Raw genomic sequence first — 71,731 nt, 5'->3', positions numbered from 1 at the left:
GGAGAGAGCTTTGAGCAAGTGTGTGTTGAGTCAGCAATTCTGGTATGCTCCCTTCTGCAGTCCTATGATTTCGGCTTCCTGGAATGCTTCTCCTTGGGGCGGTTGACCAGCTTCCTAGAACTGTTCTGCTTTGGGGGCGACAGTCCAGTGAGGGTGGAGTCAGATAGACAACTGGAACAGCAAAAGGGTAGTTGGAAGTTCTGGTGAATTTATGTATCTATCATTTCTCAACTCTGTGGTATGATAAAAGAAAAAAAGAGGTGAGGGGAAGAAACAAAAAGGGTATGAGGTTCAGGAAGGAGATTTGTCTCAGACTGGCCATCTTCTGGAGCTACTCCCTGCTACTATCCCTATTGGGGGCCTCCTTCGTGAACCTCTCCCTGGAGCAGTTGGACTAGGGATGTTTTATAGGGTTTCATATTTTTCGTTTTGCGAGGGCAGGTTTTAGGGTTGGTATGTAGGGTTAGGTAGATTTTTTCAATTTTCTGATTGGTGAAGGTCTGCATGCAGTTTTGTAAGAAACTAGTGAGCAAATGTAAGAGGCAGAGTTCAAAAGTTAGAAAAATGAATAGGAGAGTGAGTGGACTAATGAAAGGCAACAGTCAAGACACCCTGTTTATGTGAAACCACTGATTCCATGTTTACAAATTTGCTGAGCTAGAGAGAGAGAGAGACAGAGAGAGAGAGAGAGAGAGAGAGAGAGAGAATAAGACAGGGCAGTGGCCAGTCCCCCTTCTCCTAGACCCACTTTTGTAGAGATTTTTAAAGCAACAAGAAGAGGGATTACTTGTACAGCTCGTTTGGTCCTTACATTTACGGGTAGTGTACTAGGAACTGAAAGAGGCTTATGGGGTGGGATTAGGTTGATATTTGGGGTGAGATAGACTAGAGTACAGGTTTCTGTCTAATTAGTAGGGAGATACATATAGGTGTTGGTCCCACACAAGTAGAAAGCCCCTGATTGGGTGAGGCAGGTTGAGAGGTGAATGGAGAATAGAAGGACAAGGGGTTGGTTTCGTTTCTCTGTTTCTGAGCTACAGATGGTCAGGGTGGAGGAAAGAGACGCCCTTAACAGCAGTGGGAGTTGTCAAGATCATGGTGGATGGACCTGTGCACGTGAAAGTCAGTCCTTGGATGATGTACTGCTGGAAGCACCTCTTGGACAGTCTTTGAACAGTTTGCTGAGTAATCTGTAAATCCTGCAAGTACTTAGGGAAAGGATGGTAACATTTCTATACTTTGTAGTTAAAGTTTAAGTCCTAGTGATCACTGCGTCTAGCTTGAATTAGCAGCAGGCCCCAGCCTACAATAGGTATGGGGCATTGAGACAAGAAGAATAAAGGAGAAAGTAACAAAATCAGACTGTCAATACCCACAGTAGAGATCTGCGAGGGATAAATAAAACTCAAATATTCAGGCAGGGCATAATAGATGGCCCTTGTGTTTACAAGAAATGAGATCAGATTATCTGCTACTTGAAAGAAATACCTTAGGCTTGTGAATGATGTCCTTGGGCCTTCACTGGCAATTCCTAGCATGCTGGGCATGCTCAGGTCACAGATAGCTGGAGTAGGGCTGGAAGAGACTGAACCCTCCCTCCATGGAGCAAGGGGTAGCTTACTTTCTTGTGTCCCTTTTTTCACAGCAATGATGTGTTCCTTGATGGGGCCAGGAAGCCTGGCAGGCTTCAGTTCAATGATTTTTCTTTTACTCTGGAGTAGGGCCCTGATGGAATTCTATGAAGTCCTTTAGGGTGCTGGAGCCTTTAAGAGCGTATGCCAAAAGCTGGTATTTTCTGACCTCTTTTGGGCCTTATTTGCCCTTTTTGTTACTTTCTTGGTCATTATAGACCTTAAAAGCCATGTTCAGAAGATCTCACTGAGGGGCTTGACTAAGAGAGCAAAATTGGGAATCCAGTGTTTAAAGAGGCCTATTAGACCAAGGAAAGAAAATATTTGATATGCTGTGATAGGTGGTTGGAGACTGCGGAGGGTCTGAATTTGATCTAGGGTGAGATCTCAGGTGGTGGGGCTTAAGGTGATGTTTAGATAGACTACAGACTGAGAGTGAAGTTGAGCCTTAGTAGAGAAGACGTGATATCCCTTCATGGTGAGGAAGTTAAGAAGGGAGGTGGTGTGTCTCCTTGAGGCAGGCAGGGAGGGGCTGCAGAGGAGTATGTCATCTACATATTGTAAGAAAGTACTAGTTTTTAGATGCTGCTATATCCTAAGCTAGTGCCTGCCCAAACCGGTGTGAATTGTTTTTGATCCCCTGGGGTAAGTCAGTCCACATAAGTTGCTGGGCTGCATTAGTGTCCGGATCAGTCCAGGTGAATGCAAACAGAAAGTAAGAATCATGGTGTAGAGGAATGGTAAAGAACACATTTTTGAGGTTTAGGATTGTGAAGTGAGTGATGTTTGAGGGAATGTGTGACAGTAACCTATAAAGATTAGGGACTACTGGATGGAGGGGAACTACCGCCTCATTGATTAGGTGTAAGTCTTGTACAAGGTGATAAGCCCCTGAAGGTTTTTGAACAGGAAGGATGGGAGTATTGCAGGGAGATTCGGTGGGGATGAGTAAGCCTTGATTTAAGAGTGGGTCATTATTGGTTTAAGGCCTTAGAAACAGATGCAGTTAAGGAAAAGAGGAAGCAGAAGGACGGACAGTGTGAACAGCTTAGATGGAAAGAAGGAAGGTCAGAATCTGCAGGAGGAGGAGGAGGATTCGTGGTGGCACCAAGTGGTCAGAGGAGTTAAAAAGATTTAGAGATCTGAGGAGAGTGGAGGGGGCAAGGGGTAATGGAAGTCCGACGGGGTGGGGGGATGGGTCAAAGAAGAAAAGGAGACAGAGCCGTTTGTCTGTAATTAGTGAAGAGATGAGAGGGGGCTTTCTGGAGGGAAGAGAGATTTGCAGAGGGACCAGAGAGGGGTCCCGAGAGAGGGGTGCCCCTGGGGGTCAGGTAAGAGGGAGAGAGAGTTGGGAGTCCCTGGAGAAGAAAAGATTAGGAGCGGAGGTTTTAGGTGAGGTTTCTTTGGCCAAAAATGGCCTGCGTGTAGAAAAAGCGGCACAGAAATTAGGGACAGGAGCGAAGGGAGAAGAAAACCTGCACGTAAGGAATCTCTGATGCCCTCCCCGTCTGGTGGCAGAAATTGTCAAGATCTCTTAGAATATTGTAATGGAAGTAGAAAGCAACCTGGCTAGGTGCCTAGACTTTCGAGGAAGTCCGTAGAAGCAGGCCACCTAGAGTAGAGACCTCCCAAACTGTGAACCCCAGAGAGTAGAGTGAGTCCCGAAGGAGTAGAGTCCTGAAGGAGTAGAGGAGTCCCGAAGGAGTAGAGGAGTAGTCTCTGAGGCCTGAGATTGGGAGGAGCCCGTGTTCTGAGGGGAGTTTGGCTGGCTGGATGGTTTGGATTGAAAGGAGCCCACAGTAGAGGAGACTGGTGAGAGAAGGGGGCGTCCTTGCCTTCAGTCACAGTTCCAAGAGGAGAAAATCTCCATAGAAAGAGAGTCTCAGACAGGGGGTTGTCACCCCAAGGCAGAGATACCGGGCGTAGGAGAGGGGCCAGGCTAGGTACGCCTAGACTTTCGTAGAAGTCCATAAAGGAGTAGAGGCAGACCACTCATAGATATGGGGTCTGAAGTCAAAACCGTCCAACCAAGAAGGGATGTTTTTAGAGAGAAATTTGGAGGCCAACTGGGGAAGGGGAGAGAGAAATTCCTTACCTTTCTGATCTGGCAGGGGTTCGGGACAGGGTCAAACTGCCAGCCAGTCAACCTACAATTACACATCCAAACAGAATCAGGGAGTAAGCCTGGGACGAGATGCCACTGCCCATTGCTTCCCTGGTTGTAAGTTTGGATGGCAAAGAGGGATTAGTACCCTGTCCCGGGTTTTGGCACCAGATGTTGGAATCCATGGGAGTCCAAAAGACCAGAGTAACAGGCTTTATTGAAAGGAAGAAAGGAACCCTGCCGGGCACTTCTCCAGGGGGAAGGGCACCGAAACAGACTCTGAGGCAAACATTTATTAAGGTGGGAGAGAGCTTTGAGCAAGTGTGTGTTGAGTCAGCAATTCTGGTATGCTCCCTTCTGCAGTCCTACTATTTCAGCTTCCTGGAATGCTTCTCCTTGGGGTGGTTGACCAGCTTCCTAGAACTATTCTGCTTTAGGGGGCGATAGTCTAGTGAGGGTGGGGTCAGATAGACAAGTGGAACATCAAAAAGGCAGTTGGGAAAAAAAAAGGCAGTTGGAAGTTCTGGTGAATTCATGTACCTATCACCTTATTTGTATATTGGATTAAAGGTTTTGATTTCTACACTATAAAATGGGAACAGACCGGGAGCTTGCTCTCTCTTGGTTCCTGATATTAGCATTAGAGGAGAGCGGAGAAAGGAGAGCAGAGAAAGGCCACGTGGAGGGGAGGAGAAGCAGCTAAGATAGCAGAATGCTAAAGGATAAGCCAGTTTGTTCAGAGTTTGTGCAGAGAGAAGATGTGGAACAGAGGTGAATAAGGCTAGTGAGCTAGAAACCTTTGATTCTAGGAAACTTGGATAAGTCAGTAGCTTTGTGAGCACTAAATGAGTGGGTTTTGGAGCCCAGTGTGTATTTTTACTTGCCCGCCGGGTGCAAGCTAGGATTAAAGCTAATGCCCCACCAGTTCTTGGCTCCATTGTTTCATTACCAACTGTCCGAATCTAATGCGAACCTGCATAGGCCAGGCAGCTGTGATGGTGGCCGTGGCTATTGGCTTTACATCTATGATTCCACGCTCAATCTTGATGACCCCATACTCAAGCCAACGACCTCAGAGTTTGGAACCTGGGTCCTCAGCGCCCCAGGTCAACACTCTATCCATTGTGCCACCACCTGATCAGGCAGAGGTATATGTCATACATTTAATACCACATAGAGAATCAGAAACTGTGGGAATGGGGCCCAGAAATCCGTGTTTTACAAACCATTCTGATGCTTCTTATAGGGCATTCTTTTGTATATTATGCTTTTTGTCACCCTTTGAAGCTTCCTGTATATTACAGGCCTCTATTTAGAATAAGAAGGCACAGTCCATATGTGCTCTACTTTGTCTGAAGTAAAGAGGAAAAAAATGAGGACATTTTTTTGCCTTTTAATAATTTTAAGTCGGAACCTTTTCAATGTACTGGTAGCCATTCAAAATATTTTCATTTCTTCTTTCTTCGGTAATTTGGGAGCTTTTGTTACTCTCTTTTATTCATTCTATAAATATTAATTGCAGAATAAATAGTGCAATAGCCATGGCATGTTTTCATTTACACATGCATTAGAAGGCAGTTTGGAGTACTCAGCACTTACTGACTCTGCTGAGCTTTTCCAGAAGGAAGGCTGAGTAAGAGAAGTCACATTCATCTCATTGCAAGATTTATTAAACACCCATTTCAATGGTTTCTTACTGAATAGTTTGAGTTAATTCTATTGAAGGCTTAAGTGAAAGCTATCCTGATCCTTGGATTAAGAGATGTAGTTGTGGGAAGATCTTACCAATTATAAAAAATACACCTTTGAAAAGGCTCAGTAGTCTAAGTGTGGAGACTGGATCAATTAAGAAGAAAAATAAATGAGTTAGAAACTAAGAGTGGACTAGGACTCAGCACCTGGTAAATCCAGGGACTCAGTAGGAGGACAACTACATGTGAATGGGCTTGAATCCTGGGGCAGTTTAGTTTATCTCCCTGTGACTGTTTCCACATATTTAAAATGAGATGATAACAGATGCTCCCTTATAAAGTTGTGGTAAGGATTATGTGAAATAATTCATGTAAAAACCTTGCCTGACCTGTGGTGGCACAGTGAATAAAGTGTTGACCTGGAATGCTGGGGTTGCGGGTTCAAATTTCTGGGCTTGCCTGGTCAAGGCACATACAGGAAGCAAGTACTATGAGTACATACTTCCAGCTTCTCTTCCCTCTTTCTCACTCACTCTCTCCTCTCTTTCCAAAAATCAATAAATAAATTTGAAAAGAAATCTTTAGCACTGTGCCTGCCATCAAGTAGGCACTGGACAAATGTCAGCTCTTACTATCTAAGAGTCACTCACTGCTCCAAGCAGATCACCAGGGCTGCCATCACACCCTTCTCTGACATTTATCTGAATTTACAATTTGGAGAGAAATACTGTTCTAACTGGTGGTAATGGCTTCTTCTTTCACTCCTCAGAAGCTCATTGCCCCCACCCTGATGAGCCCAGGCCATGAGAATCATCCCCTCACCCCACCCCAAGAAAGACCAAGGGCTCCTTAGGTGCAGAAAGCAAGGACGCCCGGGGCCTCCATGCAAAGGAAAGGGGGAAGCAGGGAGGGGGAGAGGAGAGAGAGATGGTGAGGGATGGAGGGTGCGGCAGGGTGGGGTGAGGTGGAGCTCATGTTGCAGTGGGAATTTCTGAGCTAGGAAGTGTGTTGCCATAAAGCAAGAAAGAAATGAGCAGAGCCTGACGTTAGTCTGTAACTTAGAAGAGAGCAAACTGCAGATTTTGGAGAAGACAAGAGAATATGAGTAGATTTGGTAAAAGATGAGTCCAGACCCCCGACATCACAGTCAAGCTGCAAGAGATGTGAGGCAAAAGTCAGAAATGAAAGAATGACACACTAGAGAGCTCTGTCTCCACTGTGTGTTTGAAGGATGAATCTGCCAGATAGTTCAGGATAGAGAGGGGGAGTCAGCTCATGGCTGCAACGCTGTGGTGGTGGCAGCAGTTTAAATGCAAATTTGTTAGACTTGGTTAAGTCCAGTGTTTATTACATGTGAATTTAATTTTCAAAAACTTGTAATAGGAAAAAAAAAAAAACCCTGAACGTTCCTAGAGCTACTATGACTGTGGTTTCTGAATACTTTTTTCCTGCTGGTGTCAAGTTTAAGGGGGGAAAACCAAGCAGAGGAAAAAAAGTGAAGATTCCAATTCTTTTTTGCTCACTAAGGAACATGTACTTTCCAAATAAGGGAGGAGAGGGGAGGAGCCACCTGGGCTCTTCCCCAGCTCTGAGTGTCAGTTGGCTCCAGTATATAGACTCACTCTCCCCAAGCTGACATCCGTCAGTTCCAACGTTTTTCTGAGAAATGTACAGTCTCATGGTGGCTCCTTAGAGAGCTTCTCTAGGTCCAAGGAAACATCTTTCTAAGGGGGCTCTGATGTTTAATCATTAACTTAGAATCAATGGAGGGCAGTGCTTCTCCCCTGTCTCTTTCTCCTCAACATGCCAGGCACAGAGTGGGTGATCAGTAAAAGTTTCATTGAGCCTGACCAGACAGTGGCACAGTGGATAGAGTGTCGTCCTGGGACACTGATGACCCAGGTTCGAAATCCCGAGGTTGCTGGCTTGAGCAAGGGGTCATTGGCTCGACTGGGTCTTGACCGGAGTGAAGTGTAGGAGAAAGCAATCAATGAACAACTAAGGTACCACAACTATGAGTTGATGCTTCTCATCTCTCTCTCTTCTTGTCTCTCTCTCTCTCTCTCTCAAAAACGAAATTATTGAATGACTTACCTACTGAATGAATGAAGGAATGCTAAACTTCACAGTGATCTGTCAGGCATGTTAGAGAGAAAGCAAGGTTTGTCTATAGGTTAAAAGACACTTAAACAGCATATCAATGCCTGTGGAGACCTTGTTTGTATTTTTATTCAAACACACAAAAAATAAAACAATTGGGAAAGTTGAACACTGAATAAGATATATTTTTTAATAATTTTATTTTTTTAATGGGGTGACATCAATAAATCAGGATACATATATTCAAAGATAACAACTCCAGGTTATCTTGTCGTTCACTTATGTTGCATACCCATCACCCAAAGTCAGATTGTCCTCTGTCATGTCTATCTAGTTTTCTTTGTGCCCCTCCCCCTCCCCCTTTTCCTCTCCCTTTCCCCCCTCCCCCCCGTAACCACCACACTCTTATCAATGTCTCTTAGTTTCACTTTTATGTCCCACCTACTTATGGAATAATGCAGTTCCTGTTTTTTTCTGATTTACTTATTTCACTTCGTATAATGTTATCAAGATCCCACCATGTTGTTGTAAATGATCCGATGTCATCATTTCTTATGGCTGAGTAGTATTCCATAGTGTATATGTGCCACATCTTCTTTATCCAGTCATCTATTGACGGGCATTTTGGTTGTTTCCATGTCCTGGTCACTGTGAACAATGCTGCAATGAACATGGGGCTGCATGTGTCTTTACGTATCAATGTTTCTGAGTTTTGGGGGTATATACCCAGTAGAGGGATTGCTGGGTCATAAGGTAGTTCTATTTTCAGTTTTTTGAGGAACCACCATACTTTCTTCCATAATGGTTGTACTACTTTACATTCCCACCAACAATGTATGAGGGTTCCTTTTTCTCCACAGCCTCTCCAACATTTGCTATTACCTGTCTTGTTAATAATAGCCAATCTAACAGGTGTGAGGTGGTATCTCATTGCAGTTTTGATTTGCATTTCTCTAATAACTAAAGAAGATGAGCATCTTTTCATATATCTGTTGGCCATTTGTACTTCTTCCTGGGAGAAGTGTCTGTTCATGTCCTCTTCCAATTTTTTTATTGGATTGTTTGTTTGTTTGTTGTTGAGTTTTATGAGTTCTTTGTATATTTTGGATATTAGGCCCTTATCTGAGCTGCTGTTTGAAAATATCATTTCCCATTTAGTTGGCTTTCTGTTTATTTTGTTATCAGTTTCTCTTGCTGAGCAAAAACTTCTTAGTCTGATGTAGTCCCATTCATTAATTTTTGCCTTCACTTCTCTTGCCTGTGGAGTCAAATTCATAAAATGCTCTTTAAAACCCAGGTCCATGAGTTGAGTACCTATGTCTTCTTCTATGTACTTTATTGTTTCAGGTCTTATGTTTAGATCTTTGATCCATTTTGAGTTAATTTTAGTACAGGGGGACAAACTGTAGTCCAATTTCATTCTTTTGCATGTGGCTTTCCAGTTTTCCCAGCACCATTTATTGAAGAGGCTTTCTTTTCTCCATTGTGTGTTCTTGGCCCCTTTATCAAAAATTATTTGACTATATATATGTGGTTTTATTTCTGGACTTTCTATTCTGTTCCATTGGTCTGAGTGTCTACTTTTCTGCCAATACCATGCTGTTTTGATTGTCGTGGCCCTATAATATAGTTTGAAGTCAGGTATTGCAATGTCCCCAGCTTCATTCTTTTTCTTTAGGATTGCTTTGGCTATTCGGGGTTTTTTATACTTCCATATAAATCTGTTGATTTTTTGCTCTATTTCTTTAAAAAATGTCATTGGAATTTTGATGGGAATTGCATTAAATTTGTATATTGCTTTGGGTAATATGGCCATCTTGATTATATTTATTCTTCCTAACCAAGAACAAGGAATATTCTTCCATCTCATTATATCTTTTTCGATTTCTCTTAACAATGGTTTATAGTTTTCATTATATAAGTCCTTTACATTCTTTGTTATGATCATTCCTAAGTATTTTATTTTTTTTGTTGCAATTGTGAAGGGGATTATTCTTTTGAGTTCATTCTCAGTTGTTTCATTGTTGACATATAGAAAGGCTATTGACTTCTGTATGTTAATTTTGTATCCTGCGACCTTACTGTATTGACTTATTGTTTCTAGTAGTCTTTTTGTGGATTCTTTGGGGTTTTCGATGTATAGGATCATATCATCTGCAAAAAGTGATACCTTTACTTCTTCTTTTCCGATATGGATGCCTTTTATTTCTTTGTCTTGTCTGATTGCTCTGGCTAGAACCTCTAGTACCACATTAAATAAGAGTGGAGAGAGTGGACAACCCTGTCTTGTTCCTGATTTAAGGGGGAAAGCCTTCAGTTTAGTGCCATTTAATATGATGTTAGCTGATGGTTTATCATATATGGCCTTTATCATGTTGAGATATTTTCCTTCTATACCCATTTTGTTGAGAGTCTTAAACATAAAATTGTGTTGTATTTTATCGAAAGCCTTTTCTAAGATCATGTGGTTTTTGTTCTTTGTTTTGTTGATATGGTGTATTACATTACGCGTTTTACGTATGTTGAATCATCCTTGAGATTCTGGGATGAATCCCACTTGATCATGATGTATTATTTTTTTAATATGTTGTTGTATTTGATTTGCCAGTATTTTGTTTAGTATTTTAGCATCTGTATTCATTAGAGATATTGGTCTGTAGTTTTCTTTTTTTGTGCTGTCCTTGCCCGGTTTCGGTATGAGGGTTATGTTGGCCTCATAAAATGTGTTTTGGAAGTATTGCTTCTTCTTCAATTTTTTGGAAGACTTTGAGTAGAATAGGAACCAAGTCTTCTTTGAATGTTTGATAGAATTCGCTAGTATAACCTTCTGGGCCTGGACTTTTATTTTTGGGGAGGTTTTTAATGGTTTTTTCTATTTCTTCTCTACTAATAGGTCTGTTTAGGCTTTCTGTTTCTTCTTGACTCAGTCTATGAAGGTTGTATTGTTCTAGGAATTTATCCATTTCTTCTAGGTTGTTGAATTTAGTGGCATAAAGTTTTTCATAGTATTCTACAATAATTCTTTGTATATCTACAGTGTCTGTGGTGATTTCTCCTCCATTTTGGATTTTGTTTATATGAGTTATTTCTCTTTTTTCCTTGGTAAGTCTTGCCAAGGGTTTGTCAATTTTGTTGATCTTTTCAAAGAACCAGCTCTTTGTTCTATTAATTTTTCTATAGTTTTACTGTTATCTATTTCATTTATTTCTGCTCTGATTTTTATTATCTCCTTTCTTCGGCTGGTTTTGGGTTGTCTTTGTTCTTCTTTTTCTAAGAATAAGATATTTGATCCTTTTTATTTGCCGTGTCTCATGTTTTTACAAAACCTTTAATGTCATCATTTTGAAAATAAGATAATTTACATTAAAATCCAGATTTTCAGTTTATTTTGAGAAACTGGAAATATCTGTGCACAGATGAGCCCATCTCTTCACTCAGCTACCATGGGCCAGAATTAAGAGAGATTGCTTTCTTTTGGCCCTCAGATCCAGAGTAAGTGCCAATTCTTCCAGGAAGATCACCCTACCCAAGAGCAATTTTTCATCCTGCTGAGCTCTTACAACACATTTGAATTCCTCACTCAGCTCCCAGCACATCCTGAAACTGTATTTCTTTTTTGGTAGACCTCTTATCATCCCTGCTTCCCCACACCTGGTCAGGATAAAGGCTTTTAGAGACATTAAATACGGAAAAGAATTCCACTCTGTATGGAATTCCAAGTCAAATTTCATTTTTCAAAGTGACGATATATATGAGTAAGCTAAAGACAATATTTCTAGATTTAAAAAGATTCTCCAACTTTTTATTTTGAAAAATTTTAATCACACAGAAAAATTGAAAGAATAGTAAAATCAACTTTTCTGTAACCATCTAGATTTTTAACATTTTATAATATTTGCTCTGTTTTTATTTTCTCTCTAAACTACTTGACAGTGTTTCAGACATTATGATGCTTTACCCCTAAATTCTTCAGCATGTTTTCTTAAGAAAGAACACATTTTCCTAGATGACCACAATATAACTTTCACACCCAAGAAATTTGACCTTGATATAATAAGATCATGTAATATAAAGTGTATATTCAAAATTTTCCAATTGTCCCAATAATAAGTGCTCCTGATTTTGGTTTAATCTAGGTTCCAATCAAAGATCGTGTATTATACTCTCCCTGTGATCTGAACCACTTCCCTGATGCCTGTTTTTAATCTTTCATGACATTAACAATTTGAAGGTCCAGGCCAAGTGTTTTTTTTAACAATTTTTTTTTTTTTTACAGGGACAGAGAGTCAGAGAAAGGGATAGATAGGGAAAGACAGAGAGGAATGGAGAGAGATGAGAAGCATCAATCATCAGTTTTTCGTTGCGGCAGCTTAGTTGTTCATTGATTGCTTTCTCATATGTGCCTTGATCACGGGCCTTCAGCAGACCGAGTAACCCCTTGCTCGAGCCAGCGACCTTGGGCTCAAGCTGGTGAGCCTTGCTCAAACCAGATGAGCCCACACTCAAGCTGGCGACCTCGGGGTCTTGAACCTGGGTCCTCTACATCCCAGTCCAACGCTCTATCCACTGCACCACCGCCTGGTCAGGCAGGCCAAGTGTTTTGTAGAAAGTGCTACAGTCTGCAGTTGTCTGAATGTGACTCCATTAATAGGTAAGTTCAACATCTAACAGTGGGTTCAACATTTTCAACATTTTTGCAAGAAAACTCCAAAGGCGATGTTGCATTTTTCTAGATTTTGTTTGTGAAGTTCCAGATAAATTCATCAAAGCTGAATCTGTGTGTGTGTGTGTGTGTGTGTGTGTGTGTGTGTGTGTGTGTGTGTAATACACATGCTTTGCTGGCACCTTAATCACATGTGTGCCATATTAATAAACATGGTTACCATAATGTAGATCAGTCAAAGCACTGGTACATACATAGGAGCAGGGCTTTTGGTGCTACAATGCCAACCCTTTCCCCCATTAATATTAATCTACAGCCTCACCACACTTATTTATTGTCTGTTCTTTAATTGTTGCCAAATCTGTAGGGTTTTTTTTTTGTTTTTTTTTTAAACTTTTAAAGACTTTATTTATTCATTTTAGAAAGGGGAGAGAGAGAGAGAGAGAGAAGGGGGAGGAGCAGGAAGCATCAACTCCCATATGTGCCTTGACCAGGCAAGCCCAGGGTTTTGAACCGGCAACCTCAGCATTCCAGGTTGATACTTTATCCACTGCGCCACTAGAGGTCAGGCCAAAGCTGTAGTTTTAACAAGATATCTTGTCGTTTTTGTTGGTATTCTCTTGACTGCTAAAGAGTTTGAACATCGTTTCTTAAATCAGTGGCCATTTTGTATTTTATCTCATGTAAAAGGCCTGTGTATGTCTTTTGCTCATTTTTTGAAGGTTGTCTTTTTCCTATGTGTTTTTTAGATCTTTATGCATTGTGCATACTAATCATTTATTAATTATATACTATTATATCTGAAATCTCATGAAACAATGAGGCATAAGGCTAAGTGTATGGATACTGTGGTCAGATGTTTTGAATTATAATTCCAGTTTGTTCCTTGTAATTGTGGGTCTCTGCATAAGTTACTTAACCTCTCTCTTCTTTAGTATTCTTATCCATAAAATGGGGGAGATAATGATACCTACGCAACAAGGTATTAGGGAGATTAAATAAGAAATGTAATGCAGTTAGAACAGTACCTGGCACATAGTATTTACTGTTATCAAGTTGTACCATTTATTTTTAGATTTTATTCGTTTATTTTTTAGATGAGAGGAGACAGGGGGAGAGAAAGAGAGAGAGAGAGAGAGAGAGAGAGAGAAGGGGAGAGGAGCAGGAAGCATCAACTCCCATATGTGCCTTGACCAAGTGAGCCCGGGGTTTCGAACCAGCGACGTCAGCATTCCAGGCCGTCGCTTTTACCCACTGCACCAGCACAGGTCAGGCTCAAGTGATGAAAAGAGAAAAGGAAGTTGTCTCATTTTACAACTCCCACTTAATTTTGAGCTATGGGGAGCTCATCAACTTGTTCATCTCACAAGTGGTCTCCTGCCTCATTTGGGGGTCCCCTGCTCCATACCTATGCCACATTGATAAACTGCTCCCACAACCATGTGTCCCACTACACTAATAAAGGGGTGATTCCACTTTGCACAGGCAAGCACCCGTGAAAGTGATGTTTTCCCCTCAAAGGCGCATTCAGCCAGTGAAGTTTTTCATTGTGAGTGGAAAAAAACGTTCTGCAAACTCCAAGGGTCTCCTCCAATGTCTGGAGCGGTTAATGCAAATAAGTCGTCTACTTCATTTTGAAGACCCCCAAAGCACCCTAAAGATAATCCCCTCTAGTTTGAGACCTAACAGTACCATGGTTTGTTCTATAGCGATTTAAAAAAAAATCTCTGCTCATGATCGAGCTCCTAGCATCCCAGAACCTCTCTCTCTCTCCCAACCTCTCCCTGAGCCTCTTCCCCCAACTTGGGTGTCTCTTTGTGTTGTGTTTCAAAGACTACTAAACTCATGACTCAAGCGCTCCCAGGAATTACTCAGTACAAACTCCCTAGAAATGAATGAAAGAAGGAAGGAGGAAGGAAGGAAGGAAAGTTAGTTACTGCGTTGCTAGGCAGAAGTGATGAAAGGAGAAAAGGAACGTTGGATGGCCAAGCCGCGTGACGACTGGCTGGCCCCCACAATGGGAGTTCCGGGAGAGCAGAGAACGTAGGGGGCGATTTCTTTAGGAGAGGTGATCGCAGTTCAGCAGGTCACGACGTGGTGGGCGGAGAGCAGCGCTGCCCACTTTTCGGGTCCCAGGCGGGCGGGGCGGGGTCGGGCTTGAGCCGCGGCCGCACGGGAGCCTGTGCACTGTGACCTCAGCGCCTGGAGGGGCGCCTGGAAGGGCTGAGGTCTTCACAGTTGAGAAGATGGCGGAGCGCGCCGCCAAGGGCGGCCGGACCCGCCTGAGGGGGATGCGGAAACACAGGGGTGAGTGAGCGGCGGCTTCTCCTGGGGAGGAGGGTGCGGGGCCGGGCTGCGCCGGACGCGGCTGCGGAGACCGTAGAGACCGTGCGGTGGATACCAGAAAACTTTCCTCCGGAGTTGCCCCTCCACCCCCGCTGGAGCCCCTAGGGCGGGACGGGAGGCCAGCGCCGCCAATGGCCGGACCGCTCGAGCGCGGCGCGACGGGACCAACGGGACCAACGGGCGTTCGAGGGCGGAAGGCGGGGGGCGGCCTGGAACCCTGGACCTGCCTGCTGTCGGGGGGCTGCCGGCGCTGGAATGCGGGCGTCAGGCGGGACCCGGTGCGCTAGGACCGCCTCCGCGGCGGCCCGTCCAGGCACCAGCGCTGGGACTTTTCCTTCTGTCCAGTGCGCTCGCGCTCGGCTTTTTTCCCCAAGCTCGCTTCCCTTGCCACGCTCCAAAAGCTTACCTTTGCCATCCTCCTGGTCAGAGTCGGGTGAAGAGAGCCAGAGCTGGAAGGAAACTGGGCTCTCTTTTCTTGATTCACAGGACTTCGCCAAGAGGTCACCTGCCGTGGGACATCTTGCTGAATTGAATCAGAGCGCTTTTCCCTAACTATCCCATCACCAAAACGTTTTCCCTCCAAATGGTTAATTTTGTAAAATGTGGCAGCGCTTTGCTTAGCCCAGGAGATTGTTCCACTACCTGAGCAGGATAGTATTTCTTGCTTGTGGGATGTTGCTTTCCGCCAATTCTCAATAAAACTATCTCATTGATTTTTATTGAAATCTTTAGGGTTTTTTTTCCATTTGCAGTGGAAAAGTTCATTTAGATTGGCTGCGATTGGGAGGCATTATGTTATTTCAGAACCCTTTGAACTAACTCGCCAAAGAATGTGCCAGAAGCAAATACACTTTCATCGTTCTGTCGGGAGAAAAAAACTTTTCTGTCTCGGAAAGACAGTTTGCAATAAATTTCAGATTGCTTTTATTGCTTTTGGACACCTAAGACTCTCTGACATTAGTTTATATCATTGAATTAATGTTGGTCAAATAAGTTTGTAAATATGATGCATATGATGGCTCACTTATAGTTTGCATTGGGGGATGGGCAATGGCAGATATAGTGGTCTCAGGTTGCAGGTCGCCTTCCTGATTGGGAGGGGCCGTTGTCTTGCTAATGTTACTGGAAGGGAGATTCTGCCCCCACCACCGAGAGGTGCACGAGAATTTCTTTTTCTCTCCTCCCTGATCCCTTGCCCTCCATGGGAAAAGCAGGTTTTCTGCTTTCCCTTGGCTTTTCCTGTGGCTTGCCTGTCTTCGTGAGACACCAATAAACAGAATGGCCCACCATCCTCCAACTCCGCCATTTCTTTACCGCCTGCCCAAATTTAATGAGAACCTGTATGTGAATGGCCATGATGGCGGCTGCAGCCCCTGGCTTTACAATTAAATTAACCAGCATTACGGATAACATTTGTATATTGAATGGTGACAAGCATTTGAAAGTCTTGTGTAGGATAGTTGCTTAAATTGACCATATTTCAAATCAGAAACTCTAAAAGTCATGCAAAAAAGGCTTAACACAAAACTTTGCTGCCCATTTTCTATTAGAAATTGAAACATTACATGCTAGACCAGAACTGCCCTCCTGGTCTCAGCGTTTGCTGAAGGCGACAAAGAGTCAGTGAAATATTTTTGCCTACTCTGGCAGTTGCTTCTTTTTATTATGTTGTCCGAATAACGGTGAGTAGCACTAAATCTCTCATCTGTACCCCTTAATTTCATAGTATGCTCGTTCTCTGCCACAGCCATAGCCCTTTTTAATATTTATTTATTTATTTACTTATTTATTTATTGTGACAAAGAAAGAGAGTCAGAGAGAGGGACAGATAGGGACAGACAGACAGGAAGGGAGAGAGATGAGAAGCATCTTCATTGTGGCACCTTAGTTGTTCATTGATTGATTTCTCATATGTGCCTTGACCATGGGGCTACAGCAGACCGAATGACCCCTCGCTCAAGCCAGCGACCTTGGGCTCAAGCTGGTGAGCTTTTTGCTCAAACCAGATGAGCCCGCGCTCAAGCTGGCGACCTCGGGGTCTGGAACCTGGAACCTGGGTCCTCTGCATCCCAGTCCGATGCTCTACCCACTATGCCTCCGCCTGGTCAGGCAGCCATAGCCCTTTTGTAACAACAAAAAAACCCTGTTCATTTTTTTGCAATCTACACCCTTTTCTAACTAGTAAAAGTGCTAGTTTATGTGATCTGATATTTCTGTTAGTACCGAAGAAAGGATTTGGGGAAGAAAGGTCATGGGCAGCTAGGGTTCTCAGGAAATCAAGAGCAACATCTGTGGCAGATGATATAGAATTGCTGAATAAGTATGGAGTGATTATTTATTATATAATAATGGGATTAAACATTTTGGGACGATTGTGCTTATATGTAGCCTTAGGACGATTATCACCATTTTTTTTTTTAAGATTTTTTATTCATTATAGAGAGGAGAGAGAGAGAGAGAGAGAAGGGGGGAGGAGCAGGAAGCATCAACTCCCATATGTGCCTTGACTAGGCAAGCCCAGGGTTTTGAACCCGCAACCTCAGCGTTTCCAGGTTGACGCTTTATCCACTGCGCCACCACAGGTCAGGCGATTATCACCATTCTTAACTAATTGTCATGAACTGTTCTTCCTTTCTTGCATTTAGTTTGCAGTAGTGGAGCGGACCTCTAATAAGACAGATTGTGTGTGTGTGTGTGTGTGTGTGTGTCTGTGTGTGTGTGTGTCTGTGCGCGCGCGCGCACGCGCGCGGGGGGGGGGGGGCGCCCAAAGAGAAGCAGAATGTTTCCACTGTTTTGAAGACAGTAATGAGCTAAAATGCTTTATGTCCGAAAGGGGCTTCAAAATCTTAGTAATATCTTTTAAAAACCTATTAAATGTAAGCATGCTTTTACTTTGGCACTCCAGTGGCACTAATTTTTGGTTCATTTCATTCTGAGCCTTATATTAGGCTAGATAGGATGAGTGATTGTAAGTTTTCCCCCTGGGAGAATGGTTTTCTTCTTGTAATGTCTTTTACACTTTTCTTTAAACATAGTCCTGTCTTACCCACAGCGTAATGTGCTTTCTTTAAAATAAAAAAGAAAAGGTAAATGCTTTGTTTTAAAATCTTTCCACTGCTGTATTTTTCAAAGTGTATTTTAAGTCCAAACCCATATATTTATATTTTATTGATTTCATTTTGAATCATCTTTATATATTTACATCTTAATTTCTTTCTTTGATATTCTAAATGAGTAACCTTACAAGTAGCTGGGGTGGGAATAATGAAGGAAGTCATATAGAGGTTAACGTGGCTTTGTACGGTGGTATTTATGTAATATTTCAAAGTAAAGTTGCTTCTCAGTCTACATTTGAGTCAGGTTCTGGCTTCATTGCTACCTGTGTGACCTGGGACAGTTCTGTTTAGCTTCAGTTTTCTCATCTGTTAAAAATGACAAAAACAGTAATATCCACTTTATAGGATTTTTATGATAATTTGATAAGGTAATACAAGTGAAAAGAACTTTGTATATGGTGAAGTGGTGTCCATTATTTGTTAAGGCAATTTTTAGGAAAGTACTGTAAATATGTAGATTAAGATTCATAAATCAGTTTTAGTAATAAACTGTATGCATTTTCTTATTTGATCTCTAGAGAAAGGAACTGTTTAACCTTAGTTTGGATTTAGAATTAGTCCAAGAACCACAGAAACACTGTAGTATACTTCTTGGTACTTTAAAATAAATGGTAAATAAATCCCTTCATTCCATAGAGTTGAATAAAACATTCACTCTGTTCAGTCCAGACATGAAGGCTTTCTCCACTGCCCGGATGTTTAAAATCATTTTTAGAGTTTTCCTTTTTGGTGAATGTATTTCTTGCCAGTAAGAATTTGTATATAAAGATCTAAAAATCAGATTTTATGTCATTTATCACATTCACATTCGTGTGGTTTGGTTCATTATTGCCACCACAGCTAATTCTGAGGTTACTTCTGTTTAATAAAATATCTATAAATCTGATAAAATTGGGCATTTTGAAAGAAATTGTCCTTTTTGTCAGCTAAATTGGGCCAAAATATGGACTTTTCTTAGGACTTCTAAGAAACCAAACATGCAAAAACAACTTGTTTTCTTTGTGCTCACGTGGAAATGTTGTAAGTGAAAAGGGGGTATGTAGGAGGGCTTAATTTATAGGTTATGTAAGAATTTTTCTTAATATACTACTCAAATTCGAAGGGACATTGTGGTCTACAGAATTGCCAGCAGTTGAATTATTAAGGAAGATGAGAAGAGTCTAATCTTCATATATTATATGAACTATTAGGTCTCTGGGGTAAAAACAAAAATCCATTTTCCCTTTTGAAATGGAGATCCCTATGGCGGCCATTGCAACATTACTTTCAGGGTCACTCTGTGAAATGGGTGGCAGGTATCTTTCACTGGTGGCAGCTAACACCTCAGAGTTCCTTCATTCGTTCTGTGAGAACAGGGACAGCACTTCTGTTCTTGTAATTAGTTTCACTGCCCATCTTCAGCGTTCTATTCTTCTTGATACTTAGAAACCAGAACTGTGTGCAGTATCAGAGGGCCATATTTTTTGTGCTTTTATACCCAGGGTAGAAGAGACTTTGCATTGTTATTCTTCAGATTCTTCCTGAAGATGCCCAGTATTGTGGGGCATCTTAGAAACAACCATATATGGAATTAAAAATTTCAGGGAATCTTCTGTAATAACTTGTATATGTAGCACCCTAGAATGTTAGTTTTTCTTTCCCTCACATTGTGCTCATCTTATATTTCACCCCTATTGAAGTTTATTTTCTTTTTAATTTAAGAGAAGTTGGTATTCAATATTATATTAGCTTCAGGCGTACAATAGAGTGATTTGACATTTATACTGTATACCTTACACTACAGTATGATCGCCACACTAAATCGAGGAACCATCTGTCACAGTGCAGACTCATCGCACTACTGTTGTTTTCCCCTTCCCCTTGTCCCCACAGCCCCCAGCCCTTAATGAAGTTTATCACTTTTTCACCTGTATGTGCGAGACATATGTAAATTTTTATTGTATAATTTTTGTTTGCTTGATATTTTTTTACATAGAACAGTATGGTCTCACTGGAAATTCCTTGAGTGGTTCTCCCACCTTCACTGTGCATCAGAATAGAGCTTTTAGCAACTGAAAAGGCCTGAGTCCCACTCTTAGGGAATGGGGGCTGGGAGGGGAAGGCATTGCTAATCTTTGGAAAGCAATTTAGGTAACTGCAGCCAGCATAGAATAGAAAACCCCTGATCTAGGTTATTTATGAATGGACTTCTAAATGTCCCGCCCAATCTCTGAGGATCTCACTGTTGACACATTTACTTCCAAATTAAGAGCGGTAAACTCCAAATGTTTTGTAAATTCCCGGGTTTATGGTGAAATATTGTTTCCAATTCCTTGCCAGCTCAGTTTTCCTAGTACTTGGTGTAATTAATGTCTTGTCTGACACATTTTTGCAAGTTACTCATCATTATTAGCTCCTACTCATCCACAGTCTTGTGCTGCTTCCCCCTCTAACGAGTCTCTGTGCCCACAGATAGGCTGTTTGTCACACCCACAGCACAGTTTTAATTATTTTTTTGTGAAATTGTGTTGAACATCATGAAGTCAGTATCCCTTTGTTGTTGACTCATGAAGTGGTCATGACTTCGCCTTATGGAAGATACACTATCCTTTATCACCAAAGAAATAATTACTGTGCTTTGCAACCCCCTGTATTAACTGTTTGTCTTCTTAATAGCTAATCCCTTTATCTCACTGTATTTCAGTTGCCACTGCCCACTCCCTTGCTCAGGACAGATGTAATCAAATTGAGATTAGCATTATTTCATCCAAGGCTTCAAATACAAGATCAGCATTTCCACTAGGTATAATTTCTAGAAAGCTTTGATAGATGTCAAAGTGTCATATCATTAAAATTTGATATCCTATCAATGTCTAACTATGTTCTTTTTTTAATGATAGAGGGATCTGTGCTACAAAGTGATATAAAGCAACAATTAGCAAAGGAACGCAGAGAAGAAAAAAGAAGACAACAAGATGGTATAGTTTTGACTTTTAAAAAAAATCAAAGTGGATGAATTTTATATTAAGATTATATATTTCCAAAGTGGTTTTACTTAACTTTTCCTAATATGTTTATATGATAGACGGCACTTTTCATAGTATGCATTATATTGTATTAAGTGCTTACAGTAAATGAGATAAAGAAGGCCCATAACAAATATTTGACCAAATTGTTTAACTTTCTAGTAGTAATTTTTGTTTGCTTTTATTTTCTGAAAACTAAGGTATACATATCTCTTCAACATTTGTAGAAGCAAGCAGAATGGGATGTCAGTAAAATGGCACTAACCATGAAAATGGAGTTGCTAATAATCCTAACATAGATATGGCAACTTTCACTAATTGCTATGCTTTTCAAGTGTAACTTTGGATCCACTGGAATCTAAAAGAATAATCTTTTCTATACCTTGAGAGAATGCTTTTTCAATAGTGTTTCTGTCCTCTGGTCTTGTTAATCCACTGACAATACTAGTTAGTGCTCAATTTCATTGAAATGGAGTATCAATTACCTTTGTTTTGGTGAGGAGCTGTTTTCTTCCTAGCTCTAAGCAGGAGACTATTTTACAACTGCATAGATGCTTTCCAGGCTGAAGCAAGGGGAAATCTGAATACAGGAAAACATCAAAATGGGGTTATGTGACTGAGCCCATGAACTGCCATGCTTAATATGGTCTGTACAGATGAGGACTTTGAAAGAAGTTTCCTAGTGGAAATTAAACAAAACAAAATAAAACAAAACTTGCTGGCTATGTGTTTAAAACAGTTTTTAAAATTGATATTAGAGAGAGGAAGAGGAGAGAGAGAGAGAGAGAGAGAGAGAGAGAAACATTAACCTGTTCCTGAATGTGCCCTGACCAGGGATCAAGCCCACAACCTTTGTGCATAAGGACAATGCTCTAACCACAGAGCTCTCCACAGATTCTGATTTTTAAAATTGATTAGAGAGAGAGAGGGAGGGAGGGGAAAAGAGACATACAGAAACATCAGTTTGTTGTTCCACGTATTTATGCAATAATTGGTTAATTCTTGACCAGGGATTGAACCAGCAACCCTGCCATATCAGACAATGCTCCGACCATACCTGCACTGGCTATGTGTTTTTAAAAATTCTAATTTTAATGTGTACCCTGTTAATCTGGTGAGGTTGGACTTCGGCTCAAATCAGCAGAAACATCACATGAACAAAATTATTTTTTAATTTGGAATTTTAGTTCAGACAGGATGAGAGTCATCTAAACTACCTTAGTTCTGAAGTTAAATGAACACCTAGTGAAAATGTATCTTTGGTGGCCATCTCTGTTTATTTACATATGTGTAGTTATTATTGCAGTCTGTTACTAATAAAAGAGAGATAATAAGGTATTAACTTTCTCCTCTGTGTGTAATGTGGAAAACTTAAATATCTTCTTGACTCTTATACTTTGTTTTTTGAATATTCAAGCTACTAAAGAAATACTACTTGAAAAAGAAAGGAAGTCCAGGATTCATTATGAAAAACAGATGGAAGAAAAACAACGAAAGCTGCAAGAGCAAAAACAGAAAGATGAACAGCGAAGAATATGTGCAGAAGAAAAGCGAAAGCAGAAACTGCGGGAAGACAGGGTGCTGTATTGGCTGGGTCTGGGATACTTTTTTTTTTTTTTAGGCTTTCTCTGCCTATACTGGTCCAACCTGTGGAAAGGGAACGAATCCAGTTCTTCCCTTTTTCTCTTCAACATTAAGGTTCTTGCCCCTATCCAAATCAGATCCCAGGAGTTGAGACCCACTGGCTGAGGTCAAGAGGAGCCTTACATATCTAGGACGAGAGCCCTGGCCACCTTCAGGACATGGCACTCGAGGTGCCTGCGGCCTGGGGTTTGCTCTGAGTGCCTCTCCTTCCTACCAGAAAGCTTTCAACGTTGGCCCATTTCCCAATCTGCACAGCCCCACTGTATGGCCTGCCCTGACAGGGCCCCTATGTTACAGGCTGCCTTCTCACAACTACAACTCTTAAGTGCATGGCTGAATTCCACACAGTTCCAAGCGGTGCCCCTTCATGCATTCGCCTGCCTGAAACCCTCTTGTGTTCACAGACACCCTCTCCCTCATGTTCCTCGCATTCCCTTCTCTGTTGTTTTTATTTTATTTTTTCAGAAACAGAGAGAAATAGATAGGGACAGACAGACAGGAATGGAGAGAGATGAGAAGTATCATTAGTTTTTTTCATTGCGACACCTTAGTTGTTCATTGATTGCTTTCTCATATGTGCCTTGACCGTGGGCCTTCAGCAGACCGAGTAACCCTTTGCTCAAACCAGCGACCTTGGGTTCAAGCTGGTGAGCCTTGCTCAAACCAGATGAGCCCGTGCTCAAGCTGGCGACCTCGGGGCCTCGAACCTTTGTCCTCCGCATCCCAGTCCGACGCTCTGTCCACTGCGCCACCACCTAGTCAGGCTGTTCCAGGACTGTCTTTGTGCCATTTTTTCTCCATCCATGATCTGCTTCTACTTTCTTTGTCTTTCTGAAACATTTTCTGTGGCTGTTTGTGCTGTGTTTCTTCACATTTTAGTATTTGATGGACTCTCATTCAGAATTTCTGTCATTTTGTTTTCCTCTGTAAAATATCTCCTTCATTTACTTACCTATGTTTAAGATAAAGGGAGAGAGAGAGAGATCAAGAGAAGGAATATAAACTGAGTAAAGACAGAGAACCAAAGAAAGTAAAACAGAAAACTGTGTGCAAAGTACAGGAAGGTCTCTGGAGGAGAGAGACAGTCCCAGTAACAGAAAAAAATACCATCTTAGAGAAAGAAGAACCTGAGAGAGAGAGAGAGAGTGCCACTGTAAGAGAGTACAGCAACATGACACTGCAGATGGAAAGGGAACCAGAGACATGGCTGGAGAGGAGGCAGGCAGACAAGGAGATGGCCAAAGAAAATCAACTCCAAAGGGCTAATGTGGGGGAGCAGAGCAGGGACCATGGGACACTATAAGAAGGCTGCAGGTAGATCAGGCAGAAAAACCCTCCCAACTCTGGTGCTGGGGAGGGGCATTAGGGGTAAGTCTGAGCACAGGTTCATTCAGAAATCACTGCGTTTGGAAATAGTTGGATAAAGTATTTAGGAATCAGTAATGTTCTGCTGATACAAGATGTATCTCTGTTTTTAGTCTTTATTATCTACCTTATGAGTTTCTAAGTAATTTAGAACAACTCTGTGTTATAAAATATAATTTTAAAATACTGCCCTTGCATGAATTTTTTGATAAATTTTAAGAAATTACTACTCTCGCCTGACCAGGCAGTGGTACAGTGGATAAAGCGTCGAACTGGGATACAGAGGACCCAGGTTCAAGACCCCGAGGTTGCCAGCTTGAGAGCAGGCTCATCTGGTTTGAGCAAAAGCTTGCCAGCTTGGACCCAAGGTCGCTGGCTTGAACAAGGAGTTACTCGGTCTGCTGAAGGCCCGCGGTCAAGGCACATAGGAGAAAGCAATCAATGAACAACTAAGGTGTCGCAACTAAAAACTGATCATTGATGCTTCTCATCTCTCTCTGTTCCTGTCTGTCTATCCCTCTCTCTGTCTCTGTAAAAAAAAAAAGAAGAAGAAATTACTACTCTCCTCAGAGGATATGGATGATTCTCCATTTTCTTGTATGTGTATCCTATTTGCCCTCAGAAATCGTGGGGAGATTATAAGGGTGATGTTACTAAGAGGTGGCCGTTTTCAGGAAAAAGTAGAAAACATGGCCCTGAACTTGTATTTGCTTACCTGAGTCTAGCCCATATATGTTATCTAGAGCATGGGCATGGAAAAGATCTCAGTAAAGAAAGCCATTGCATTTCTGGTAGTGGAGTTGTTTTGCCATTGTGTGACATGGACATTTGTTTAGCTCTTATCCTGAGAAGTTTAAATTGAAGTTGAGGTCAGATAAACACATCAATTATGTTTTAAAACTGGATTAAGTTAAAATTAGAATTTAAGATATTGTGAATGTCAATATAATAGATGACTCGGGCATAGATTTCACATCTATGTGTGTTAGTTGATTTTATTTTTCCTACCTCATTTCTAACAAAGAATTTCAGGCATATTTTTAAAACTATATAGCACAACCAGGTGATGAATCCTTGAGGGAGTCAAACAGAGGGAAAAAAATTAAAGTAGGAAAATAGTAAAATAATAAGGTCTGATTAACAAACACAAAATTGGAACCCTTAGTCTTTGTATAGAGATCAGCTATAAATTTGGTTCTAAATTTCCTAGTGATTAAGCAGAGGGAAGCACAGTCAGTTCTTCAATTCAGATTAACAAGATTTAAACCTAGTTATTTAAGAGAAGCACTGATGTTGATACCTGACACATCTCTATTTTTAACCTTTACCTGGTACAACAAAATTTTACCTGATACAAGAATTTGATAATGGTTCATTACTTACTGATCAAAATCATACCACTAAAAGGAATATGTAAAAATTGTTAGAATTTAATTAATTAATTAATTAGGCATTTATTTTCAATAGGAAAAATTCAAATCCGCCCTATCTCGTACAGTGGAACAGAGCAACCGTATTGAACGTCTAAAAAGATGGTCATTGGACGGTCCTAACTCAGTGAACCCTGAAAGTAAAACAGGTAATTAATACAACAATTAAACTTTAAGTTCATTCATGCTCATATTTATTTATTTACTTATTTATTTTTGGCGAGACGAAGTTAGGGTGACAGGGAGAGACAGACAGGAAGGGAGATGAGAAGCATCAATTCTTTGTTGCAGCACCTTAGTTGTTCATTGAATGCTTTCTCATACATGCCTTGACCGGGGGGACTACAGCAGAGTGAATGACTCCTTGCTGAAGCCAGCGACCTTGAGCTTAAACCAGCGACCATGGGGTCATGTCTATGAACTTGCGCTCAAGCTGGTGAGCTCCCTCTCTAGCCAGATGAGCCCATGTTCCAGGTGGCAACCTCAGGGTTTTGAACCTGGGTCCTCAGTATCCCAGGCCAGTGCTCTAGGCACTGTACCACCACCTGGCCAGGCCATGCTCATATCTAAATTTGGCTATATCAGTATCATGTTGCATTTACAACAAGGTTTTGAGTTTTGTACCTTAAATCAAAATGCTGCCATGTACACCTTGGCATGCACAGTCTCACTTATGTCATGAGATTGCACAAAAACAGGTGAAAATTTTATAACTTTATTTTGTCCAGTATATCCAAAATCTTACCAGTCAAATTTGTAATTAATATGAAATCATTAATAATAAATAAACTTGGCCTGACCTGTGGTGGCACAGCCGATAAAGCGTCACCCTGGAATGCTGAGGTCACTGGCTCTAAACTCTGGGCTTGTGCGGTCAAGGCACATAGAGGAAGCAAGTCCTATGAGTTGACACTTCCTGCTTCACCCCCCCTCTTTCTCTCCCTCTCTCTTTTTCTGTCTCTAAAAATCAATAAATAAAATCTAAAAAAAATTATAAATAAGCTGACATACTTTTTCTAATGTATATTTTTAAAATAAAGAAACCCTGCCCTGTTTACTATTGAGGTACTGTAAGTTTTCCTACATGTGTATATAAGTCTACACAGTTTCATTAAATGTAAGTTAAATTTACATAGTTGGTAAGGAATGACTGACAGTGAACATTGTGTACCTAATTAATGCATGTTTAGGCTCCTAAGAACTGTATAATGAGCTCATTTTGCTTTAGCTAATGATTCTTAAAATTTGAGTAAAGTAAAAATGGTATCTTGTCTCAGCCAATAGACGATTAATATCTTCTGAAAAGCTCGAACTGGGAACTTCTGGATCACACAAAAAGAAAACAAATGTATCATCTTCTGGTGTTCACAATTTTATTGCCAAGGGTAAGTATGTAGTTAATTTCATTTATTCCACTGAATTTCAAACCAACGAAATCAATTATTTTTAATGTATTAGCTAGCAATCATTTCTTTAAATTGATTTTTAGAGAGAGACAAAAGGTTGAGAGACAGAAACACTGACTTGTCAGACTTGCTCCACTTATTCCTGCTGTCATTGGTTGCCTGTGGTACATGCCCTGACCGGGATTGAATCTACAGCCTTAACATGTCAGCACAACACTCTTAACCAACTGAGCACCCACTCAGGGCTGAAGTCAATTCTTTATATATACTTTTATAGTCTCACTTATTTTTTAGATTGTGCCACATTTGGATTTATTTATAGAAGAGCACCACATTGTTTTACAGTAAAGGTGGTCATTACCATTTTGTATTTTCATCAGTATACCAATATAAACAATGTATGTATATGCATAAAATTAATATCTCTATATAAATGTCAATACAAATCCTCTTTTTCTCATTTGTAGATTAATCAAATCAGATGGGTTCTTTGGGCTCAGCTAGCCCAAAGTGAAACTTATTTTTACCAAAAGTCATTGCCATTAAGTGGCACAATAATTTATTTTAAAATTAATTTCTTTTCCTTTTTTTTTTTTTTTTTTTTTTTTTTTTTTTTTTTAGTGAGAGAGAGCAAGTGAGCCAGACAGACAGGAAGGGAGAAAAATGAGAAGCATCAATTCTTCATTGTGTCACCTTAGTTGTTCATTGATTGCTTTCTCATATGTACCTTGACCAGGGGGGCTACAGCAGAGCCAGTGACCCCTTGCTCAAGCCAGCGACCTTGGCCTCAAACTAGTGACCTTGGGCTTCAAACAAGTGACTTTTGAGCTCAAGCCAGTGACCTTGGGCTTTTGAACCTGGGTCCTCAAGTGTCCCAGGCCAACACTATCCACTGTGCCACCACCTGGTCAGGCTAATTGATATTCTTTGTAACCTAGAAATGAAATAATTTTTTCTAGGACTAGTTAAACTAGTCATTCAATTTTCATTAAGTTTCATAATATTATCTCATATAAAGAAAATAATAACATATATTATAGCAATGGGCACATTGATCTGCTTCACATATTATTGTTATTCACAGCTACTTTATAAAGTTGACAGGTAAGTTTAATTACCTTCTTGGCTTTACCAGTGAATTTACCTACTATGGACACTTCAGATGCATTTTGTTCCTGGTGTTTGCCCTTTTTATCAGTATTTCTTTTTTTAAATTTATTTATTTATTTTAGAGGGGAGGATAGGAGAGAGAGGCAGAAACATTGATCTATTCCTGTATGTACCCTGACCGGGGATCAAACCCACAACCTTGGCACACTGGGACAATGCTTATCACCAACTGAGCTATCTGGCAAGGGCTAATTAGGATTTCTTACTTTAAAAATTGTTATCTGAGTATGTGTCAGTGACCATTCTGGCTTATAACACATGGCTTCTCACTGATAATTGAAATGGATTAGGCAGTCATACCCATCAATCAAAAAAAAATCCTTTTTCTTTCTCAAGATGAAAATAGAAGTGCTCTTGGTAGGAAAAAAACATGATAAACATTCCACAGCATTTCCTCAGACTTAGCCATTAAAAGGCAGAAATACCATTGTTGTGTCTTATGAATGGAAAAAAGGTATAATTATAGTTTATTATTAATTTTTTTTATTATTAGATGCCTTAACAATTTTTGGAGCAATGCTGATTGCTATAAAATTCCAGTACAGCAAAAGAGTCTGGATCTGATTTAAAGTAAAAATAACTGTAGCATCAGTTACCTTGCTGGGAAAGATTTCCATTTTGTCTAAGTATTATAGTTTTAGCCCTGGCCAGATAGTTCAATTGGTTACAGTGCTGTTTTGAAACACAGAGGTTAAAGAGGACAATCTGACTTTGGGTGATGGGTATGCAACATAATTGAATGACAAGATAACTTGGAGATGTTTTCTTTGAACATATGTACCCTGATTTGTTGATGTCACCGCATTAAATTTAATAAAAATTTATAAAAAAAAAATAAAGAAACACAGAGGTTGTGGGTTTGATCTCTGGTCAAGGCTGGAGCCCCCCCCCCCCAAGGCACATATGAGAGAGCAATCAATGAACAACTCAGGTGCCGGGACAAATAATTGATACTTCTCATGTCTCTCCCTTCCTGTCTGGCCCTCTCTCTGTCTTGCAAAAAAATAAAAAAGTTGATCCACTTATCACCTTACCCTCAATATGTTTTCCCAAAGCACTTTTTTGTGTAGCCCAGGTCCATTAATAAATTAATGTGCGAAGATTTTCTGTAGCACGTTGTTTGTCATATAATAGAAGTTACTTATTTTTTACTAGCTCAGTCCTTTTGAAAAATCAGATAATATTTATTGCAATGTCATGTTTCTATACTTTAATTGTAATATATCTTGTTTCCCATGTATTTAACTATCTTTCACTGTCTAATTGCTTTGAGGAATTAGCAAAGATTTCTTCCAGAGACATTTATTATATTTTTGGTATACTGAGCAAACACTAATATGCTTTCGTTAATATATCTACTTGCTTTATTAATGAGACATGTAAAGAGACGGGACAGGTGTGTGTGTGTGTGTGTGTGTGTGTGTGTGTGTGTGTGTGGCAGAGACAGGGAGAGTCAGAGAGAGGAACATATAGGACAGACAGGAAGGGAGAGAGATGAGAAACATCAATTCTTCGTTGTGGTTCCTTAGCTGTTCTTTGATTGCTTTCTCATATGTGCCTTGACCGTGTGGGGCTACAGCAGACCGAATGACCCCTTGCTCGAGCCAGCGACCTTGGGATCAAGCTGGTGAGCTTTGCTCAAACCAGATGAGCCCGCACTCAAGCTGGCGACCTTGGGGTCTCGAACCTGAGTCCTCCGCATCCCAGTCCGATACTCCATCCACTGCGCCACCACCTGGTCAGGCTCCAAGTATATCTCAAAAAAATTTTTTTTACTAGTTTTTAATACATGAAGGTATGTGTGGAAGATACTTTGAAATAATTTGCTTAAACGTACCATATATTGTGTACCCTGAAGGATGAATGTTGTCATCCGTGACTCCAGAGAAAATAAAAGCAATATTGCCAGTGGCTCACCTTTGTAAGACCCTTTCATACTGAAATGAAACTTGTTCAATGTGGAGAGATGAACGTTTGAAACGCAACTGAAGTTCATAATCTAACCTGTAATATTTGAAGTTGCCCTGTTTTACATCTTGGCTAATTCAGATAATCTTTTTCTGCTGCTCATTGCTGTCTCATAATAATTGTTTATATCATTTTGTAATTTCTTTCAGTATGATAATAAAGGATATGTGACTTAATCATTTGAATGAATCAATTTCACCTCGGTGGTTCATGATTCTCAATTATATGATCAATTCAAGAATTTTCAAATGATGCTATATTGTCAACATGTACTTTAAATTGCAGTTCCTCAAAAGAGAAATTATTGTGTGTTTTTAATTTAATTAATTTAATTTTTAATTTATTGTGTTGACATGCAGGAGAGAGAGGGACAGACAGGAAGGGAGCAGTGACCACTTGCTCAAGCCAGCCACCTTGGGCTTAAGCCAGTGACTCCACGCTCAAGGTGGATGAGCCAGTGCTCAAGCTCGTGCTCTCGGGGTCTCGAACCTGGGTCCTAAGTATCCCAGGTCAGCGCTCTATCCCCTGCGCCACTGCCTGGTCAGGTGGTGGTTAATTACAGTATTTCTAAATACCGATCTTAAGTAATGGTTTAAAAGAGATATATGTATGTAAACATTCAGTTGTTTGAAAAGTCATTCCTAAAATTGGTAGCCTAAATATCCATTTATTAACTAAAAAATGTTCTTTGCTGCCATGCCTATTTGTCTGAAGCCAGAGAACTTGTCTTGAAATGAAATACTTAATTGTGCCATCATCTGAGCAGTGAGTCATTGGAGAAGCTGAAGAACTGGATGACAAATGTTGGAAAGAGTAGTTTTGTCCTGGAGGACTTGATTCCCTTCAAGTATTCCATCAGTTTGTATTGAGAAGTTCTAGATCAGTGGTCCCCAACCCCCGGGCCACGGACTGGTACCGGTCCGTGGGCCATTTGGTACAGTCCACAGAGAAAGAATAAGTAACTTACATTATTTACATTTTATTTACATTTAAGTCTGAATGATGTTTTATTTTTATTTTATTTATTATTTTTTTATTTTTTGTATTTTTCTGAAGTTGGAAACGGGGAGGCAGTCAGACAGACTCCCACATGCGCCTGACCGGGATCCACCCGGCATGCCCACCAGGGGACGATGCTCTGCCCATCTGGGGCATCGCTTTGTTGTAACCAGAGCCATTTTAATGCCTGAGGCAAAGGCCACAGAGCCATCCTCAGCACCCGGGCCAACTTTGCTCCAATGGAGCCTTGGCTGCAGGAGGGGAAGAGAGAGACAGAGAGGAAGGAGAGGAGGAGGGGTGGAGAAGCAGATGGGCGCTTCTCCTGTGTGCCCTGGCCGGGGATCGAACCCGGGACTCCTGCACGCCAGGCCGATGCTCTACCACTGAGCCAACCGGCCAGGGCCAATGTTTTATTTTTTAAAAATGACCAGATTCCCTCTGTTACATCCGTCTAAGACTCACTCTTGACACTTGTCTCGTAAATTCGACAATTAATATTTAAAAATACCACAGTTTTTACGCCGGTCGCATAATTTTATTTTGTGCATTTATCCATTCCACCCTAAAGGCTGGTCCGTGAAAATATTTTCTGACATTAAACCAGTCTGTGGCCCAAAAAAGTTTGGGGACCACTGCTCTAGATGATCGGCCACAATCTGAGCCTCCCAGTTTTGCTCTGTTGCTTTCTAGCATTACCCCACATGCGTCCCCGCTGAGTGTTGTTTGTAAAATCTCCCAGTTATTACTGAATTACTTCTTTGTTTTTACAGTTCTTTTCTGCACCAGTTCCCCTAACTTTTCCCTGTCCAGTGTGAGTATTGTTTTTTGTTTCATACGAAACCATTCACTTTCTGAGGACTCTTCACTTCGTTGATTCAGGCTAAATGCCATTGTCCCAGGGATCCTTCTGAGCATAAAAATGTATAGGAGCAAGATTTTTGTAACAAGGTTCAGTTTCATAAAATAATTCTCAGTCCCTTCAAACTTTTTGACCATTCAGACTGATAGCAAAATTGTTTTGTCATGTACAGCTTTTTTCTCCGTATGGGAGTTCTCTGTAGAGACTCCAACTGTTGGCTTTGGTTCTGTTAAGTGTATCAGCTAGATTCCTTCGTGGTATTGCTGCGGTTCGCTGGGCTCTTTGCGCTTTTATTCAGATACTTGCTTTCCTAACCATGCATTGTCAGGTGGCATTGTCTGCTGGTAGGTGTGTGTGTACTCTCCTTGCCTCTACTTTTTGGCTGGAAAAGTTGTTTTCAGTTGTTCTTTTTTGCTTGGCATTTGTCTTCGAGGTCTCAAAAAGAATCCTTTTTGTTTGTTCTCATCATTTAGTTCAGCATCTATACACCGGTCTTTGGGAAAACGATTTAATCATGTGCCTGAACACCCCAACAGAAGCACCCCTAAGCAGGAGCAAAAGTGCTTCTTCATTATCAGTCCCTGGAAAAGACCCTTCAGGTCACAGGCATAGGATAGAAAGCCAAAAACTGTTAGTATTTGCTCTTGAAGAGTAGTAGGTCATGTTACTTAATTTGTTGCAGTAAGGCATGCAAATAATTTAAATCAGTAGTTTTTGTAAGAATGAGACGGCACTCCATCACCAGATGAGCAGGCTTTATTAGAGAAAGACCTGCCGGGACACTCCTCCAGGAGAAGTGCACTGGTACAGACTAGGAGCTAGTTATATAGAGCCTGAGGGGATACTGAGGCAAAACTCCTGGTATGTCCAGAATGCTCCTCCTTGGGGGGTTTCGAACATGTGGGTGTTGAATCAAAAGTCCTGATATGTCCGGAGCTGCTCCTTGGGGCGGCTTGTCAGCTTTTTGGAATTCCTCTGTCTCAGGGGCGATAGTCCAGTAGGGGTGAGGTCTGACAGATAAGCGGAACATCAAGAGGGCAGTTTGGAATACACATATCTATCATTTCTCAACTCTGTGGTTAAATATAAAAGAAAGGCAGTTATTTTATAATATATGGTAAGGGGTGATGAGGAGAAAGAGGAGAAAAAATTGGAAAATTATTTCTTCTTCTGGAGAGAACTCAAGAAGGGAATCTTGCCAAGCCAAGTCCCTCATCCAGTTAAGGAGGTCGTCAATTTCCATGCTGTGAGGTCTGAACCAGGCGATGTCTCTGAAAACCTGAGTGAGGAAGTAAAAAATTTTGCGAGGTAATAATTGTTAGTTGCTTGCTGCTAGTGCCAAGTATACAGAGTGACATGGTGATACATGGTCTCCTGGATGAGCCTCATGAGACGTGCTGGTCTGGTTCCTCTCCAATGGGAGGACGTGGAGATTTTAAGATACAGGAAACCTGTTGGTGTAAGTTTTTTAGAAGGATTGAATATGTGTGGTAAAGAGGAAGAGGGTTTGGAGAACATTCAGGAGGGAACTTCTCAGGGTGAGGGGCGGCTTCTTCCTGCTGTCATCCCTACCTATTTGATATTTCCCTCGTGAAGTTCTCCTTGGAGTATTGGGGAATAGGAGTGTAAGAGCATTTGATTGTAGGTAATCCTAGAGATTTCTCTCATCCAGGCCTGTAGGAATTTGATTTAAAAAAGAGGCAAGTATTTGGAGATTAGGAATGCAGAGATAAGGAGGGTTGTATAGCGGGGGTGAAAGTTCTACCATGGTAAAGTTAGAGATATTCTTTCCTGGCAGCCCTGGAGAGAGCAGTTAGCTTTAGCTAAAAGAAATGTTTCATGTCCATTTGTAGGCTCTTCTTCAGCCAAGAAGACCCAGCAATCTTGTCCCCTTACTATGTGAAGGGTAAAAAGACTGAGAAGCGTTAGGAGGTGAATATTATTCATTCTCCTAGTTCTTCAGGGATATGGGAGAGCTTTAGGGTTAGGGGACCTGTAGGGGTTGAAAGATAGGATTTAGGAGGTTTGCTGATAGAGGGTTTGATGTGAGAGAGGTGAGTCCAATGGGTATCTCCCTGTATTTTTACAGCTGTTGGAGTACTCAGGATGACTGTGTGGGGTCCTGTCCAAACTGGTTAGAGAGGTGTCTTTCCTCGGGTCTTCTTGTATACCTGGTCTCCGGGTAGGAGGGAAAAAGGTGTCTCAGTTGTTGGAAAAGGTTGGGGTAACAGCTTGTTGATCTCTGCATGTAGGTTGGCTCGCATGTGGGCCAGAGCAGGAAAGTAGGACCCCATGGCGGGATCCGAGGGTGCAAGGGGACTGGAGTCCAGAACAAAGGGCTTACCATACGTAATTTCAAAGGGGCTTAAGTTTACAGGTTTCCTGGGCATAGCTCGAATTCTCATGAGGGCTAAGGGAAGAAGCTGGGGCCATGGTAGGTGTAGGTCTAGGATGAGTTTTGTGAGATGATTTTTGAGGACCTGGTTTGCTCGTTCAACCTTCCCTGAGGACTGAGGATGGTATGGAATGTGTAACTGCCATTTGAGTCCTAGGTAGGAGGAGAGAGATTGGGTGATGTGAGAAATGAACGCAGGGCCATTGTCAGATTGAAGTACAGAAGGGAGACCAAATCGAGGAATAATGTGTTCAGTTAGGATGGCGGCAACAGTGCCAGCATCTTCCCATTTAATGGGGAATGCCTCAGTCCATCCCAAAAAGGTATCTACTATGGTGAGGAGGTATTTGAGTCCCTTATATTTAGGCATATGTGTAAAGTCTATTTGCTAATTTTGGGCTGGTAGTTGTCCCTGAGCCTGGTGGGCAGGGAAAGATTTGGGGTGTATTCCTCCCTGTGACGTGCAAGAGGTACAGATATGGCAAGATGAGGTTATGCGTTTAAGAATTGTAGAAATACTGGCCCTGGCCGGTTGGCTCAGCGGTAGAGCATCGGCCTGGCGTGCAGGAGTCCCGGGTTCGATTCCCGGCCAGGGCACACAGGAGAGGCGCCCATTTGCTTCTCCACCCCTCCCCCTCTCCTTCCTCTCTGTCTCTCTCTTCCCCTCCCGCAGCAAGGTTCCATTGGAGCAAAGATGGCCCGGGCGCTGGGGATGGCTCTGTGGCCTCTGCCTCAGGTGCTAGAATGGCTCTGGACACAACAGAGCGACGCCCCAGAGGGGCAAAGCATCGCCCCCTGGTGGGCATGCCAGGTGGATCCGGGTCGGGTGCATGCGGGAGTCTGTCTGACTGCCTCCCCGTTTCCAGCTTCGGAAAAATGAAAAAAAAAAAAAAAGAATTGTAGAAATACTATTACCCGTGAGGAAGGAGGAGATGTAGACTAGAAGAGGTTGATAGCCTACGTGGAAAGACTCGTGTATGGACTGCAAGATGGTCTCAGTCTGGGATTGTGGAAGGAGGAGTTTACCGTCCTTGAGAAACCATTCCTCCCTTTGTGGGAGAGAGGAGTAGATAGTTTTCTCCTTAGTGGAATATTGTGGAGTGAGGTGAGGAAGTAAATTTGTGAGTCAGGAGGCTGTGTTGCAACTTTCTTGGCTACCTGATCGGCTAAATTATTTCCGATGGGTATAGGAGAGGTGCTTCTTTGATGTCCCTTGCAATGAATAATGGCTGCTTGCTTGGGAAGTAGGGCTGCATTTAAAAGACTTTGTATGTAAGTATGCTTTTGGAGGGGGTTGCCTTTGGTAGTAAGGAATCCGCGCTCTCTCCAAATGGCTGCAGCTGAGTGAAGAATATGATAGCAATATTTTGAGTCTGTGTAAATATTAGCCATTTTTCCTGAGCTGAGAGAGTCAGAGCTCTTGTAAGAGCTATAAGCTCAGCCTGTTGTGAGGTAGTACCCTGTGGTAGGGGCTGAGCCTCGAGGATGAGGTGTTGGTCGGTGATGATTGCATAGCCTGCCTGAGTGGACTGTTGTCTGGTCTTAAGTGCACTCCCATCAATGAAGAGGGTGAGGTCTGGAGAGGAAAGGGGTGTGGAAGAGAGGCGAGGGAAGGGGGTAGCGAAACGTGTGAGAGTTTCAATACAACAGTGGGGTGGAGGTAAAGAGGAGGTAGGAAGAAGTGTGGCTGGATTTAGACTTGAACAGGGCTGGAAGGAAAACTCAGGATTTTCAAGAAAGATGATATGAACTTGTTGTAATCGGGAGGGTGATAAATGGGCTAAGGCCTTATGAGTAACCAGGTCCTGTAGGTTGTGAGGAGATCTGATGATGACCTTTTGTCCTAGTGAAAGCTTTTTGCTCTCGAGGGCTAGCAGGGCGGTGGCTGCCAGAGCTCTGAGGCAGGGTGTCCATCCCTTGCAAGTGGGGTCTAGCTGTTTAGAGAGATAGGCAACTGGTGCGAAGGAGGGTCCCTTTTGATGTCCAAGGACCCCCAGGGCAAGCCCTTGTTTTTCTGTAACATAGAGTATGAATTCTGAGTTTAAGTCTGGAAGCTGTAAGGCAGGTGCTTGGAGGAGAGCCTGTTTGAGTTTGGTGAAGGGTGTTTGTATTGGGAACTTAGGATCTAGGGGTTCGGTGAGGACCCCTTTAGTGGCTTCATAGAGAGGTTTCGCTAACAGACTGAAGTTAGGGATCCATGATCTGAGGAAACCTGCAATTCCCAGGAAGGAGAGAAGCTCCTCTTTGGTAGAGGGTGTTGGTATGGAGGATATTAAATGTTTTCTATCAATGGTGATGGCCTTCTGTCCTGGGGTCAACTGTATCCCCAAATATGTGACCTGTGATAGGGAGAGCTGTGCCTTAGCAGGAGCTACCCGGTAGCCTAGGTGAGCTAAGAAATTGAGTAGTTGAATGATGTCTGATTTAGAAGTTTCTAAGGATGGACTGCAGAGAAGGAGATCATCCACGTACTATAAGATGGTGCCCTGGGACAAAGTTAGTGATTTGAGGTCATTAGCTGCCTGTCCAAAAAAGTGGGGGCTATCCTGGAAGCCCTGAAGTAGGACCGTCCAGGTTAGCTGTTGTGAATGTAAAGTGTCAGGATCGGTCCAAGTAAATGCGAACAGGTTTTGACAGTTGGGATGTAAGGGAATAGTAAAGAAGGCATCCTTAAGATCCAGTACAGTAAAGTGTGTAGCATTGGCGGGCATGGTAGATAGGATAGTGTATGGGTTAGGAACTATGGGAGTGATGGGAAGAACTGTTGAAGTAAAGGCTCACAGTTCCTGTACTAACCTATAAGTGCCATTGGGTTTGACTACTGGAAGTATAGGAGTGATGTATGGCAAACTGGTCGGGATAAGAAGTCCTGCATTAAGGAATTTAGTGATAAGTGGTTTCAGTCCTAGGAGGTGTTTGTGGGAAATGGGATATTGGGGTACGTTAGGAAAGAGGGAGGGATCCTGGAGGGAAATTTGGACAGGGGTATGATGTCTAGCTATGGATGGATATTGAATGTCCCAAACCGACGGGTCTACTAGAGAGGAAGGAAGGGGAGGGGAGAGAAGTTGGGAGTCGGCATGTTGGGGTGATGGACCACTGGCCAACAAAAGGAGAATATTAGAAGTTTGTTGTTGTGATGTTTGAGTAGAGCTAAATGGAAATAATTGGAGTGTAGTATTGAATTTAGTTAGGATGTCCCGTCCTAGTAATGGAGTGGGACATTGTGGAATAACTAGAAATTGATGTGTGAATGATATTTGGCCTAGTATGCAAGTAAGTGGTGGAGTTATAAGAGGGCTAGTGCGTAGACCTGAGACCCCGACTATAAAGGTATTAGAGGGACTCAGAGGTCCTTCAAATTCAGGGAGGGTGGAGTAGGTGGCCCTGGTGTCAATGAGGAAGGAGATTCCTTACCTGCTACACGAAGTTTTACCCTGGGCTCACTGTAGGTGATCTGTACCGGGGCCGGTGTCCCAGGGCCTCCTCAGTCCTCCGTTGCCAGGCCTGGGAAGTCAGTCACTGACTGGGTATTAGTGGGGAGGTTTGACCCGATCCCTCTCTGGTGACTGGGGCAATTGACTCCCCAATGACCCTCCTGGTGACAATGCGGGCAAGACCCTGGCGGTGGACAAGGGTTAGGGTGTTCCTTAGCCCAGTGGCCTGGCTGCTTGCAACGGTAGCAAAGACCTGGAGAATCTCGTGGCCTGGATTTAAAAGACTGACCCTGGAAGGGTTTGGTCTTTGAGCCCATAGCAGGGTTCCCTTTCAGGGCCTTCACTAGCATTAGGTAATTCTCCTGATTCCTCTTTTGTTGTTCCTCCTTCTCCGTGTCCTCCCGATTATTGAAGACCTTAAAGGCTAGATTTAAGAGGTCTCTTTGGGAAGTCTCAGGCCCATTCTCAAGTTTCTTAAGCTTGCGCCTGATGTCTGGAGCAGATTGGGAGATAAAGTGTGAGTATAAGAGGGTGGTCCCTGCTGGAGTTGTTGGGTCTAGGCGAGTGTACCTTTGAAAAGCCTGTGAAAGGCGTTCCAGAAATTCCCCAGGGTTCTCTTGGGGCCTTTGAATGATTTCCTTAATTTTGTCATAATTGACAGCCTTATTGGCAAGTTTGCTGAGGGCCTGCTGTAGGTAATCAATCATTTGATCTCTGAGTTTTCGTTCAGCATGATTGAGCTGGTAATTCCAATTGGGTCATCCGAGGGAACTGTTAGACAACCCATGGGGAGGTTGTTGTTCCTACTGTTTGCCTCATCTGCAATTTGTTGGGCAGTGGTCCATATTTAGTCCTTGTCACTGGCCGACAGAGAGGGGGTGAGAATAATACTTAAATCGTGCCAGGTTAAGTCATAGGAGTGGGTAAGGTATTTGAATTCTTTCATGTAAGTGTCTGAGTCTGAGGAGAATGACCCTAGGCGGCGCTCAACTTGGGCAAGGTCAGAGAGGGAGAAAGGGACAGCGCCCCTAACAATCACCTCAGCTCCCGCAACTTCCCGGAGAGAGTACATGCCTGGCTGGGGTGGCTTACGTGGGCGTAGGTGAGGGGGAGAAATTGGAGGGGATGAATTAGGAGAAGGAGGTAATGCAGTGTTTTCAGGTGATTGTGATTGATAGGGAGGTGGAGCAGTAGGAGAAGGAGATGGAGGAGCAGGTGCGGAAGGGACAGCAGAGTGGTCTTGAGGGTCAAAAGAATCAGATGGAGAGTCAGGGAGAGGAGAGTGGGTAGAATATGAGATAGAAGTTCTGGCCAGCAGAACTTGATAGGTAGAGCATGAAGAGCAAAGAGAAGGTCTAGACCGGAGATAGAAGAAGGCCTGCACGTAAGGGATTTCTGTTGCCTTCCCCGTCCGGTGGCAGAAGTTGTCAAGATCTCTTAGGATATTGTAATCAAATGTCCCATTTTCAGGCCAATGGGAGTCATTGTCTAATTTGTACTGAGGCCATGCCGTGTTACAGAAGAAAATGAGTTTTTTCGGCTTAAGGGCAGAGAGGCCTAACTTAGTGAGGTTTTTTATGAGACATCCTAGAGGGGTCTGGTCGGAAGGCTTAGACCCTGAAGAGCCCATAGTGGAGACAGGTAAGCAAGAGGGGGCGACCCCGCCTTTTGTCACTGTACCAAGAGGAGAGAATCTCTGTGTGGGAGAGTTGTCCCTGATAGAGGTCATCACCACCTGTCAGGGAGCTCCGAGGACGAGAAGTCCGAGAGAGTGGAGAGGTTTGGCTAGGCGCCTAGTCTTTCGTGCAGTCCACTGAGACTGAAAGTCAAACCCCTCAAAATGTGAGGCGTGTCAGAGAAAACCGTCCGACCAGAAAGGGGTGTTTTTAGAGAGAAATTTAGAGGCCAACCGGGGAAGGGAGAGGAGAAGGGAGAAACTCCTTACCTTTCTGGTCCAGCAGGGGTTCAGGACAGGGTTAGACACTGCCGGCCAATCGACCTACAATTACACGTCCAAACAGAATCAGGGAGTAAGCCCGGGACGAGCTGCCACTGCCCATTTCTTCCCTGGTTGTAAGTTTGGATGGCAAAGAGGGATCGTCCAGGCAGTTAGTACCCTGTCCCGGGTTTCAGCACCAAAATGGAAGAATGAGACGGCACTCCATCACCAGATGTGCAGGCTTTATTAGAGGAGAAAGACCTGCCGGGACACTCCTCCAGGAGAAGTGCACCGGTTATAGACTAGGGGCGAGTTATATAGAGCCTGAGGGGATACTGAGGCAAAAGTCCTGGTATGTCCAGAATGCTCCTCCTTGGGGGGTTTCGAGCATGTGGGTGTTGAATCAAACGTCCTGGTATGTCCGGAGCCCTTCCTTGGGGCGGCTTGTCAGCTTTTTGGAATTCCTCTGTCTCAGGGGCAATAGTCCAGTAGGGGTGAGGTCTGGACAGATAATCGGAACATCAAGAGGGCAGTTTGGAATACACATATCTATCAGTTTTCAAGTGAATGCTTTTACCCACCGTTTTATGTTGTATATTCATTTCACAACTTCTCGCATGGTAGTTGTCTGGGTAATAGGTAATTTATAGGATGAGATAGGTAATTTTGGTGATGGTTGTTAAATTATAAAGGTCTATGGGTTTCTTGATTTGTGTTTAAATGTCACAGTATTATAAAAAGTACTGAATTTTTAAAAATTGGTTTTTGAGAGAGACAGAGAGAGAAATATCAATTTGTTATTCCACTTATTCATGCATTCACTGATTGATTATTTTATGTGCCCTGAACTGGGATGAAACCCACAGCCTTGGCGTGTCAGGACAGCTCTAGAACTAACTGAGCTATCTGGCCAGGAACAAAAAATACTTGATTTTGAAAGTATAGAAAATTGTATTTTCAGGGGAGGAAGTTTCCTACTCCATCCTCCTTTTTTTCACTGTAAAATAAGGAAGAATGATATTGAGCTGTTCTCTAGCTTTTAATTAACAACATAAAGATTGTTAGTAAACTAAAACAAACACAAACCTTCAGGGTTATGTGGAATCTCTCATTTATGGTTACATGTAGTGGTACCCACACCTGTGGGTACTTACAGCAGTGGAGAGCTCGAACACGTTACATGTAGTGGCACCCACACCTGTGGGTACTTACAGCAGTGGAGAGCTCGAACACGTTACATGTAGTGGCACCCACACCTGTGGGTACTTACAGCCGTGGAGAGCTCGAACACGTTACATGTAGTGGCACCCACACCTGTGGGTACTTACAGCAGTGGAGAGCTCGAACACGTTACATGTAGTGGCACCCACACCTGTGGGTACTTACAGCAGTGGAGAGCTCGAACACGTTACATGTAGTGGCACCCACACCTGTGGGTACTTACAGCCGTGGAGAGCTCGAACACGTTACATGTAGTGGCACCCACACCTGTGGGTACTTACAGCAGTGGAGAGCTCGAACACGTTACATGTAGTGGCACCCACACCTGTGGGTACTTACAGCAGTGGAGAGCTCGAACACGTTACATGTAGTGGCACCCACACCTGTGGGTACTTACAGCCGTGGAGAGCTCGAACACGTTACATGTAGTGGCACCCACACCTGTGGGTATTTACAGCAATGGAGAGCTCGAACACATTCGTTACTATCATTTGCTTTCTGCATTTTTCTCCATTTCTTTAATTCCAAAAATATCCTATCCCATTGTTTTTTCTTTTCAGTCAGTTTTCATTTGATGAGTAAAATAAGTCAAAATGTTCTCACTTTCTCATAGTGCATCTTCTTTTGGTTCAAATTTCTGACTTTGTTCAGGCCTAGTTTTATGTTTGTCAGATTCTTTTCTGCCAGTCTCCCTCTCCCTTCAATCTATTGTAAGATATTTCTAATTACTTTCATTTTAGTTTACTATATTACTCCTGTCAAACTCAGCATTTGGTCTTAAATTTCTTTAGGTAATAGAAAGTGAGTTATTATACTTACCTATATTTTTTGTAACGAAAACAGTTGATGTTAAATAATGTGACAGTTTAAGCACATGCAAATGTGTAAATAAATGCTTTCTCCACCAAAAAGGAGGAACTAAAAAACAATATTTAATTTAGTCAATTTTTTATTTATAAGTAGTCAATCTTTGGTAATTTGTTCTGTTTTTATTATTTGATAAGATCATATGAAATTTTCCACCCATATATAAAGATAACATGACAAATTTACCATGTCTTAAGAAAACTACCACCAAATACCTTTAAAAAATGTTTACTGCATATTTTTCTTTGGCTTGTTTTTTTCACAATATGGGATCATAACCTGCTTTTGTTTAAATTCAATATATATTTTATGCCTAAAAATTACATATTATTCTTAACGATGGTTTTAGTATAGTCCAAATAATACTTTCAAGATCCATCCATGTTGTCACAAATGTACAATTCTTAGAATAAGAGAGAAAATGCTTTTTTTTTACATTGTATCCTGAAATAATCATGTGTACAGCGTCTTACACAATCACCTGCAGCAATGAGTTCTCTGGCCCTAATGAAGTTGTTTAGATTACTTTTTCTTTTCTTTTTTATTATTTTATTTGTAGAGAGAGGGAAAGACAGACAGAAGTTTGACCTGTTTCTGTATATGCCCTGACCGGGGATCAAACCAGCAACTTTGGTGCATCAGGATCATGCTCAAACCAGGCAAGCTGTCTGACCAGGGATAGATTACTTTTTGTGTCTTTGTGACAGAGACAGAGAGGGACAGATAGGGAGAGACAGACAGGAAGGGAGAGAGATGAGAAGCATCAGTTCTTCCTTGTGGCACCTTAGTTGTTCACTGATTGCTTTCTCATATGTGCCTTGACCAGGGGGCTACAGCAGAGTGAGAGACCCCTTGCTCAAGCCAGCGACCTTGGGCTTCAAGCCAACAACCATGGGATCATGTTTGTGATCCCACACTCAAGCCAGCAACCCCATGCTCTGAACCGACGCTCAAGCCAGCAACCTTGGGGTTTCAAACCTGGGTCCTCTGTGTCCCAGTTCGATGCTCTGTCCCTTATACCACTGCCTGGTCAGGCTAATAAATTACTTTTAAAAAGTGTTGAAGATCTTATAATATTTTATGAAAATTATTCTGAACTATCCTGTGATTAAACTAGAAATGGTATTGCAACCATCTACTTTGGAGATGCATCTTCTCTTCATCTGTAATGGATTATTGCTTTCACAGTGACTCTACTGGTGCTGCTCAGGAAGTGGACCAATTTTACCATGCTTCTGTCTTGTGTCTAATTTATTTCACTGAACACTTCTGTGTTGTGTGTAATCCTTATCATTTCTTAGTAAGCACAGGCTCTCTCTTCTCTTCCTGTTCTTACAGTGCTTCATGGTGCATTTCTGTTTTGTCAGATTTCTAACTGGAATTTCATTCTGTCTCCTTATTCACCCATAGACATCCAAACCCCTGTACTGCGGTATACAACAGTGCCCTTGAGTAGTAATCATTTGAAGAATACCATCATGCTCTGCAAGTCAACAGTAACAATGCCTCCCCAGGAGAAAGTAGAAACACCCCTTGGGGTGAACCTGCAAGCGCCCCCTGAGGCGAGCTCCGCATGGGCCTCTGAGGTGAGCGTGGAAACCACACCCAAGCTGAGTGTGGAAGCATTCTCTGAGAGCTCAGAAACATCAGTTAAGGGGAGCAAGGATGTATCCCTTGCGAGTATGGATCCATCCCTGGAGGTAAGCATGAAAATATCATCTGGGAAAAGCAAGGGAGTGTTTCAAAAGGCTACCATGGACACAATTCCTGAGGAAAATTCAGAAACAATTCTTAAGGAGAGCATGGAAAAGCCTTCTGAGACTAGCATGGAGCCATCCCCTGAATCATGCTGTGAGGTGACAGTGGAAACATCTCCTGAGATGAAAGTGACAGCCACTCCACAGGTTTGTCAAGTGACTTTTTTGGACTAATCTTCTATTAAAATCTGTTTATTTACTTGTATAGAAGATGTGATAAGTCAGGTTTCCCAATATAAACAACTTATTATTTATAGAATTTAGCAATGAAATTAATAAAATAGAATAACTTATTCTAATAGTTTTAAAATCCTGATGTTGTACAACTTTCCCCCAAAACTCAATGCTAATTTTTAGTAGACGAGAGAAGGTGTTAGAGTTTATATGAACTATGTTTCTAAATGCTAAAGAAAAATCTTTTGAGAAATATTACAAACCCTTAATTAGGACTTAGAAATAGAATTAGGTTTTAAAGTAAGATATTTCTTTTTTTAACTAATTTTTTATTGATTTGAGAGAAAAGGACAGGAAGGGAGAGAGAGGAGAAACATCAATTTGTAATTGTTCCACATTACTTGTTTATTGATTACTTCTTATACATGCCTTGTTAGCGAGGAACGGGGCACTGAGCCATGTCAGTGACTCCATGCTCAAGCCACTGACCTTAGGACTGAGTCAGTGATCCTGGACTCAAGCCAACAAGGCCGCATGGTGACCTTAGGGTTTCGAACCAAGGACCTCAGCATCCCAGGTCGACACCCTATCTATGCACTGTGCCACCGCAGTCAGGCAGAGATGTTTCTCTTAAATTAGTTCTTTCTGTGGCCTGCTTGAATTTGTTAGTGGGAATTGTTAGGGTGGATGAATCTATCTCTAGCTCATTCTCATGCATATAAGGAAAATTAGGAGTTAAAGGAGTTATAATTGTATGCTTTTCAGAATATTTTTCTCTTTAAAAAAGCCAGCTATAGTAAGGTATTGCTAGTAATTTCTTACCCGATTATATTGCTCTGTTCAGAAATCAAGCTCTGTTAACAAGAAGCCCCCGTTGCCACAGATCCCATATACTAGGTGGCCATCTTCCGCAAACTTAAGCTGCTCACCCTCTCACTTCAGTACTGGGTAAGTAGCTTGTGTGCAACTGTTCCTCACACGTGTGTTACCAGCGTACATTTTACACCAGTGTTTCATTGTTGAAATAGTGTAATGTACATGGTAATGTAAATATAAAGGTCTCATAATGTAGTTTATGAAATAGTGCACTAAGAATTAATTGGCACATGTTAATTATAAAACCATATCAGACATCCCTCATTAACTATTTATTTTTCTCAGTAGGCAAATCCAGAAGAATCGTTTGCCATCAATTTCACCATGTATGTCGAAACAGTCAGCACAATTGTCTGTTTCCTGTGAAACAATTCCTGCTCAGCAGACGCTATGTACACAGAACCTATTAGGTGCCATCAACAGCGGAGAAGAAGTGGTTTCTAAAACTGCCGACAGCTCTGAGGCTGTGTGCCAAAAGCATGTGTCCAATGAAGGTGAGTTTCTTCACTGAGTTATTTTGGCAACAGAAAATGCTAAGGTATGGGAATGGTCAACCTCATTTTCCAGTTCAGAGGACTTGAAAGAGCAGGCTTTCTTTGAGAGAAAGAGATTTTAACTGATCACTGGCCCTCTGCTGACTTTTCCTTGTCAGTGCTGCTTTACCCTTATCTCCTTCTTGTTTGGGAAATCCGTTTTTGGAACTGATGTTAAAAGTACTGGCTGGAGGCCCCAGCGGGGTTGGCTCAGTGGGTCTAGTGTTGACCTGACATGCAGATGTCCTGGGTTTGATCCCAGGTCAGGGCACACGTGAGAAGGGAACACCTGCTCCCTCTCCTTCTCTCTCTCTTCTCTCGCAGCCAGTAGCTCAACTGATTTGAGCATCAACCTGACGGGGGTTGCCGGGTGGGTCCAGTTAGGGCACATGTGGTGGGTCTGTCCCACTATCTCCCTCCTCTCAAAGAAAACAGTACTGGTTGGATGAGCACATTGGTGATCCTGCAGTTCTGTCCAGCTCTGATGGTGGATGGTTCTCTCAGTAGCTGAACAGGTTTCCATTAGGAGCTGCAGGCCAGTTGTACACAGGCCGTAACGTGTCTGGGTGTATGCGGGTTCCTGAAAGTACCGTATTGGTATCTTTCCTGTCACGTGTTCTTAATATCCAAGGATTCTGCTTAATTTCAAATACACCAGGAGATTTTGCTTTTTGAAGGAATTCTACAGTGAATTCTTTGTAATAGGAACAATTTTTTTGTTTTGTGACAGAGACAGAGAGGGATACATAGGGACAGACAAACAGAAAGGGAGAGAGATGAGAAGCATCAATTCTTCATTGCAACACCTTAGTTGTTCATTGATTGCTTTCTCACATGTGCCTTGCTGGGGGGGGGGTGTTACTGCAGACCGAGTGACCCTTTACTCAAGCCAGCGACCTTGAGTCCAAGCTGGTAAGCTCTGCTCAAACCAGATGAGTTCGTGCTCAAGCCAATGACCTCGAGGTTTCAAAACTGAGTCCTCTGAATCCCAGTCCGATGCTCTATCCACTGAGCCACCTCCTGGTCAGGTGGAACAATCTTTTTATTATAAATTCTTCATTCTAGATGTCTTATGACCCTCGTTTTCATATGTGATTTATTTTCTTTTTTTAAAATTTTATTTAGAAAATTACATTTAACAGAGTGACACTGATCAATAAGAGTACATAGGTTTCAGGTAAACATTTCTATAACATTTGAACTGTTGATTATGTTGTATACCCATTACCCAATGTCAAATCATTCTGTCACCAGATATTCTTCTTTACCTCCTTCTCTCCATCCCTGTCCGTATGCCCCCATATCCCCTCCCCCTGGTACCCACTTCACTTTTATCTATGTTGATTAGACTCAGTTTTATATCCCACCTATGTGTGAAATCAGACAGTTCTTAGCTTTCTCTTATTTACTTATTTCATTTAGTACGTTCTCAAGGTCCATCATGTTGTCTGTCATAAATGGCATTATGTCATAATGTCTTATGGCTGAGTAGTATTCCACTGTACATATTGTACCATATCTTCTTTATCCAATCCTCTATCGAGGGACACTTTGGTTGTTTCCATGTCTTGGCCACTGTGAACAATGCTGCAATGAACATGGGGGTGCACGTGACTTTATGTACCAATGTTTTTGAATTTATGGGGTTGCTACCCAGTTGAGGGATTGCTGGGTCATGTGGTAGTTATACTCTTAAGTTTTTGAGGAACCACCATACTTTTTAAAATAATGGTTGTGCTATATGCGGTTTATTTAAAATAAAGGAATTAGTAACATGGACTAAAATATTTTTATATGCCTTCGTGTGGTCACCTTATGTTGCTGATAGTCTTGGTTTCTTTGGTTATGTACAGTTGGCCAGTTCATAGTCACCTAATATCATAATACATTCTTATTGATGGTTAGCTAAACAGTAACTATTTAGTAAAAATGATGAACAAATTTTAAAATGTATGCTGCATATATTTTCATTTAGTCAAGTATTTAAGATTTGTATACTTCATGTAGACCGAATATAAACTTGTTTTCCTCTATATTCAGTATAATTATGTTTTTCCCATTGCATCAATTTAATAATGTATCTTAAAACAGCTAAACCAAAGTAGGAGGGAGGAGTACATTTTTCATTTTGGAACAAATTGTATTTAAAAAGAAACAAAATACTATTTCTGTTGTTGTAGAGGAATCAAGGCTTTAAAAAATTTGTTATGTAGTCACTTAAATAGTTTTTTATATATTTTAGACCATGTACATACTGTTCGTTTTTAATATTGTTGGTTGTCTTGCACTGAAAGGCAGTAAATACCTAAATTAACTGTTTCCCATGTTAATTTAAACCAGAGTCTGGGGATAAAAGCACACAAGGGATTATGAATGCTGAAGAGGCAACAAAAATTTCAGCAGCAAAACCACACCCTGCTTGTGAACAGAGAGAAGAAGAAAAAGTAGAAGAAGAAATGGAGCAAAGGTCAGCATAGTATCATCCTTTCAATGCTTTCAGTCTTGACTGGGCCTAAAGTTTGAATGTTGAAACTTACTCTCTAGTTAGATGTATTATAAATTCTCAGAGTGTTTGACTTTTTCTTCTGTGTGAACCCGAAATGAGTGCGGGAAACGTGTCAAGCAGAGAGGACACTGGTGTGTAGATGAAGGCTGTAGGCCTCTTTCCCCTTCACTGTCATGTTACCCGCTTACCGGATGGTGTACACGGGAATGCATAGAGACCAAACTCCTGGAAGGGGTCCAAGTCTCAGCAGTGGCGCCTGAGTCATCAGTCACACAAGACCATTTCTGTTGTCATTCAATGTCATCAACCTTGTCTTTTTCAAAAGTCTTTTGTAACTTGACAATTTGTATACCTGGAAAGTATACTTTCCTGTGTTTCACTAAGGATGCTTTCCAGTGACCTATAGGACACATAAAGCTCAGCAGTCATTGAGCTGGAAGGGTTCCTGTGCGCAGGAGATCTCATGATCCCTCTTGAGGCCAGTTCCACTTGGAGCCCCGAAATGTAAACCTCTGTCCAGTGCCTGACTTGGTTTTTATGTAGTATTGTTTTGTTTGTTTGTATTTCACAACCAACCAATGAAACAAACAATCACATACTTTCAAAACACTTTAAATGGTTTGGGATAAAAGGAGAAAGGATGCTGTAGATAGCAAAAAGCTATAATTTGATGATTTATTCATTGCCTCATGTAAACAGCTGATTTAACATTTTAAAAGCACTGAATATTGGTCTTTATGGACTGGGCCTTTTTCCTCTGGGCACCACCAGACCCTCCAAATAAGCCCTGTCACATCCTCGTGTAATACTGTGTATGAGCACATTTAGATGGAAAGTCCCAGATGTCTAAATTAGTTAAAAAGTGGTCTCCTCTCGTCCCGTCCCATCCCCTCTCGTCCCCTCCCCTCCGCAATCCTCCTCTCCTCCCTCTCTCTTCTCTGTTCTCTTTGTCATGTTTTAAGATGCAAAGTAGCCCACCATTAAATAGAAATCTTTTTCTACTCCCAAGGGCTAAATTCCCTCATTTAAAAAGGTGAAAATGTGCTCATTTTGTGGAGTGACAACACAAAAAATGTAGTGAATCTGGTATAAATATAAATTGTACTTACTGCAAGCTGTGTATGGTAGAGACCTAGACAAATACCAAGAGTTATTTAAATATTTTTTGTCATTAGGAAAGAGGAAGATGAGACAAAGAAAGCAATTGAAGGCCAAGAAGAGTTCTCAAAATTTGACAATGAGCAACCACAGACAGAATTAAAAAAGGAAAGTTATCAGGATCAAGAAAGCCAGAAGATGCTATTACAGGTTTGTTGGCTCTATACTTTATTAGGACATGAGAACTAGATTATAAAATTCATTTGAAACCCAAAGCAAATCTCCAAGAAAGAACATGAGCAGATGTTAACTTCTGTGGCTGAAATTCAATATTACAGTCAAGCTAATACTTCACACTACTGTAGGTTACTCTCAGCCACCCTTGGCAAAATCCTAGAATGTTCACCAAGGGGAACAAAAGCAGAAAGCAAGTTATATATTAGCAATTCTTTAGTTTGTCTACATAAACAGTATTACAGCTTGGTTTCCGGAAATCCTAATTGCTCACACAGATTAAATGTTCTATGTGAGTTTTCTCAATTCAGCAGTCTGTGGTGACACAACTGTAATCCACATCTCCCCAGTGGGTAAGATAAAAATTATGAATATCTGTAAAAGTTTAAATTCATCAAATTCACCAATAAGAATATCTCATCCATATAATTCAAATCACTGGGTAAAAATTCCCCAAACTGAGCTCAGTTTGAATAGCCCAATTTACATTCCACTTTTAGTGTATTATTCATCAAAATCAGTTATATGTTACATAAATGATTGTATGCATTAGCATTCCTGGAGAAGGCACCTTTAAGATTCTTCTTGGTGCTTTTGAGAAGTATTTCACGCCTCTTGCTATGTTACTGGATAGTCACACAATCTCTTACATATTGAAATTATAGTGGTCTGATAACCACTATTAATGATAAAAATCCAAAAGAATCCAGACACCCTGAGGTCCTGGATTGACTAACATGTGCTTTCTCAATCCTCAAGATAATAGCCTAGTTTTGTACGTTTTAAACTGATAATTCATCCAAGTTAGAGGTACTCTCAATCAAAAGGTTACATCCTTTATGCTGGATAACAGTTTCCTGTTTAACTCTTTTTTTATTATTACTAATTTTAACGTGCTGTGTTTACATGGATTCAAGTGTCCCACCGAATATAACTCCCTCACTGCCTCCGGGGCCCCCCTTATACCCCTCCCCTCAACACCTTCCCCCTTCCCTCTGGGATTTTCTGTCCTGTTATCTGTATCTCTGTGTTATGTATATATAATTTCACTAATCCCTTCACCTTCTCTGATCCCATCCCCTTATCCCCCTTCCCTCTGACAGCTTTGACTCTGCTCTGCCTCTGTTCCATTCCTCAGTTCACTTTGTTCCTTAGATTCCACATATATGTGAGATCATATATTTTTCTTTCTCTGTCTGGCTTATTTCACTTAGCATAATAGTCTCCAGGTCCATCCATGTTGTCACAAAAGGTAAGATTACCTCCTTTTCACGGCTGCATAGTATTCCATTGTGTATATGTACCACTGCTTTTTAATCCACTGGTCCACTGACAGATACTTGGGCTGTTTCCAGATCTTGGCTATTGTAAATAATACTGCAATAAACATGGGGGTGCATATCTTCTTTTGAATCAGTGATTTGGTATTTTTAGGATATATTCCTAAAAGTAGGATAGCTGGGTCTAAAGGCAGTTCCATTTTTAATTTTTTTTGAGGAAACACCATACACTTCTCCACAGTGGCTGCACCAGTCTGCATTCCACCAGCAGTGCAGGAGGGTTCTCTTTTCTCCACATCCTTGCCAGCACTTATGTGTTGATTTCTTAATGAGTGCTATTCTGACAGGTACGAGGTGCTATCTCATTGTGGTTTTAATTTGCATTTCTCTAATGATTAGTGATGTTGAGCATTTTTTCATATGCCTGCTGGCCATCTGTATGTCCTCTTTGGAGAAGTGTCTATTCATTTCTTTTGCCTTTTTTATGACAGACAGAGTCAGACAGAGGGATAGATAAGGATAGACAGCCAGGAAGGGAGAGAGATGAGAAGCATCAATTCTTTGTTGCGACACCTTAGTTGTTCATTGATTGTTTTCTCATATATGCCTTGATGGGGGGTGGGGGACTACAGCAGAACGAGTCCCCTTGCTCAAGCCAGCGTCCTTGGGCTCAAGCTGGTGACCTTGGGGTCTCGAACCTGGGTCTTCAGTGTCCCAGTCCGATGCTCTATCCACTGCGCCACCGCCTGGTCAGGAACCTTTGCCCATTTTTTGATTGGATTATTTATCTCCTTGGTGTTGAGTTTTACAAGTTCTTTATAAATTTTGGTTATTAACCCCTTATCAGACATACTGTCAAATATGTTCTCCCATTCTGTAGTTTGTCTTTTTATTCTGTTCTTATTGTCTTTAGCTGTGCAAAAGCTTTTTAGTTTGATATAGTCCCATTTGTTCATCCTGTCCTTTACTTCCCTTGCGCGTGGAGATAAATCAGCAAATATATTGCTACGACAGATGTTGGAGATCTTACTGCCTATGTTTTCTTCCAAGATGTTTATGGATTCACGACTTACATTTAACTCTTTTATCAATTTTGAGGTTATTTTTTTATTGATTGATTTTTTAGAGAGAGAGGAGTGAGAGAGAGAGACAGAGAGAGAGAGAAGGGGGAGGAGCAGGAAGCTTCGACTCCCATATGTGCCTTGACCAGGCAAGCCCAAGGTTTCGAACCGGCGACCTCAGTGTTCCAGGTCGACGCTTTATCCCACTGCGCCACCACAGGTCAGGCCTTGAGGTTATTTTTTTTGTATGGTGTAAGTTAGTGGTCTAGTTTCATTTTTTTGCAGGTAGCTGTCCAATTTTCCCAATTTGTTAAAGAGACTATCCATTGTATGCTCTTATCTCCTTTATCAAATATCAATTGTCCATATAAGTGTTGGTTTATTTCTGGGTTCTCTGTTCTGTTCCATTGATCTATATGCATGTTCTTATGCCAGTACTAGGCTGTTTTGAGTACAGTGTCATTGTAGTATAATTTGATATCAGGAAGCGTGTTACCTCCCACTTTATTCTTCATTTTCAAGATTGCTGAGGCTATTCGTTTTCTTTTTTGTTTCCATATAAATTTTTAAATATTTATTTTATAGCTTTGAAGAATGCCATTGGTATTTTAATAGGAATTGCATTGAATTTATAGGTTGCTTTGGGAAATATAGAGATTTTAATGATGTTTATTCTTCCTATTTATGAACACGGTATATGCTTCCACTTGTTTGTATCCTCTTTGATTTCTTTTATCAATGTTTTATAATTCTCCGAGTACAAGTCTTTTACCTCCTTGGTTAAATTTACTCTTATGTACTTTTTTTGTTGTTGTTGTTGCAATAGTGAAGGGGATTGTTTCTTTAATTTCTTTTTCAGACAGTTTATTGTCGGTGTATAAAAACGCAACTGATTTTTGAATATTAACTTTATATTCTGCCACCTTGCCAAATTCGTTTATAAGGTCTAGTAGTTTTTTGACCGAGCCTTTAGGGTTTTCTATGTACAGTATCATGTCATCAACAAATAATGATGGTTTTGCTTCTTCTTCTCCAATTTGGATGTCTTTTATTTCTTCTTCTTGTCTGATTGCTTGGCTAGGACTTCTCGAACTATGCTGAATAAGAGTGGTGAAAGGGGGCACCCTTGACTTGTTCCTGATCTTAAGGGGATTGCTTTTAATTTTTGCCGATTAATTATGGTGTTGGCTGTGGGTTTGTCATAGATGGCCTATATCATGTTGAGGTATGTTCCCTGTATTTGCACTTTGCTGAGAGTTTTGATTATAAATGGGTGCTGGATTTTATCAAATGCTCTTTCTGCATCTATTGATATTATCATGTGATTTTTATCCTTCCTTTTGTTTATGTGACATATCACATTGATTGATTTCTAAATATTGTAGCAGCCTTGCCTCCCCAGAATAAATCCCACTTGATCATGATGTATGATTTTATTCATGTATTGCTGGATTTGGTTTGCTAATATTTTGTTAACAATTTTAGCATTTAGGACAGGTCGGGAACCTATGTCTCACGAGCCAGATGTGGCTCTTTTGATGGCTGCATCTGGCTCGTAGACAAATCTTCAATAAAAAAATAATGTTAAAAATATAAAACATTCTCATGTATTACAATCCATTCATTACCCACCGCTCATGTTCATGGTTGTGGGTGGCTGGAGCCAATCACAGCTGTCCTCTGGGACAACATCAAATTTTTATTGGATAATGCATAATGTATACAGGTCGTATGGCTATCACAAAATTACATTTTAAAATATGTGGTGTTGGCCCTGGCCGGTTGGCTCAGTGGTAGAGCGTTGGCCTGGCGTGCAGAAGTCCCAGGTTCAATTCCCGGCCAGGGCACACAGGAGAAGCGCCCATCTGCTTCTCCACCCCTCTCCCTCTCCTTCCTCTCTGTCTCTCTCTTCCCCTCCCGCAGCCGAGGCTCCATTGTAGCAAAGATGGCCCGGGCGCTGGAGATGGCTCCTTGGCTTCTACCCCAGGCACTGGAATGGCTCCGGTTGCAACAGAGCAATGCCCCGGAGGGGCAAAGCATCGCCCCCTGGTGGGCAGAGCGTCGCCCCCTGGTGGACGTGCCGGGTGGATCCCGGTCGGGGCGCATGCGGGAGTCTGTCTGACTGTATCTCCCCGTTTCCAGCTTCAGAAAAAATAAATAAATAAATAAAATATGTGGTGTTTATGGCTCTTTCAGCCAAAAAGGTTCCTGACCCCTGATCTAGGACCTAGATTTTAGGTTCATCAGGGATATTGGCCTACAGTTTTCTTTCTTTGTAGTGTCTTTACCTGGTTTTGGAATGAGGATTATGCTTGCCTCATAAAAAGAGTTTAGAAGCCTTCTCTCCTCTCGAATTTTTTGAAATAGCTTGAGAAGGATAGGTGTTACTTCTTTGAATATTTGGTAAAATTTGCATGTGCAGCCATCTGGCCCAGGACTTTTGTTTGCTGGGAGATTTTTTTTTTTTTTTTTTTTTTTTTTTTTTTTTTTGCTGGGAGATTTTTGATAACAATTTCAATTTCATTTGTTGTAATTGGTCTGTTTAAGTTTTCTGATTCTTCCAGATTGAGTTTTTTTGTTTATGCATTTATTTTTTTTATTTTTTGGAATTATTATTTTTTTATTATTAGTTTTACTAGGGTGACATCAATAAATCAGGGTACATATGTTCAAAGAAAACATGTCCAGGTTATCTTGTCATTCAGTTATGTTGCCCTCCGTCACCTTCTATCTAGTTTTATTTGTGCCCCTCCCCCTCCCTCTCTCCCTCCTTCCCTCCTTCCACCCCTCCATAACCACCACACTCTTGTCCATGTCTCTTAGTCTCGTTTTTATGTCCCACCAATGTATGGAATCCTGCAGTTCTTGTTTTTTTTCTGATTTACTTATTTCACTCTGTATAATGTTATCAAGATCCCACCATTTTGTTGTAAATGATCCGATGTCATCATTTCTTATGGCTAAATAGTATACCATGGTGTATATGTACCACATCTTCTTTATCCAGTCTTCTATTTTTTTTACAGTGATTAAAGCCTTTAAACAAACTCTTGCCCAATACAGCAAGAATCCATAAAAGAGTAGTGTCCTTAACATGTTCAACAAGTCCAAGTTGGCACCATCACCATGCCAAATCCCTGAAAAATGCAACCCAACCCCAGTTCAGTGTGTTAGGAGCTGTCACAAGGAGCAGTAGTCCAGGAAAAGTCCACATCCAGGAAAAGTCCACATGGCACTGGAATTGTCACAATTCTATACTTTGCAGCTCATTACCAAGTCACAATGACTGCTGCTTCTAGCTGGTAATGATTCAGGTAGACTGGAAAAGCCATTTGCAGCACGTGTGGAGATGGAGCTTCTGTTCTCCTCTGCCTGGAGAGATGAGACCAGGTTGCTTTTCCCTGGAGCTCTGTGACTGTGGCGTGGTAAAGAGAACCATGGAATACACTAACCTGGGTGGCAAAGGTAGATTCATAATAGAAGTTGGCAAAAGGGGTACCATGCTGTTTTGATTGTTGAGGCTCTATAATATAGTTTGAAGTCAGGTATTGTAATGCCTCCAGCTTCATTCTTTTTCTTAAAGATTGCTTTGGCTATTTAGGGTTTTTTATAGTTCCATATAAATCTGAGATTTTTTTGTTCCATTTCTTTAAAAAATGTAATTGGAATTTTGATGGGAATTGCATTAAATTTGTATATTGCTTTGGGTAATTTTGGCCATCTTGATTATATTTATTCTTCCTAACCAAGAACAAGGAATATTCTTCCATCTCATTGTATCTTTTTCGATTTCCCTTAACAATGCTTTGTAATTTTCATTATATAGGTCCTTTACATTCTTTGTTATGTTTATTCCTAGGTATTTTATTTTTTTTTGTTGCATTCGTGAAGGGGATTATTTTTTTTTAGTTCGTTTTCTAATATTTCATTGTTGGCGTATAGAAAGGCTATGGACTTTTGTATGTTAATTTTGTATCTTGCGACTTTACTGTATTGGCATATTGTTTCTAGTAGTCTTTTTGTAGATTCTTTGGGGTTTTCGATGTATAGGATCATGTCATCTGCAAAAAGTGTTACCTTTACTTCTTCTTTTCCGATATGATGCCTTTTATTTCCTTGTCTTGTCTGATTGCTCTGCCTAGAACCTCTAGCACCACATTAAATAAGAGTGGAGAGAGTGGATAACCCTGTCTTGTTCCTGATTTAAGGGGGAAAGCCTTCAGTTTTGTGCCATTTAATATGGTGTTAGCTGATGGTTTATCATATATGGCCTTTATCATGTTGAGATATTTTCCTTCTATACCCATTTTGTTGAGAGTCTTAAACATAAAATTGTGTTGTATTTTATGGAAAGCCTTTTCTAAGATCATGTGGTTTTTGTTCTTTGTTTTGTTGATATGGTGTATTACATTACGCGTTTTACGTATGTTGAACCATCCTTGAGATTCTGGGATGAATCCCACTTGATCATGATGTATTATTTTTTTAATATGTTGTTGTATTTGATTTGCCAGTATTTTGTTTAGTATTTTAGCATCTGTATTCATTAGAGATATTGGTCTGTAGTTTTCTTTTTTTGTGCTGTCCTTGCCCGGTTTTGGTATGAGGGTTATGTTGGCCTCATAAAATGTGTTTTGGAAGTATTGCTTCTTCTTCAATTTTTTGGAAGACTTTGAGTAGAATAGGAACAAGTCTTCTTTGAATGTTTGATAAAATTCGCTAGTATAACCTTCTGGGTCTGGACTTTTATTTTTGGGAAGGTTTTTAATAGTTTTTTCTATTTCTTTCCTACTAATTGGTCTGATTAGGCTTTCTGCTTCTTCTTGACTCAGTCTAGGAAGGTTGTATTGTTCTAGGAATTTATCCATTTCTTCTAGATTGTGGAATTTAGTGGCATAAAGTTTTTCATAGTATTCTACAATAATTCTTTGTATATCTATGATATCCGTGGTGATTTCTCCTCTTTCATTTAGATTTTGTTTATATGAGTACTTTCTCTTTTTTTCTTGGTAAGTCTTGCCAAGGGTTTGTCAATTTTGTTAATCTTTTCAAAGAACCACTCCTTGTTCTATTAATTTTTTCTATAGTTTTTCTGTTCTCTATTTCATTTATTTCTGCTCTGATTTTTTGTATCTCCTTTCTTCGGCTGGTTTTGGGTTGTCTTTGTTCTTTTTCCAGTTCTTTGAGATGTGCAGTTAAGTGGTTCACTTGGGTTCTCTCTTGTTTGTTCATAAAGACCTGAAGTGATATGAACTTCCCTCTTATCACTGCTTCTTTTGCATCTCATAGATTCTGATATGTTGTATTGTCATTTTCATTTGTCTGTACATATCTTTTGATCTCTGCACTTACTTCTTCTTTGACCCATTCATTTTTTAAAAGTATGTTGTTTAGTTTCCACATTTTTGTGGGATTTTTTTTCTCTTTTTTGCAGTTGAATTCTAGTTTCAAGGCTTTATGATCAGAAAATATGCTTGGTACAACTTCGATTTTTCTGAATTTGCTGATGTTATTTTTGTGGCCCCACATACAGTCAGTTCTTGAGAATGATCCATGTACACTGGAGAAAAATATATACTCTGTCACTTTGGGATGAAATGTCCTGTAGATGTCTATCATATCCAGGTGCTCTAGTGTTTTGTTTAAGGCCACTATGTCTTTGTTGATTCTCTGTTTGGATGACCGATGTATTGAGGTCTCCAAGTATGATTGTATTTTTGTCAGTTTTTGTTTTAAGGTCAATAAGTAGCTGTCTTATATATTTTGGTGCTCCTTGGTTTGGTGCATATATATTAAGAATTGTTATGTCTTCTTGATTCAGTGTCCCCTTAATCATTATGAAATGACCATTTTTGTCTCTGAGTACTTTTGCTGTTTTGTAGTCAGCATTATTAGATATGATTATTGCTATGCCTGCTTTTTTTTGGATGTTATTTGCTTGGAATATTGTTTTTCAGCCTTTCACTTTGAATTTGTTTTTATCCTTGTTGCTTAGATGAGTTTCTTATAGGCAGCATACAGTTGGATTTTCCTTTTTAATCCATTCTGCTACTCTGTGCCTTTTTATTGGTGAGTTTAATCCGTTTACATTTAGTGTAATGATTGATACTTGTTGGTTCCCTATTGCCATTTTATACATTGCTTTCTGTCAGTTTTGTGTCTTGTTTGATTTTTTTCTTTTGTTTTTCTATCCTTTGTTTTTGTTTGGTTGTATTCCATACTTCTTTCCTCTGTTACTATCTTTTTAAAATCATGTGCTTCTGTGGTGGTTTTTTCAAGGGTGGTTACCATTAAGTAATGAAAAGGTTTCCTACCCTGTTCATTGTAATGCACTATCTTGTGAGTACTTTTGTACTCCATTTTCCTTTACTACTGTTAATTTCCGTCTTCTCCCCCCCTTTTTTTTATTTGTTTTTGTTGTCACAGTTTAAATTTGGTTTTATTGTTTTCTTGGTGGAGCTTTTACTTGTGGTTTTGTTTTGTTTTGTTCTTTGTATCTGGTTGGAAGACCCTCTTTAGTAATTCCTGGAGTGAGGGTTTTCTGATGATAAATTCCCTCATCTTTTCTGTATCTGTGAATGTTTTTATTTCTCCTTCATATTTGAAGGAAAGCTTTGATGGGTATTGTATTTGTGGCTGAAAGTTCCTCTCTTTCAGGACTTTAGCTTTCTCATTTTTGTTAATTTTTGAATCTCTTCTCTCTGTTGTGCCTCAAGTTGCTTGTCTTCTATTTCACTAATCCTACCTCCTTTCTATCTGGCCTGTTCTATTAGGTAAGCTTGTTACCTCGTTTTTCAGCTCGTGAATTGAGTTTTTCATCTCTGTTTGATTTGTTTTTATAGTTTCAATTTCCTTGGTAATATATTCATTGTGTTTGTTGAGTTGTTTTCTGAGCTCCCTAAATTGCCTTTCTGTGTTTTCTTGTATATCTCTGAGTATTTTTAGGATTTCTATTTTAAATTCTCTGTCATTTAGCTCCAAGGTTTCCAATATATTAAATTTTTCTCCATAGATTTTTCCTCATCTATCTGTGCTACCTCTCTGTCTTTTGTATCCATGATATTCTATTTCCTTTTTCTTAATGGCATCTGAGGGTGGTTTTGTTTATAGTACTTTGCGTTTAGTGTGGAACCGCTGGATGTTTCAAGAATAGATTTTTCTGTGTCTGGTTGAAGATCTTGAATTTTTGGGCAGATTTATCGGTATCGCTTCTTACGGCGCCATTTCTCTCCAGATTGAGTTTGAAAGATTATATGTTTCTAGGAATTTATCTCGTTCGTGTAGGTTGACCAATTTTTTTGCTTACAGATCTTCATAGTATTTTCCTAGAATCCTTTGTATTTCTGCGATGTCAGTTGTTACTTCTCCACTTTCATTTTTTAATTTATTTGAGTCCTCTCTCTTTTTTTCTTGGTGAATCTGGTTAAAGGTTCATCAATCTTATTTACCTTCTCAAAGAACCAGCTCTTGGTTTCCGTGTTCTTCTGTATTAGTTTTAAATGGAGGATTAAGTTGTTTATTTGAGCTTTTTTTGCTTCTTAATGTATACGTGTAATGCTATGAACTTCCCTCTCAGGACTGCTTTTGCTGGGTCCCATAGATTGTGAGTTGTTTTATGTTCATTTTTATTTGTTTCAAGGAAATTTTTTATTTTTTCTTTGATCTCATTGTTAACCCATTTGTTATTTAATAACATGCTGTTTAGACTCAAAGTGTTTGAATGTTTTTCAGTTTTTTTATTGTAGTTGATTTCTAGTTTCATGCTATTGTGATCCAAGAAAATGCTTGATGTGATTTCAGTCTTCTTAAATTTATTGAGACTCGTTTTATGTCCTAACATGTGGTCTATCCTAGAGAATGTACCATGAGCATTTGAAAAGAATGTGTATTCTGCTGCTTTGGGATGAAAGGTTCTTAACATATCTATTAAATCCAGTTGGTCTAGTGTGTCATTTAAGGCTGCTGTTTCTTTGTTAATTTTGTCTGGAGGATCTATCACTTGATGTTAGTAGGGTATTAAAGTCCCCTACTATTACAGTATTGCTATTGATCTCACCCTTTATGTTAATCAAAATTTGCTTTATGACGCCCTATCCGGTTGACTCAGTGGTAGAGCATTGGCCTGGCGTGCGGAAGTCCCAGGTTCGATTTCCGTCCAGGGCACACAGGAGAAGGGACCATCTGCTTCTCCACCCCTCCCCCTCTCCTTCCTCTCTGTCTCTCTCTTCCCCTCCCGCAGATGAGGCTCCATTGGAGCAAAGATAACCCGGGCGCTGGGGATGGCTCCATGGCCTCTGCCTCAGGTGCTGGAGTAGCTCTGGTCACAACAGAGCGACGCCCTAGATGGGCAGAGCATCACCCCCTGGTGGGCGTGCCAGGTGGATCCTGGTCGGGCGCATGCGGGAGTCTGTCTGACTGCCTCCCCGTTTCCAGCTTCGGAAAAATACACACACACACAAAAAAAAATAATTAGCTTTATGTATTTAGGTGCTCCTATATTAGGTGCATAGATATTGCAATGGTTATATTCTTGTGTTGGATTGCTCCCTTTATCATTATGTAGTGACCTTCTTTATCCCTTAATATAGCCCACTTTTAAGTTTATTTTGTCTTATATAAGTATTACTACCCCAGTTTTTTTTCATTTCCATTTGCATGAAATATTTTTTTCCATCCCTTCACTTTCAGTCTATGTGTATCTTTTGTTTGGAGGTGGCTCTCTTGTAGACAGCATATGTACGGATCCTGTTTTCTTATCCACGCAGCTACTCTATGTCTTTTAATTGGAGCATTTAATCCATTTACATTTAAAGTTTTTATTGATATTTAGTTGTTGTTTTTTTTTTTTTTTTTTTCATTTTTCTGAAGCTGGAAACAGGGAGAGACAGTCAGACAGACTCCCGCATGCGCCCGACCGGGATCCACCCGGCACGCCCACCAGGGGGCGACGCTCTGCCCACCAGGGGGCGATGCTCTGCCCATCCTGGGCGTCACCATATTGCGACCAGAGCCACTCTAGCGCCTGGGGCAGAGGCCACAGAGCCATCCCCAGCGCCCGGGCCATCTTTGCTCCAATGGAGCCTCGGCTGCGGGAGGGGAAGAGAGAGACAGAGAGGAAAGCGCGGCGGAGGGGTGGAGAAGCAAATGGGCGCTTCTCCTGTGTGCCCTGGCCGGGAATCGAACCCGGGTCCTCCGCACGCTAGGCCGACGCTCTACCGCTGAGCCAACCGGCCAGGGCGATATTTAGTTGTTTATTGCCATTTTATTCTTTCAATCTACATTCCTCTTTTTCTAGATTTTTTTTCTTTGTTCTGTTTACAACAGGCTTCTTAACATTTTTTGCAGTATTTGTTTGGTTGTAACGAATTCGTTGAGTTTTTTTTTTTTTTTTAATCTGGGAAGCTTTTTATTTCTCCTTTGATTTTAAATGATGGCCTTGCTGGATAAAGAAGTCTTGGTTGTAGGTTCTTGTTTTGCATCTCTCTGAATATGTCTTGCCAGTCTCGTCTGGCCTCAAGTGTTTCTGTTGAGAAATCGGATATCATTCTTATGGGGGGCTCCTCTGTATATAATTAACTGCTTTTCTTACAGCTTTTAGTATTTTTGTTTCTTATCTTTGGTATTTTAATTATGATGTGTCTTAGTGTAGGTCTCTTTGGGTTCCTCTTTAATGGGACTCTGTGCTTCTTGAACTTATGTGAGTTTTTCCTTCATCAGTTTAGAGTTGTTTTCAGCTATGATTTCTTCAAACAGGTTCTCTATCTCTTGTTCTTTTTCTTCTCCTTCAGGAACGCCTATGATGAGGATGTTGTTTGTCTTCATGTCACAGAGCTCTCTTAGAGTTTCGTCTGACATTTTTAGGCTCTTTTATTTTTGCTACTCTGCTTCTGTGCTTTTGTTTATCTTGTCTTCTACTGATTTGGTCCTCTGCTTCATCCAGCCTGCTTTTTTTTCCTTCTAGTGCCGTCTTCATTTCTGATATTTTATTTGTCATTTCTGAGTGATTTTTTTTATGATCTCAATGTCCTTTCTGATGCTTGCTATTTATTTAGTTCCTTATTATGTCCATCCATTGTTGCTCTAAGATCCTTGAACATCCTGAAAATCATTGTTTTAAACTCTGCATCTGGTAGTTTGGTTACTTCCATCTCATTCATTTCTTTTTCTGGGAATTTCTCTTGTTGATTCATTTGGATTGCATTTCTCTGTTTTCCCATTTTGTCCATGTATAGACTGCTCCTTTGGGTGTGTTGATTGTGTAGCTAGCTGAGTCTGGGGTTTTTGTTTTCTGCCTCCAGCTTCCAGTTGTATTGTTTCTAGATCTTTTTGGGTTGGCATCATCTGTTGTTTGTATTCCACTGTTGTCTACTTGTCTGCAGCTACTGTTCTTTTTGCTGTTTGTGTCAGCATTTTCTGTGCCTTAGATGTGTCAGGTGTGATGAGCCTTTCCTTAAGATACCACTCTATCAAGGGTTGTTAGGTCCTGAACTGATGTTCTTTGCATCTGGCTGCTGGACGTACCAGCCCTGGACCTCCCTGGCAGGAACTTGGTGCAGACCATTGGGGGTCACTGCCTATGAATGGCTCTTAGCAACCTTCTTGGAGCCACAAGCAGTCCAGGGTTTGTGGTTGCCTTTGCTGGAGACCCAGGTGCCATTGTAAATATCAACTGCACTAATAGGCTGGCTTTTATCTACTCTTGGTCTGGGGAAAGTCTGCTTAAAAATTCCAAGTTCCCCTATGTCCTGATTTCTGCCACCTCTTGTTACTGGCTGCTTGTTGGGCTCAGCATGGTAATTCAGAGATTAGGAAGTGTAGTGGGTTTGGGTTGCCCCTTGGCCTCAGTTGTCATTGTATCCAGACTGTTTTTTCTTTTTCTTTTTCTTTTTCAGCCCTCAGTTGAGTGTGGCCACATTAGTCCAGTGGGTGTGACTTCTGAGATCCAGAGGTATGGTCTGCCCACTGGCCGCCACAAGCCTGCCCTCCCACTCTCTGGCGAGTACTCAACAGTGTGTGGGGGGGCGGTGTAGCTCATGCCTCAGCGCACAAAACCTGTGCCCCTGACGTGCCCCCTTCTTCTGAGCGACTCTGCCCTGACTTGAGCAGGAAACACTGGTGGGCGGGGTGATTGCTTCCCTTTGCTCGTGCCGCTGAAAGGTGTTGCTTCTCGAAGGAAAAATGGCCACTTTAGTATTGGCAAATAACTCAGCACAGGGTGGCCTTCCCCCACAGTGTCTCTCCCTAGGTGTCCGAGTTTATACGCTCCTCCTGCACCTCTAGTCCTCTTAGCTCTTTCTGCCACCGGAGTCCTGGGTAAGTGGCTGTGAAGGAGGTTTTCTGCACGGGCCCTTTAAGAGAGAACCTGGGTCTGAGAGTTCTGTTTCTCGCAAACAGTAACCCGGCTCTTTTCTCAGCTAAATGCTGTCTGGTGCCTCTTCTAGGCTCTGGGGCTCTAGGCTGAGGCTCTGTGCCTGGGGCTGAGGACCCACACCTCTCAGGGCAACCCAACCCGCTGTGAGAGTCCCTCCAGGACACCACTCACTCCTTGGAGCGGGGCAGCCCTTTCTGCATCTCTGCCCTTCCTACCAGTCTCGGTTTGGCTTCTTTGGTGATCATTGATTATGGACTACTCTTCCTTTAGTTCATAGTTGATTTTTCAAGATGACTGCTGTTAAATTAAGTTGTAATCCAATTTGGTCCTGGGAGGTGGCAGTTGCAATGTCCTCCTACTCCATCGCTATTTTCTGAATCTTCCTGTTTAACTTTTTAAACTAGTGTAATCTGATGTTATTCAGGTGTATTGAAATGAAACATTTTTATACAAATTTCCTAGGAAGGGGACACCAAAACAAAAACTCAGGAGGAGGACTGCACACGCAAGAAGGAGCAGGAAATAATTATGTTAAAGGACTTACAAGAAAGATTAGAAAGAATAAAGGTAATCTTTCTTTTTCTCTCCTTGTTCTAGGGGTTTGATTCTTTGTTTAAAACAACGTTGGGCACATAATATCACGTTTTTGAAAATCATAGTTAAGTGATACGCCAGCCATGGTTGTTTTCCGACTCTACTCTGTTCTTCCTTATTGAAAGATCTGACCTCCTACCTAGAACAGTCTCCTTTCATTGATCACACTTCTCCCTCATGAACTGCTGGTGGGCATTACAGTGATGCCTCAATGTAGAAAACGTCTCAGAGCAAAGCTCCTTTGAAGAAAGTTACTGAGGTCATGGTAGGGGTTGGTGGAATTAGATTTTCTTCTCACCAGGGCTAGAAATTGCAGGAATTGTGTGGGAAGAAGCAGGTCTCTCTGAGAGGCCAGAGTGCAGGCTTTTTGTATGGAAGAACCTCACTTTGTGTCACTCATATGCCTCACCTGGGAGTAAGACGGGGCCTTTTAGGGCACCCTGAGGAGGCCAGAGAGCTGCAGCTCTCCTCACTTACAGGGAGAGAAATATACATGGGAAAATAATTCTTATCTTTCCTATGTGTATATTCTTTCTAATAACAAAAGTTCTGACAGTGTCACATTACTGGGGTATATTCTTTTACTAAGATCTGCTTTAGTCATGGTCTCTTCAGACTAAAATTATATTTTAAAAGTTCTAATTGGTTTGCAATAATATTTGCTTAATCTAATGAATTTCGAAGTCTGCAAAATTAGGAGTGAGTAATCATTTGGATTACTGTGTTTCCATAAGTACAGTTTTCACTGCTGTGGTGCAGTAGATAAAGCATCGACCTGGAACGCTGAGGTCACCAGTTCAAAACCCTGGGCTTGCCTGGTCGAGACACATATGGGAATTGATGCTTCCTGCTCCTCCCCCCTTTTCTCTCTCTCTCAAATGAATAAATAAAGTTGGAAAATAATGTATAGTTATGACCACTCAAAGCATTTCCTGCATGAATGAGACCAGGACTAAAGTAGTTCAACTGCTACCTCAAGAACTTTTTTTAAAATTCATTTTAGAAAGGAGAGAGAGAGGGAGAGAGAGAGAGAGAGAGAGAGACAAAGAGAGAGAAGGGGGAGGAGCAGGAAGCATCAACTCCCATATGTGCATTGACCAGGCAAGCCCAGGGTTTTGAACTGGCAACCTCAGCATTTCCAGGTCGACGCTTTATCCACTGCGCCACCACAGGTCAGGCCAAAAACTTTTTTTTTAAGAGATACAGACAGACAGGAAGGGAGAGAGATGAGAAGCATCAACTCTTCGTTGTGGCACTTTAGTTGTTCCTTGATTCTTCTCATATGTGCCTTGACCAGGGGGCTCCAGCAGAGCCAGTGACCCCTTGCTCAAGCCAGTGAACATGGGATCATGTCTGTGATCCCACGCCCAGGGCGACCTCAGGGTATCAAACCTGGTCCTCAGCATCCCAGGCCAACACTATCAACTGCCCCACCATGTGGTCAGACTCAACTGCTACCTCAAGTTCTTGTGCCAATGAAGCTTTGGAGTAGTTGCTGATATTCTCTACATCAGGGAAATGGAAATAATCAACTTCTTCATGACCACTGTCTCGTATTTCATCTGTTTTCATGTTTGAAATTTTATGTTTCTTTAAATAGAGAATTGAGGAAATTACGAAGCAGACAAGAAAGACAGATTTGAATGCCTCAAAGGTAGTCTTCGTGCTCCTACTAGCAGTGTATTAAAATTCCTGTTGCTTCACATTCTTTTTAAGTTTTGCTAATCTGTTGGTAATGAAATAAAATATCACATTGCATTTCCCTGATTATTTAAAAGATAGAGGATGTTTTCCAGATCTTTAGTTATCTTTCAGGTTTTTATCTTGTGTGAAATGTTTATTTAAATCTTTTTCCCCAGAATATTTGGGTTGACTTGGTATTTTTCGTACTAATCTGTTCTGTAAATGTCCTAGATTGTATTTATTTCTTGGTCATATGTATTACAGATAGCTTCTCCCACTTTTATGTTTTTTTGTCTTTTTTTTTCTTTTCTTTTCTTTTTGATTTGTTGATTGGGTTGTGTGCCCATCACCTGAAGTCTTTTCTTTACATTACTAAATTTTTCAATAACTTTTTTATTACTAATGGATTTGGGTGCCTTTTCAAGTGCTTGCTGGTCATTTGGGTATTTTGTTTTGTAGCGTGCCTTTCCATGTCCTTTGCCCATGTGTCAGTTGGGTTGTCTGCCTTTTTGATTGATCTGTAGGAGTTTCTACCTGCTTTTTGAGTCCTTTGGATATATGTATTGCAGGTATCAGCCCCCATGCTGAAGTTTGCCTCACACTCTCATAATATCTTGTGATGAACACAAGTTCTTTTGAATGAACTCAAATTTGGCATTTTCTTCCTGTATGGTTACAGCTTTTGGGTCTTTCTCATGAATCTTTGCCTGCCTTAATTAATGTCCTTTCTTTTGATGGATCTCATGCATTCAAGGTATTTTCTCTGTGCTATAAGACATGTTTTGCCAGTTTATAGTTTTCCAGTTATGGCCATTCATATCTTTATTGAGATTTAGAACAGAAATATAATTTCTGAAAAGTCCTGTGTGTCACCATCTCAAAGATCATTTAGCCGTTGACCTGAGACGTTTATCTCAAGCAGCAGCCAGGAACTTCCTTGGTCATTCAGCCGTGGGCCCCACCTTGGCTTTGTTCGCATGCCATCCTGAAGTGTTTGTTCCTGGGCTCCCTCTCAGGGAAGTCTTAATTCTCGTGTGTCTTTCCTAGCTGGAAGACACACTTTAGGGCCATCTGTCCTGTTTCCTGCAGATTCTTGGGGCCAAAGAGTTGAGATGTTTTACCTTTTAATTGAAATGATGAAAACTAGCCATCAATCCAGCCTTGAAATTTGTCTTCTTTGAAAGAACTGTGTCAGAATGATTGCATATTTAGATGTAACCTTGATTTTCTTTTTCACCATAGGTCGCACGAACATCCATCCGTGATCTCTGCGGAGAACAGGAGGCTGAGGATGAGTCAGAAGGTGATGATGCAGATTATCTTCATGGCTTCCATACGCCAGGTTTGCTTGCCTTTTGAGTTTTGCTAGTCACTGTTTAAGAGCTAGACTGTGCCTAGGTTCATCCAGGGACTCCTCTGCATCCGAGCTGTGGGACTGTGGGCAAGGCAGTTCGTGTCTGTGTGTGCTCAGGGTTCCTGTCTGAAAAAGGGGAAGCTGTTTTCCTAGGGTAGGGACGGAAGTTCAGTGAGACCATCTGTGTAGCGCCGAGAGAATAGTGCCTGACAGTAGGACTCTCAGTAACTCTTTGCTGCTGTTGCACCTGTCACTGTTTTACAGGTTGTGCTGAAACACTGTAGATGGCAGCTCCTTCTCGGCAGAATGTGAGGCTCACTAGCATTTCATAGCTTGGGGCTTCCTAATGCATCCATGCTTGACCATGGGTGGAGTGCTACTTCCCACTTTATTAAGAAAAGTTAAAATCATGTGATTATTATGCCTGCCCTCTAAAATGCGTTATTGATTCCATTATGAGTAGGAACTGCTTTATGGCATCTGAAAAAACACGTTTGTCCACTCTTCCTCCCACAAGTTAGGTCTTCCACTAGGCAGAGATACAGAAATGAAGAGACAGCCCTCAGCTTTGAGCAGCCATACAGGCTGTGGGGAGCAGATATATGAGCAAACAGTGATACTGCCCCAAGCTGGTTGCGTTGAAAGAAATTTGGCCAAAATGCAGTGAGAGCATAGCAGTAGGGGCAGGCAGGTGTAGGGGTATGCCATAGGGCACTGGAAAGTAGAAGAGGTAACAGTGCAGGTGAGACTGAAATAAGAGGCGGAACTGGCTGGGTGGGTAATCAGGAGGAGTAAGAAGCATGGTGTGGCTTGACCAGGTGGCAGTGGATAGAATGTTGGACCAGGAGGCAGAGGAGCCAGGTTTGAAACCTTGAGTTTTCCGGCTTGAGCTCAGGCTCACCAGCTTGAGCGCAGGGTCACTGGCTTGAGCATGAGATCATAGACATGACCTCATGGTCGCTGGCTTGAGCCCAAGGTTACTGGCTTCAGCAAGGGGTCACTGGCTCTGTTGTAGCTCCCCGGTCAAGGCACATATGAGAAAGCAATCAATGAACAACTAAAGCGCTGCAATGAAGGATTGATGCTTCTCATCTTTATCTCCTCTGGTTTGTCTGTCTGTCTGTCCCTATCTGTTCCTCTCCTCTGTCTCTCTCATCAAAAAAAAAAAAGGGCAGGAGCATGGTGCGGTTCTGCCCTCTGGCCTAGCATTCTTTCCTGCCAAAGCAGAGAGTGCAAATTCCTTAAAGTGCCCCTTTGTGATATGAGGGCACGGCAGGCAGGTATGCTGGGCAGCAGCCTGGACCGCAGTGGCAGGGGCTGCTGGGCCTCTGTCTCTAGAGTCCCACCTGTGACTTCCTGCCATCAGACAGACATGCCCCCAGCCCATCGGCTTAACAGCCTTTGCTCTTTTTGTGTTTGTGGTTGACACTCCAGGTTTGAACTTTTCTCTTTTTCTAGCTTTTTTAAAGAGCATGACTTCATCTACAAAACTCAGGACAGGTTTTAGAAGTATGAAAAAACCCCCCAGGCTGCTGTTTTTAGACGTCAATTCTGATAAATTCCTTACAAAGCCAAGATCATCTTTAAAACGTAAGGTGAAAGCACGAAAGTTTATCAGGTGAGTCACTCAGCGAGCTTATCAGATAAACTTGGTGGCATTGTGATTGACATTCATAGAATGATACACAAGGTTAGTTACTGAGCCAAACACTGTGTCAAGCACTTGACTTGTCTTACAGAAACAAACTAATCCCCATAGCAGTCTTGCTAAGTAAGGATTACATCCCCATCTTTAGAGGTAAGGAAACTGAGTCATGAAGAGATTAGGGGTCTTATTTGCCTAACATCTCACTGTTCCAGGGCAGTACCCAAATTCACACCCAGATATATCTGACTCCAAACTGTGTTTTGGTTCACACTGATTAATGTTGTCTCATTGATTTGAGTGACTGCTGTATTATTTGAGTAACCGGATATTTTACATTACCTATTTTAATTCATTGCATCTCTGAGGTCGATATTACTGACCTCATTTTACATATGGGTCAGAGGTTAGGTCAGAACGGTGGCAACAGATTATAAGAAAGGAAGGCTTTTGGGGCGATTACCTGAGAGGCCCATGGACACACCCTGCTAAGAGGCACAGTGATGGTGTGTAAAGAGTGCTAGAGTTAAAAACAAAACAACCCCACATTAGGCCTCACTTCACCTTACTGACCATGTCACAGTCAGCTTGAAGTAGAGAAAGCTTTTCTAAAGCCTTCACACTTAACTACTCCTAGATCTTTTGTAGGATACGATTTGAAAACGAGTTTGTTCTGTGATCTCCGGTGCTCCTTCCAGCCTTCCCATTTTAGGATTCTGAAAGCTCATTTACTTCCAAGGCATTTCTTAAAAGTTAAAATATAAATCTTTCCAGGCTATCCACCAGAATAATAACCAACCAACTAACAAAAACCAGAAAGACAACTGAAACTAGCAACACCATGGTACCATACGAAGATTTATACACACTGTCACCAGAATCTATATGTGAGCAGATACTAGAAGATGCTGACAGTGAGACTGCTGTGTCTCGTATATTTCCTTGTGGTCAAAACCAGAGTCCGGAAGGACTCACAGCATTCCACCAAAGTCCCCAGACACCTTTAGATGACAAAGACAGAAACGAATCTGATTCCGCTTGCTCAGGTAAGGCTTTATCCCACCTTTACTTTGTTGGAAAGGAAGTTGACTTTGAACAGTTCTGGTTCTTGCTGTCCCAGGGCCATCTTGGCATCATGTAACTTGGGAGGTGAGGGAGAAGACAGTGGTGGGTCTAAAACCTAGCTTGATGTCAAACCATGAAGTTAGTTTTTAGAGAGTAAATGACTTGATTCTAATTTTTTTTTCTTGTTTTCCAAGTGAGAGGAGGGAAGATAGACAGACTCCTTCATGCATCCCAACTGGGATGCACCCAGCAACGCCCCCATCTGGGGCCAATGCTCTGCCTATCTGGGGCCATGGTCTCAACCTAGCTATTTTTAACACCTGAGGTGGAGGCTCCACAGAGTCATCCTCAGCACCTGGCTGATGTGCTCTAACCCATTGAGCCATGGCTATGGGAGAAGAAGAATGAGAGAGAGAGAGAAGCGGGAGGGTGAGGGATGGAGAAGCAGATGGTAACTTCTCCTGTGTGCCCTGACTGGCAATTGAACCCTGGACTTCCACACGCTGTGCCGACGCTCTACCACTGAGCCAGCTGACCAGGACCTTGCTTCTCATTTTTATTTCCTGCATTTCCTGCCAGATAATACACTCAGATCCTCTGGGCTCCTGATCTACTAGCTCAGTGGTCGGCAAACTCATTAGTCAACAGAGCCAAATAACAACAGAACAATGATTGAGATTTCATTTGAGAGCCAAATTTTTTAAACTTAAACTATATACGTAGGGACATTCCTTATCGAGGTAGTGCCTGCACATGGTATTTTGTTCAAGAACCACACTCAAGGGGCCAAGGAACTGCATGTGGCTCGCGAGCCGCGGTTTGCAGACTAGGGCCCTGGCTGCTTTCCAGCATGCAGATTGTCATTTAGGGCAGAGGGTTTGTGAGGTCTTGAATGTATCTCAACCTATATTTCAAAAACCAAAAGGCCTTTGTTTTTCTTTCCTTGAAAAGCTCTCTTTGAGGTTGAGGCAGCATGGGCTCAGCTGGGGGTTGGGCGTGTGGAGAACATGCGTAAGAGCACCAGTGTGTCAGCAGCTGGGGGTGGCTTAGGGTCCCAGGGCTGCCCCAAAGGAAGGAAGGCCAGGGCCCAGTTGATGTGAGACTGACATCTTTTCTAGAATCTTCTTTCTTTTCTTTTTCCCTCTGGTCAGATGTGTAAGCCTCGTGTGGCCTGGAAGAGAATTTCTCCTCCGCTCTGCATTTTAACTTCCAGGCCCATCTCCTAAAATTTCTCTGCTTTCGACTTGAATGAGACAAAGAAAATAACCATCCCAAAACATCAGAATGTTATTTCAGCAGATCTCAGAAGATGTTTACTCATACCATCTTGACACTTCCCACCAAAACCTTCTGAGTAAAGAATGTGTTGTTTTCTTTTAAAAATCTCCATTGTCCTTACTCCTGGCCTTTCCTGTCAACATGTGTTTGAGTGTGCATCAATGGTGTCTTTATACAGTAGTAACTTTATTATTCTTAGGTTGATTTTGAGAGATCAACTTGTTTTTCCATTTCCTCGTGTTATTGTTGGTTGACTCCTGTACGCGCCCTGACCTTGGTGTGTTGGGAATGACGCTCTACCCAGCTAGGCTGCCTGGCCAGGGCTTAAGTGATAAGTCTTGAACTGCTGAAAAAAATCTCTATGGAGAGAACACTTTTCTCCCAGTACAGATTTGAAATCATAAAATAGTGTTTATTCTATTTCAGCATCATGTTAATTTAGCAGTTAAAACCCCCATTTGATCTTGTGGAGCACATCACATAATGGGTTATGCAAGGGACTCAGGATTTCTCATAAGAGCTTTGTTGGGATTGTTTCTAATATATTAATAACAAAGGTTGCCAAATATAGTAAAACATTTTATCATTATGTATGTGTAACTTTAACTGCCAGCTGAGTACACAAGCACTGACCCCCCCCAAATGCTGGGAGTCCTAGTAAGTGTATCTCGCCACCGTTAGCGTCTCTCATGCTCCTGTCAGTACTTCCTTCTGGAGCACATATTGGGCTCTCTACAGGAATAAGTATTACTTTGTCTACATAAGGCAGTATTTGGCTCTTACCTGCTAGAGTGTGTTGAATGCCTGTAAATGCCTACTGGGTAGAATTTTGTTCTGTTCATGCCCTCCAGTCCTGCCTTCAGCGTACATTCTGGCGTGGAATGGCGAACCGGAACTTGTCTGCCTCTCTCTAGCTGCTGGCTGCGAGCGAGGATGGGAGCAGTGCCGTCTCCAATCCCTGTGATAGAAAGGCCCACACACAGTGCATACACGTGTGCTCCCGCACAGGACACGTTTGCTGAAATGTGTTGAGTCCTGATTAAAATTTGAATGCAAATTAGTTGTCCTAAAGCTGGTGAGTTTTCTGGGAAGTCACAAACAGTTCAAAGTAGGCCTGTACTCCTTTCTCGTCACCAGTCTCGGATTAGTAACAGGAAGTGATTATTTTCTAGTTGTTTGTTCTTCAGAGTACTATACCTTTGTTACAGACAAGAGCTTGGTGCCTTAGATTTAAAAGCTATTTTTATACACTAGTTTTTTTCTACAGAGACAATCATCCTGACAATATTTCTGCTATTTTGCAGCACAAATGTCACATGTTGCAACACTGTTACACCCACATATAAATATGTGCTCTTTGAAATAGTTTCAGACAAAGCCAAGTGTCCTTGTCATTATAATAACACAAAATGTACTGTTGCTAGTAGAAAGGTGCTACCAGTTGTTAACCAGGCTATGATGAGCTCAATAAGTATTAAATTCTCTAATGCTTCTCTCCAGCTACTCAGTGATTTAGCCGAGTTCCACTGCTAGGACACTAACATGTGAATTTTAAAACTCTGCTCTTCCTATGCTTGTTTCAGTGCTTGTTACTCTTCCCTAAGATGGTTCTGACTTTTACTTGAGGCCGGTGATTAAAGTATCTTTCTTTTTACTGTGGTGAAACTCACTTAAGTCACCATTCAGGGGCCTTTAGCACATTCCCAGTGTTGTGTAACCATCAGCCCTATCTAGTTCCAGAACATTTTCATCACCCTGCAAAGTAACCCTGCACCCTTGACACAGTCATTCCTCCTTCCCCCTGTCCTAGCCCTTCTAAACCCAGCTGTGCTGCTTGCCGTGCATGCAAAATGGAGACGTGGCTTC

General features: G+C 41.5%; 1 protein-coding gene across 4 annotated transcripts; it reads left to right on the top strand.

The window, feature by feature from the left end:
- The first annotated feature begins 14,234 nt into the window (after positions 1-14,234).
- On the top strand, positions 14,235-69,924 carry MAP7D3 (MAP7 domain containing 3). 4 transcript variants are annotated; one of them, XM_066356306.1, is made up of 16 exons: positions 14,235-14,496; positions 20,335-20,433; positions 20,531-20,608; positions 22,074-22,234; positions 25,133-25,244; positions 26,373-26,480; positions 42,767-43,260; positions 44,132-44,235; positions 44,452-44,657; positions 47,037-47,163; positions 48,378-48,510; positions 62,709-62,813; positions 65,766-65,826; positions 67,336-67,495; positions 68,297-68,568; positions 69,739-69,924. In XM_066356306.1, the coding sequence occupies exons 1-16, from the start codon at positions 14,436-14,438 to the stop codon at positions 69,744-69,746; spliced, it is 2,289 nt and encodes a 762-aa protein (XP_066212403.1). In that variant the 5' UTR covers positions 14,235-14,435; the 3' UTR covers positions 69,747-69,924. The 4 variants fall into 4 exon arrangements, with proteins under 4 accessions (XP_066212403.1, XP_066212402.1, XP_066212405.1 ...); XM_066356305.1 differs by having other exon boundaries at positions 44,449-44,657; XM_066356308.1 differs by lacking the exon at positions 26,373-26,480 and having other exon boundaries at positions 44,449-44,657.
- The last annotated feature ends 1,807 nt before the right edge of the window (positions 69,925-71,731 follow it).

This window comes from Saccopteryx leptura, chromosome X, assembly GCF_036850995.1.
Source record: "Saccopteryx leptura isolate mSacLep1 chromosome X, mSacLep1_pri_phased_curated, whole genome shotgun sequence".
Classification (NCBI taxonomy): Eukaryota; Metazoa; Chordata; class Mammalia; order Chiroptera; family Emballonuridae; genus Saccopteryx; species Saccopteryx leptura.
The sequence above is the reverse complement of the archived record's forward strand: the minus strand, read 5'-3'. Positions and strand labels throughout refer to the sequence as shown.

Excerpts from the sequence above, each read along its gene's own strand:
- MAP7D3 (XM_066356305.1), top strand. The coding sequence starts at position 14,436 with ATGGCGGAGCGCGCCGCCAAGGGCGGCCGGACCCGCCTGAGGGGGATG. Across the intron at positions 20,434-20,530 it reads AAGATCAGCATTTCCACTAG|AGGGATCTGTGCTACAAAGT; the intron begins GTATAATTTCTA and ends TTTTAATGATAG. Across the intron at positions 47,164-48,377 it reads GAAGAAGAAATGGAGCAAAG|GAAAGAGGAAGATGAGACAA; the intron begins GTCAGCATAGTA and ends TTTTGTCATTAG.